This window comes from Numenius arquata, chromosome 8, assembly GCF_964106895.1.
Source record: "Numenius arquata chromosome 8, bNumArq3.hap1.1, whole genome shotgun sequence".
NCBI classification, from domain to species: domain Eukaryota; kingdom Metazoa; phylum Chordata; class Aves; order Charadriiformes; family Scolopacidae; genus Numenius; species Numenius arquata.
In genome coordinates, this window is record NC_133583.1 from 4603158 (window position 1) to 4674140 (window position 70983).

General features: G+C 45.8%; 1 protein-coding gene across 1 annotated transcript; it reads left to right on the forward strand.

Annotated features, from left to right (window-relative positions):
- The first annotated feature begins 3483 nt into the window (after window positions 1-3483).
- On the forward strand, window positions 3484-44891 carry RYBP (RING1 and YY1 binding protein). The gene is made up of 5 exons (XM_074152177.1): window positions 3484-3515; window positions 4500-4625; window positions 39677-39853; window positions 39970-40068; window positions 44639-44891. Exons 1-5 carry the CDS (start codon window positions 3484-3486, stop codon window positions 44889-44891), a joined length of 687 nt encoding a protein of 228 aa, XP_074008278.1.
- Window positions 44892-70983: the final 26092 nt, after the last annotated feature.

Genomic DNA, 70983 nt, shown 5'->3' on the forward strand with positions numbered 1-70983 from the left:
AGCTCAAGTTAATATTTATATTTGGCATTGAACCCTATGTACAAATACTGACTTTGGCTGCGTGCGTAGCATCCCGGTTTAGTTTTAAATCTGTTTATACTGATGGTCCAGGTGCAGGGAATTACCTGCACTCTCAGAACCCCAGATTTCAGAGGTCTCATCGTGCTGAAAAGGCTATTAAGAGGGTGCTCTGAGCATTCCTGGTCTGTTGCTCCATGGAGGGTATGGACCATCGGTTGCTTTTGGAGCTGAAGCAAAGAAGCAGGAGCAGTTGTGGCACTGCTGGGGTGAGGGATGATTCGGGCAAGGGAGATGGGGATGCTGAGCTGGTGCAGATGGATAACTGGGACAACCCCAGTGCCGTGTCTCTGGTCATGCCCTGGAAGCATCTGCGACCAGTGTCCCTTCACAATGTTTTTGTCATTAAAGGTACACGTGGTGGGGGAAAGGGAGAGGTGGAAAGAAGTGGGTTAACAGGATCCTCTTGCAGTCAAGAGTGCTCTCAAGCAAGTAGTTGCACACAGCTGGCACCGCTGAGAAAGCAGCATCTTCTGGAGGCAAGGGTGGGAATTTCTTCAGGTGGATTTACCACCAACTGAACAGCACCATGGGGTCCAAAACATTTAGCTGGAATGAGTTTGGTTTGAAAACAGGTGCCATAGATTCACGTGTGAGTCTAGAAATCTACTCCTTTTGCTTTTTGATTTCAGACTGCTGGCGTTAACGAGAAGAAGTGCTAAATGGCTCGCCTAAGGCTTGCAAGCAGGCAAGAGCCCAAACTCCCTGAAGAATCCCCAAACGCTCAGTGGGGTGCACTGCCCATGCCACCTCGGTGAATTTGGAGGCCGGTGGGATAACTTGCTGCGCTAACACCACAGTGTGAAAGAAATACCCCACCAAAGCAGTTGGAACTCAGTTTGACTGTATTTTTAGCCCTGATTTCTGCCGATGGTGCCTGTCTTGGTGGGTCAGTGCCTGGAAGAGTCAACAGGGAAGCGCTGTCTGCAGGATGCAGCATCCCAAAAGCTCCAGCTGGATCAATGTGTGAGCCCACCAGCAGCCATGGTTCCTCCAGGAACCATCCGTGAAGGCGGAGACACCCAACTGCGGCTTGAAGAGTGTTTAACGCACTGGGAACGATCACCTCCTGGTGCATGTCTGTGACTGAATGAAGTCACACTATTCTCGGGTTGCCAAGCTTTTCACATGTGACTTTGAAAACGTTATTTGCTGAGGAAGGAAGGTTTCCAGGGGAATTGATAAGAAAGGATATAGTAGGTTTTTGGAAAGAAAACAACTTTTGCTATGAAAAGAAAACATCAACCCTGAAACTTTTTTGAGGAGATAAATTGCTTTCTAAAAATGGGCCGTGGCTCCTTGGTGTTTCCACAAGAACTTACTCTGTGCCTGTGGTGGCTGTCGCTCTGTTTAACGTGGCAATGGGAGCTAAGGGAAGCAGCTGTGGCAGAAAACAGGAGTCAGACGGCGCCCACGTCTCTTCCCAAGTCAAAATTTCAGTGCTTTCTGCCTTTCTGTGCTGCTTCCCAGGTTCTCCACTGCCCTTGTCCCAAAACAGTGGTGTTCTTTGTGTCCCCATAAACACCATTGCCATTAAGTTCTGGTAGCAATTGCACACCAGGACTTTGCATGTGCCTACCAGACCCCGTGCGCAGTGCTGAGTTACTGTTCCCACACAGATTCCTGAAGCAAACATTGCTGCTGTAATCTAAAAGAGCAAAAAATGTTGGGAAAACAGCAGATGCAATGGGAAAATGACACTTCCTACATGTGATAATTGCGCAACCTTAACTCTGCCCTTGGAGTATGTCTGCTTCTCGCTGTATTGTTCGGGAACTTGTGTGGCATAGGGAAAAAAAAAAAATCAAGTCATTGGAAGTCTTTGTCTGTACAGATCACAGTTAAAGCGGTTGGCAGACGTGCTGGCAAGGGTTAAATTACCTGCACGGGGCTGGGGGGGGGGACGACTGGGTAGGGTAAATGGATTACATTTAGCTATTAAATACAGAGAGGTGACCATTAGCGTGATTTGACAGTTATGATGGGCATTGGTGGAGGGGAAAAAACCCCTCTGTGGCTTTGGAGTGAGTTTGGATCGCTAAAGCTTTAAAGCGCAAGGACGGGGCTGTGCTGTACCCTGTGGTGGTAGGAGCGTATTCTGCCTTAAACCACCTAGGTTGGTTTGCTCTTTAAGTAGCAATTTTCTTTATTTTTTTTATCTTGTTTTCAGCCATAGGTGGTTAACCTTGTTCAGGCTGCCTTCACCCTGCAGCCCCACTCTCCGGGCACGGCCCCGTGCAGCCACCGGCTGCTGTTTCTGGCCTGGGGATGAAGTTTGCTCATCACTTGGCTTAGTCGCCACCGAGAAATTGGGAAAGTGGGGTGAAAAGATGTCTGCCCTGCAAGGCTTGCGCTGGTGCAGCTGGACCAACTTTTGTCTTTCTTGATCGCTCGTGACCGCTGCCCTTCCCGAGCTGTTCCTTGCCCCGATCTCCTCCCGAGGAACCGGCCCTGCCTGAAGAAGGGCTCAGCAAAGATGGCGAGGGCTTGTCCTCGCCATGTCCCTGCAGGCTCAGCGGGCAGTGGGGGAGCAAGGCCAAGCTTGGGGCTGGACCGCCACTTTTTGGGAAGTGCCACTTTTTGCCACCCCGGGAGTTTTGCAGAACCACAGTTTGTGCTTTTGGGGGAGTTGATAGATCGCTGAGGGATCGATGGGGACACTTCTGGAAGACCACGGCAGCGCTGTCGGGTGCTGTGCGGGCAAGTGGCCTGACCCAAAGAGGGAAGGACATTCATAACGGCAGCAGCAGGCGGGGTGTTCGTGAAGGGGCAGGACCGGGCACGGAGCAGGAGGTCGCTCCCGGCCCTACGGGGTAACTTCCAGCGCGGCGGGGCCCGGCCGCCCTTCCCTCAGGAGCGGGCCCGCGTCCCCCCTCACCGCCCCCGGGCAGGCCGGGGCCGCGCTCTCCCCTCAGGGGCTGCCGCGGGGACGGCGACCAGCCCCTCGGCGGGGGAAGGGACGGGAGAGGAAGGGGCCGCCTGAGAGGAGCCCGCCCTCCCGCCGCGGCGGGGTCCCGGTGTGGGAGGTAGGAAGGGAAGGAGTGATGGAGGCGGCCCGAAGGGGCTCCCGGCCGGGGGCGGAGGTGGGACCCGCCGGGGAGGCGGCGCGGGGGGCGCTCCCCGCTCTCCTCCCCGCCGGGGCTGGCGGCGGGGCCGCCCCCATTGGCCGCGGCGCGGCGGCGAGCTCCGCCCGCCGGAGCGGCACGGCGCGGGGAGGGAGAGGAGGAGGGAGGAGGAGGGAGGGCGCCGGGCTGCGCTGCGCTGCTAGTCTGGAGCGGAGCCTGGCAGCGGCAGGAGCGGCGGCGCGGGGGTGAGGAGCAGCCGGAGCCTGCTGGACGGAGGCAGCCCCGTCCCCCCTCCCCCTCGCCTCTTTCTTTGTGCGCAGGGCAGGGGCGGCCCCGATCCATGGTCATGGGCGACAAGAAGAGCCCGACCAGGTGAGCAGGAGCGGGGGGGGGGGGGGGTATGGAGGGAAGGGGGGGGTGTTGCGCGGGGGCGGGCGGGGAGAGGCACCTAAGATGGAGGGAGCGCGGTGGGGGCCGCCCCTGCCCCGCCGGTCGGCGGCGGGCCCGGCTGGGCGCTGGCGCGGCGGGCGGGAGGGAGGGGATGGCGGTGGTTAGGCCCCTGGCTGGTAGTTGCGTGCGTGTGCTCCGCGGCGGGGGAACGGGGAAGGGGGGGACGGACGGCGGCGGCGAGGGGCTCCTAAGATGGAGGGAGCGGGCGGGGAGGGGGGCGGCGTGCCCGCGCCGCCCCGCCAGGTACGCGGGGGGCCGGGGCTGAAGGGGGGGTGGGGGGGCGCTGCGGGCGGGGAGGGAGGCTCCTAAGATGGAGGGAGCGTGGAAGGGCAGCAGCAGCAGGAGGAGGAGGAGTGCCGGTGTCTCCCTGCCTGCCGCCGGTGCCAGGGCTGGTGTGGTGTGAGGAGCAGCCATGGCGGCTCCGCTCGCTCGCACTCCCGCTCCGCGCACTCGCTGCTCCCAGACAAAGGGAGGTTTAACAAGGTGGTGGAGGAGGAGGGAAGGCGCCTCCCAGCCTTCAAACTCGCCCTCCCGCCGGGGGAGGGGGGCGGCCCCCGCCGCGGTGCCGGGGGAGGCGGCCCGGCCCGGCGGGGCTCGGCCCGGCCCGGCCCGGCGGGGCCCTCCCGCGGCGCGGGGCCGGGGCCGGGGGCGGATGGCGGGGCCGCACCGCACCTCTCCGGGTGCCGGCCCCGGTAGGTGTTTGTGGGCCGTTCCCGGGTGCAGGAGGAAGGGGGGGGGGGGCGGGAAGAGCCGCGGTGAGAGCAGGCGCTGGGTTTCGGGGCTCTGTAACATGGTTTCTCATGTGTGTGTTTTCTTTCTCTCCTCCTCCCGCTGCCTCTCTCCTCCTCCCCAAACACACACATACACACACACAAAACGCTTTCCCTCTCCCTCCCCCTCCTCAAGGCCGAAAAGGCAAGCCAAACCTGCAGCCGACGAAGGCTTTTGGGATTGTAGCGTGTGCACCTTCAGGAACAGCGCCGAAGCCTTCAAATGCAGCATCTGCGATGTCAGGAAAGGCACCTCCACAAGGTACGTCCCCACCTTCCGACACAGCCCTTTGCTCCGTGCTGGGCTGCACCGACTTGTTGATTTTTTTTTTTCCTCCCACTGTTGCCTGGATATCGGCTGGTTGCACCCCTTTCCCCCCCACCATGCAGTCCCTTCTGTCCCCATTCAAAAGCGTGGGGATTTTAAAAATTCTCTTTCAAGCGTTTAATTGGAGCTGGAAGACATGTTCCGTGGATGTGGCAGCAGCCTGAATCTTTTTGTTGTTTTGTGCCTTTTTGTCGCTGATGTGTGGAGGACCTCATGGAGATCCGCAGGCGGCCAGAAACGTTCTGGCTGTAGTTTGGGGCAGGCGGTTGGTTTTCTGTTGTTTGGGTGGAGATTTACCTGTGTTTTCTGCGGGAGTAGAAATGATTGAGGGTTAGGGAGCGAGAAAGGAAACGGCTGAAACTAAAGCTGCCACGAGAACAACAACTCCCTTCCCGAGATGTTGATCTCCTGGTGTCTGTTGTCATCCGAAAGGAATCGGCTTTGTGCTCTGTGCGGGAATGGTGCGGATTGCTGAAAGCTTTAGCTGTCAGGTCTCTTTGATTGCCTCACGCTGAGGGACTGTGGAAGTCTTTATGAGATGGTGAAGCTGATGTACAGTAGTTTGTTTAATCTCAAAAAAAACCACCCCAAAAACTTGCATGCTCCCAGTTAATGGGTTCAGAAAGTTTCTCCTGGAAATATCAGCTGGTGCTAAAATGGGCGTGTGGTGCTCTGCTTTTCCTTTCTTTTTTTTCTGATTTGTTCTACCATGTTGACTTCTGATTTTGGTCATATTGCACCTTCCAAATGTGAGTTCCCGTTGCTCTGCTCTGCCAAGGAAGTAGCCCATAAGATTTCCATTGTGAAAGGCATCATTTTCCTCCTTTGAAGCAGTGTACTGAGGTGCTCTCATCAGCAGGCTGTTTGCATGACTTGGCTGTCTTGACTTGATTGACAAAGGAGGTGAAAGCGTGTTCGGTTGGTTATTGTTCATGCTGTGCTTTAAACAATGCGAAGTGCCTACATTTTTAATGGGGAGCATGCTTTTGGGCCATTGAAACTCTCTGAGTTACAGCAAAATAGTGCTGTAGTATTTCACAGTGTGTTTTATGATGCGCGTCAGTTACAAGTATCCCTGCGCTTTTTACAAAATATATAGAGGTGTTGGACTTAAACCAGTTCTAAATAGCCTAGTTATAGCATTGAGTAAGGTTGAGCTTTTGGGACCGTAGTGTCCCGTGTGCACCTTCAGCTGGTTTTTAACTGGTTTTGTTCAATCTTGTTTTGTCAGCGCTTGATTTCTGTGGTTTTCTGTTTGCCTTGTCTTCCCTGTTGGCTCAGGTGAAACATGTCGATCCTGCAGCTGCTTGGTCTTTAAACTGTGCTACTACAGTGCATGGCCTCACAGTCACCGCGGGTCCCCACAGCCTCACGTCAAGCGTGTTGGTGGGAGGAGAGCCTTAATGAGATGTAGGAGCCCATATGGACTGTGTCTTCTATCAGACTCGATCATTGTCATTTGGCCACTGTGCTGATGTTCATTTAGTGAGCAGCAGCTTTCTCTGGTGTGCCCTGTCTTATTTTAAGGCTAATTTTCAAACTGTTTGTTGAGGTAGTAGGATGTTTTTTCTTTTAAAGGGCCCTCAAGAGGCATAGCGGTTCATGATTTTGGGTGAAGAACTGTAGCCTTACTTGCAGATGTTATCCTCGGGTCTAGAACATTGTACTTCTGTTCAGCTTTTAATGGACCCTTATGAATGGCTTCTAATTTTAATTCATTTAATTCATCAGCTTTCTATTCATTTTTGATGCTTTTAAAATTGCTTTTGTTTGTAGAATTTGAGAAAGTATTTAAAATATTCAATGGACCATCATGTCTTCTTGCATATTTATATCACTTATGAATAAATGTAACCGAAAGCAGGATTGATTGAGCGTTGTGAGTGAGCGTCGTATGTTAAGAAGACCTGGGAGGTCAGAGTTCTTTGTTGTGGTATTGCCTTGAGTGTTACAGTATGTGACGTACGAGTCGATGCCGGGGAAATTCTTCAGAATTTTTCAAATAAATGACTGATGTAAAGATACTCAACGAGTTGCGATTGATAATTTATTACTTGAAATCTAAGGTGTCTGATGAGCTTGACTTTTAAGTTGCAGTTTGACAAGTTGATGACACTTTTCCACATTTAAAAATGCCTTGCTTCATTAAGGCTTACTTCAGTAACACTTATCGGAAATTTATCAAACTCACTTTGTAAAAAAACCCAACAAAGTAGTGAAAGACATCATAGACATGGTGAGGTAGCTGGTTTTCATCAAATTATTGTGTGCAATTACACTATGCGCATTTTTTTTATTAAGATCTGATATGACCTACTCCCCCCCCAATCCACTGTGAAGCCAATTATTTGCTGTAGAATTTACTTTGGCTGATAAATATTCTCTGATTTGAGATCTAGTTAGGATGTTAGCTAGTTCTCGCCGTGTCTATATTTTTTCAGACTCGATATAGTCTGTTGGTATGTGGGAGGGGTGGCTGGCAGCAGTTAGAAGTTTTACTTTCTCAGATCCAACTATCCCCTTTCCCAAGCATCTCATAAAAGGAGCTTCAAACGCAGGGAGGTTTAGAGTTGATGTGCCAAGTCAAAATCACTGTAGATGTTAAACAGTTAAATTGCACCTGAATACTTTTTCAAGGGGCTGTTTATAAATATTTCAGTTCCACTTTTAAATAAAAATGAGGTCAAATCCATCTCAAGAGAATTGGAAGTTGTCGTGCAAAGACTACATTAAACCTGTGGTACTTGAATACTGGATTTGTTACAGTATGTCACTAACTCCCTTTCCTCAACTTTATTCTTGCTGTTTTATGGTTAAACTTTATTACGCTCTATTTAGGCAAGTATGTTGAGTTTTTCTACTGTTTTCCTTCTGTGAGAGTCACAGCAAAGATAAAAGCTGTGTTCAACATAACATGCAGTTGGGCGAGATGATGATTTAAATGGTTGGCTTGGGAGCGAGCAATGGCTGGGGTGTACAATACTTTTTTTCTTTCACAGAGGTTTTTGTATCGGTGTAACAGCGCAGGGAACTGGTGCTGGCCACCACTTCCACTTGTGTCCTGTGGTTCTTCTGATGGTTTGCTCTGATGTAGCCCCACCAGCTCCTGCATACAGGAGAAGGCTTGAATTAAAACTTCTGCTGCAAAGTTTGCTTCACAAACACGTGTTCCCTTCCATTACTTTTTCAAATGCAGAAGGAAGGTTTACTTTGGATTTCCTAGGAATGTGGGGGCAGAACTTGGCCTTGTATTTCCCCTTATGGGGAGCTCTGTGTTCCTGTTTGAGGGTAGACGGTTGTTCCCTGCTTCCATTTGTTTTTCTTAATGGTGTTCTTGCTCCTCTTCCCCTTTGGTTCTCTGATGGTTTCCTTATGTTGCGCTCCTGTACACCTCTTCCAGTAGCTTCATCTCTCCTCCCAGACACAGTTGTGCAAGGTGATGGAGCTTCTCTGATGTTAATTTTTCTCTAGCTTCAGGATAAGTGCTTTCCCTGTCCAAACTTCATAGCCTCTATCATGAATGTGCCTTGATTACAGACAAATGCCCTAAAAAAAAAAGTCAGTGGAAGATGAGAAAGCAACAACTGGATGTCTGACATACCAATTAACAAAACAACGGGACTTTTTAGTACAAAATTAACAAGTTGCAATGTGTATGTCCTCTGCAAGGTGTGCACGTGTTAAGCATTTCTGTTGTGTTTGTGGCTAATACCTGTGTACCCAAGGTGTGTAGTCTGGAGATGGCATCAAGTGGTTTGAAAACTGTGGAGGGCTCGGGGAGCATGTATCAGCCATGTTTCACTCTCCTGCCATTCTTTTGAAGGGTGGTCAAGCTGAAACAATTCACCATAATTTTAAAAAGAATTTTCTTGTGTGTGGAGGAGGTGTCTCAGATACATACTGGCCTTTGTTCCCCGTCAGTTCTGCAGAAAATTCCTTTGTGTGTCGGCAGGATCTAAGCTAGCACTTTGAAGGACTTAAACTACTGTTCATGTCACCATTGAAAAGTATTGTCTTGTTCTGCGTCCAGGCTGGGCTGACCAGAATAGACACCAGATAGTCCTGCTATTCCTGGAATGAGGGATCAGGCTCACGATCCAGATCTCTGTTCAACTAATGTATGCCCTGCTTATTTGCTATCTATTTGCAGGATTGTTCTTCTAAAAATGCTTGCTTTGGTGTGCAGCTATGGTGTAGGTTAGAAGCAAAGTTCACTCTGTTCTTTCAAGTTAAATAGCTTTCACCTGCACTAAGGTGGGTTTTATTTAGCATTGTAGTGGACTTTAAGTGGGTTATTTTCTATAAAAATGGAGTATGCGGCTCGTCTGGAAAAAGCTGTTTTGGAAGGGACATCGGTGCTTTTACTCTGGAATATTTGTTTTACTAATTGGCTCTTTAGATCTATGGTTAAATCATCTCTATTTTTCCCATTGATTGCTGAAGTTAAATGGCAGTTGGATCAGGTGGAGCGAAGCCTGGTCTGTACCAGCCTGGAGTGGTGGCAGTGCTCCCCAGGGCCATCCAGATCCTGGAGACGTGTCCCCTCGGGGTTGACTTTGTTGGTAATGGATTGGGAACAGCATAATTCTGCTGAGGTGTTGGAATGCTCGATTTGCAAAATGTTTGCCCACGTGCAAGGACTTCTTCAGACTTCTGTTGTCTCACACCTTGTTTATCAGCACAGTCTAAAAGTAATTAGCTGTTACTTTTCTGCGTTTGTAGATGAGGAGTATTTTTGGTAGGTCTGGGAGCTGAGGACAGGAGGAGCTTTTTACAAGCAGACAATGCTGATGGTTCACAGCAAGCCCCGAATTCTGGGGCTGAAGTTTGACGATATACTAAGTTTGACTTCATGGCTTGTATTGCTGGATCCCGGGTGCCTCAGCTGCATGGCTCGGGCTATTGATCCGTTATAAACTGACTACTGGTACGGATTCATGCTACGCTTATTTTTTATAACTAGCATAGGGTTAGTCTGTGAGACTTCATCTGAGTAGATGAAGCTGTTCAGCTACAGATCAGCTATTATCTGTCAGTCTGGTGCAAGCATAACGCTGATGTTCTTGCTTTTGAAAGAAATAAGAGTTGTGTCCTGACTTGCTCTTTGCTGGTGTTTGGCTCTGGCATTAATGATCTCATTACCATTACCCCAGGATTTCCCTTGGGTCTCAGCAGCTCTGGAGAACCTTCCTCAGCAGGGAGGATGCTCAGCATTGACGTGCAGCACCTTGGCAATACCCCTTTATGTTATGGCTGTCAAATTTAGGTGCCTGTAGGTGACAAAGGCAGTAGGTTAGTGTAGTGACTGCTTGACCCGCTTTGCTTCCACCACTTGGATAAGATCCTATAATAATAGCTGTACCTGTCATGGTGTTTTTTTATTAGGGGAAAAAAAATCTTTATGTTATTTAACATAATAAAATCTGTGTTACAGTTTTCATGTGGATTACCCCTTTGGGTTAAATGATCATGGATAGTGGGTTTAAAGATCGATCTCTGATTTCTGTTGGAGACTGTATAAAGATCTAATAGATAAACTGTGGCACTGAGCATGTTAATCTATCACTGATAATATGCAGCATGGATATTACTTGTTTTTCCCTTCCTCCATAGACTGCTTTTTTGGGAGATGGGAATCCAATTCCAAGTATGTATGTGTGTGTAGGTGGAGAGGGCACGTAACTTTCTTCTATTGCTGTAAACAGACATTGCGGCCACTGGGATACTGGCCCTGGCTCTCGGCAGGTCCTCATGGGGAACTGGTAGGCAGAGGAATGCTGAGCAACTTTCTCTGCGTGCCTTTCTTAATTGCCCTGATTGTTTCATGTTCCTGTCAGCTGGCTGCGGAGGGGCTGCTACATTTGCACGATTGGCGTGTGTATTTGCACACTGATGTGGCTTCATCTAATAAGCGGAACCTTGTATGAACTGGAAATACAGAAGTGTTTGTGCAGCATTGGCCGGTGCAATAGCTGAAAGGAGGGAGGTGGTGGATGTGAAGCGTGGTTGTCTGCGGCCACCCTCGGCTCCTGTGGGATCTCAGCCGGCTCCTGTGCTGCCTCTTCCTGTTCCCCAGCAGCTCGTAGTGCTGTGGGGCTCTGTTTTGGCTGAGCCCTTAGGTCCCAAAAGCAAGGCATGGGATATCAGACCAATGAGGGATGAGGGTTGGCAGGTAATGTGCTATGGATGTGTTATTTTGGCTGGCCACATCCAGCTTCTGTGCTATAGCCTGGATACCCCCCGCTGTAACTCCAGGCTGATCGTGAGTCCAGTGTTGCTTGTACTCCAGGTGCTGCCAGACCCGCTTTGTGTTAGCAAAGCAAATTAAACAGTTCTGCTGCCAGTAGGCTCACTGTTCCTTGCTGCTGTGCTGCTCCTTTTCTTGCTGCCCTGTCGGGCTTGAACGAGCAGACAGGTCCTTCCATGGTCCATCTGTGAGAAACAGAAGTTCACGGCACTTCTGGGAAGTCCTGCCGGTGTGTGGGAATATGGCAGCAGGGTGAGAGATACGGCTCACTGAGTGCTCCTGCGTTCGGCGAAGGATGTGCTCTGCGTGTCCTTTATTATGTGCATCCCTCCTTGTCTGCGTAATTCTTCTTATGAGGAAACCCACTGACCTATTTTTGCAGGATTTCGGGTGGTTCTTTAGGTTAGTGGGTTTCAGTCTGGCAATGTAGGTCATTCACAAGGTGTGCTGGAGTTTCGTAACGCAGAGCTCTGACCTGAAATAAGATTCATACAAACTCTGTCTGTGGCTGTGTCTTATAGCTGTACTTTACATCTCTCTTTGCACCAGCTACCTCCTTCACAAGGTAGAAGGAGAAATCTGGGTGTTAGCAGAGGGAAGGGGTCTTAAAGGAGGGTTTGTGAGGATTTATTTGGAGTGTGCATGTTTCAGACAGGTTAAGGGCAAATTACCAATATTGCCCCTTCGTGTTTATTAAGGACACGGCAAAAACAGACCTCAAATACGGAGTAACTTGTACGTGCTGCCCTAAGCAGATGTCCAGGATTACACAGAGTGACAGAAATGATGTGGAAATGCCTCCATTACATTTATGTAAGTTCCTTTTACAGCTGACACATGCTAAATACATTGATTGTCTCTTTGTGCAGACAGATTTTCTTTGCATCAACCAGAGCTCTTTTCACACATTTTTGGTGCGTCTGGAGGTACGACCAAATCCTTAACATCGCTCTTCCCGTAAGCCGGCTATTAATTAGGAGCGTGTTCTTTGTAGCGGAGTGCTAATTGGTACATCAACAAATTCACTGCCTGTTAAACATTGGAAAGATTGTAATTCTGACTGGCTTAAATATAAATGAGAGGGAAAAGCATCGCTTTGCCTTGCTGGCCTGGTGGGTTTTGTTTGACTCTTCAGTATCTTCTGAGTCAGGTGAGTCTCAGCTCCTTCCTAGAAAAAGGAAAACCAACTGGCTAAAACTGGGCATTGTTTTCGTAGTATTTTATTATTGAAGTGCTGCCTGTGTTTCTGAAAGTTAAAAGTACGCTTACAGCCGATCTTCTGTTAAGTAACACTGGAAATGCGTGAGAGAAAGAGGTTGTAGGTGTCTAAAGTGTGGATTGTGAAACCAGGAGACCTGATTTTGAACCTTGTGTGGTCTTATTTGAGACACTGGCCTGAGATTGTGGAGTAACCAGCCCCCTCTGCTACAAGGATCAAAATACTAAAAATTTGTAATCATATTCTTTACTGCAGAAGCAGAAGTCTTGCAGTCAAATTGATTTTAACCTTCTGACAGATAAACACTTTGAAACATACATTTTATGGCAATTTGCTGAGAGCTGAAATGTTTCGCATCAAAGCACAGTGTATGCTTTATGTCAGTTGCTATATGGAGGTGCAAACTTCCAGAAACTATATTTACAACTTACATAGGAATGTGTTCAGGAGTTCTAGAAACTTTAGTTTGAGGATCTTATCAGATTGGTTGTCTTTAAATAAAAGTGGAAGCAAAACAAGTCAGTTTTGGATTCTGTTTAGGGGTAAACAAGGAATAAATGTTTAGACGTGTTTTCTCAAGCAGATTGTTCATCAGGATTTGAGTTATGATGGATTGCTTGTAACATGCAGGGGTGCTAAGCGAGGCAAAATAATCTTGCCTGAGCTAAAGCTGCCTTCAGATTTATGTTGCTGAGTAGACAGACTGATTATAATCTGAAATATTTTTCCTGAACTAAATAATTTTTGTGTGGGTGGAACTATTTCTGGGTAATTCATGTGCAACTTAACATGGTTGAATCGGGGAGGTGGATGGAGCATGTAGAAGTATGAGGATTTGGTGCCTTCACTGAAGTTTTAAAGTTGATGGGAACGCTGCCTGATGAGTGTTGAGCGTGGGTTACCCCCTGCACTCTGGGCCACAAAGGTGCAGTATTTTTTAAATTACAAGGGTAGTTCTTAATTGAAAAGGATTACTCCCTTTTACATTTTTTATTATCTAGGTACCAAATAAAGACATGGAAGGCCTTGTATTTTCTTTTACTTCTCTACAGGTGTCAATGGGGATAGTATGATGTTAGTGTGATTTAAGCCTGTGTAAAAGAGGCTGGAATTCACCCTTTAGCAAATCAGCTCGCTAAATATCCTCCAGTTGCCATTTTTTAATCTGTATGATTGTATTCCCTGTCTGTGTTTTAATTTGATCAAGAAACTTCTGTCCGCGGTAGGTGTTTCATTCCTTTGTTTAAAAAAAAAATAAAAATCATCTAGATTACCAGAAGGACATGGATCTTTCTTGTCCTGGTTGGACAAAGCATGCGTGTATGTTGAGGTTGTTGGAAATCTGTGTTTCGGCTGAAACATTTGGCTCTAATTGTATATCTTGGGGCTCTTATTCTGAAAGCGCTTTCACTGTTTTTTTCAGAAGTGGTACTGAGCACTTTCCCTTCCCGAGCTGAGGTTTCAATAAGAGAGGCAATACATTGATGGAGGATGGCCCTGTGATGGAGTCAATCAGCCGATGCAGTCATTTGTCTCCTGGGGATGCAGGGCAAGAGCACATCATTAGCAGCAGAAGGGGAGGCTTGTCTCTGTCATGCTAATTCGGCCGGGGAGCTCTGGTTGGTGCCTGCTTGTTGCTGTTGCTCAGTTATTACAGGTGCCTTATGGAGAAACAAACCCGCTTTCATTTGTTACCTGTAATAGTCAGGGGTGTGGATCAATTTAACAACAATATTTAATAAGCTCTAGGAAATGTTTCCAATTCAGCATAGTATTAGCAATTTGAAAACCTGTGTCTTGTAAAACTGCTTGTCCTAGAAACAGTGAATGATTTTGGAGGAATTACGTGTGTTTTATTTACCTGTAATGACCGGTTTAGTGAGTAGACTCGTGTGTCAAGCATTCATGACAAATCTTGGTCTATCTACAAGAAGAGTTTCCTGGTGGTTCTAAGAACTTCTGCAAGAAGTATCTGGATGAGGTCTCGTGAATCTCTGTTCGGAGGGTCTCTTGAAAAACGAATCAGATTTTCTGGATTCTTGGAATGCAAACCAAGCTGAAGTGCATGTGAACTAATTCCAACTTCCTGAGCAGAGAAAAACCCAGGTGATCCCTAAACATGTAGAGGGAAAACAGAACAGCCTGTTAGTTTTTAAGATTACATTTGACACACAAGTAGCTTGAACTGTATAGATAATCATTTAAAAATAAGAGCAAGGGCAGCAAGAAAACAAATGATGATACAACTGCTGGAACTATGGTGGGGGGTAGACTTTGTACACCTTGATTCACCATCCTTTACAGCGATGTCTGCTCCTAAAGCACCAGGGGAATGGCACGGTTGTGTGCTGTGTGGGTGCTAAAGGCATGGCATTGTGAGAGTTGCACAATTTTACATGTGGGTTAGCAGAGTAAGGAACATGTTTAATCATGGGTGTGGGAATACAGTACTCTGGCAGCAATTAAAAGTCATTAATTAGAACTATTTATTGCCGGATGTGACTCAAGTTAGTTGTAAGTTGCTTAACTGTGGAGGTCAAGAAGATCTAACGCATCTGAGATGCGCATTATTAGTGTCGGTGGGACTGCGGGACTATCCACAGGGACAGTCTGTAATACCACAGCTCAGACTGGAATTTGGAGGTTCATTAAATGACTTATTGACAGTGACAGTTTTGCAGCATCTCTACAAGCTGGGACCATGCGTTCGCATTCAGAAGTTTAGACCTACGAAAGGTTCGTTTAAGACTCCGAGGTTGCTTTGGCTGAGAACGTACAAGTGTGTGCTGGGAATTGATGCTGCTGTGCTGGGAGCCGCTATTACTAAGTCAGCATTCAAAGAAGCGATAGCGAAACTTTATAATAAACAAAAGCTTCCCTGTCTGTATGAAGAGGATGGCATTTTTGCCGATTACAAATTAACTGATTGATAAAAAAAACCAACAACAAACGGGGCAGTAGAACATCGTGCCCGTATGCTGCCTGCCTGCCCTGTAAATGCGTGGGAGATGGCACCTTCATGTTCAGTGTGTGCATTTATGAAGATGTAAAATGTGAGGATGGTTTCACGGCTGGTGCTTGGAAGAGGCTTTACTTCTGCCAACAGCTAGGTGTCTTGAGCAAGTCATGGAAAACCTTCCATAATAAGGTACCTGTTACAGCTCTGTGCCTGTTCTCAGGGCTTTTCCTGATGTGCAGGGAGAGTGAGGGGTAACACTTAGCAGTGCAGTAGTTTGGTTTTCTTTCCATGTCTTTAGTTTTTCCCCTCTTGCCTTTCTTTTTGCTTTTTAAGCCAGACTGACGTTCCCACTGGCACTCTCAATTCAAAGCGATGAAATTTTACAGCTATGTACTACACCTACCTGTTTTTAAAAGCCTGTCACAAGCATGAGTGTTTTGGGTTTCGTTTTTGTTTTTTTTTTTACACTAAAGCATATCGCGTAAGGAACAGGTTTACTTAGTCACGGGTGTTAGGAATATGGGTGCCAAAATTGCTTTAATAGCAGTTGGTGGCTTTATTTCTGAGCATGCTAGCATTTGCAATTCCGTCTTGGTTCGACAGGTAGTTGATGCTTGTGGAGAATGTGACCTTTTGCTCTTTGCATTGATTTTTCTGAATTGTGTCCAGAGGCTGCAGAAGTCAGTGCAGCGCTTTGCTGTCAAGGGCTGGATCAGGGCTCCAAAACTGATGCATCGAGAAGGGAATAAGTTGACATGAAACTTAACATGGTTATCTTTTGTGATCTTGCTTTGTTCCAAGGCTATTTTTTTTTCCAAGGAGATAGTTTTAGTAGATAAAAAAGAATTGAGAAATAAATTGTGTTGTATAAAGCCCTAAATGAGACTCAGGGGAAGAGCTTGGTCTGTGTCTGTAGCGCTGGATTCCTCAGATCGCTCGTTCCTCTCGGTCATCCTGGAGCCTCTGAAGTTTGAACAGGGGCTGAGACTGATAAAACTTTGGATCTGTGGTTATTTTTTTAAAGTAAGTGTCTTAGATTGTGACCAAACATTTTCGTGTTCTTAAGCAGAAAGAAACAAAATACCCAGAAAGTCCAACATACTCAGCAAATTTTGCAGGGCTGTAATTGTCAATGAGTCTCATCTGTCTGAAGTTTAGTCTTTCTACTGCCAACTATACAAAATTCTTGGGTTTGATGTTAGTGTACAAATATGCTGCTACTCATATACCGATGTGCTTGCTTGGATCAAAAAGATGGTATTCCTTCTCCACGGGGTTGTATCCATGCCTTTTCTTACGGAGCCGGCAGATTATTAGTAGGTGAATGGGTCGATTATCAGTGGTTTGCTGCTTTTCCTCCCTGCTCTAGTTCAGCATATTATCATTAGCAGCTTTTAAAGTGAGGTTCCTCCTGGAAGAATTTCTGGCTTGAGGCAGAAAAAGTTTTCTTACCAGTTTTGAACTACTGGGACTATTGTGTTTTTTGAAATCCTATTCATCGCTTCACAAAACTGTTACAAGTACATCTTGAATCATGCATAGCCTGAAGAATATCCTGGGGGTAGGGAGATATAAATAATTGTTTAATTGGGCTGCTCTGCTGTGTAGCTTATATCACATTGAGTATATGGAAAAGACTGATTTTATTTAGTGTTTTGCTGTGATAATTCTCCGAGTCCTAAGCTGAGCATTTATCTTAGTAAAATTTAATGTGGTGTTAAGCAAGACGTGCAAATGTGTTTTGACTTAAGCTTTTAGTTTGTGAATAGAAATGTTGCAAATCTCTCTCACCTTTCAAGTGTTTGGTAATTATGTTAACTGGAGTCTTACAAGGAAGATTCTCACAAGGAAAACAACATCCTATTGGAAGGAAGAAACTTTGATTAACACTTCCACATAGTTAATGACTATTTTAATATTTCATTAGATTTATGAAAAAACATGTCTTCAGTGGTTGTGAGCAGAGATGGCAAAAATCTGAGTAGTATATCAACATTGTTTTAATTAAGAAAACATTGGTATTCTCCTAAAAATTCACTTTTGACATCCAACTCTTAGGCTTAAAGTGAATGTCAAGCTTAGCTTTTTATACTCCAGGAAAATATGCTCTTTTGCTCAAAACACGCAGCAAAAGCAATCCTACGAAACTCAATTAGAATAATAGAGTACAGCCATTGCAAAATATCATTACAATAGTTAAGTAATTATCCCACTGCATGACTTAGCAAGAGGGATAAATAATGCATGTGGAATTGTGTTGGAGCTTGCAAGGAGGATTCATGCTGGTGGAGTGGGTGGGAAGGGCCAGGGAAGAGCATGGCTCCGAGGAGGGGAGGGTCTGTTGGGGCCGGTAGCTGATGATTGAAGCCTTTCAGTGCCTGGGATAATGAAGACACAACAGAGACCCGATTTTCTGTTTTTCCTTTAAATTTAAAGATGGCCTTTGGGAAGAAATCTTCTTTGGCTGCATTAGCACAGCTTGACTCCAGCTGCTTCTTGGAGCCGCCCGGCTGCTCCTGGACGGGCAGATGTTGGGCTTTGGGTTGTAAGCACAGCCAGCCTTTCGGGGGTCACCTCTTGGAGTGGTGGAGCTGGCACCTGGTGGGATCCAGCTGTGCCATTGGAAAGGTGGAAAACCCCCAAAATGGCACCGCATCAGGGTGCCGATTCCAGTGACTCGCTGCCTCCCCTGGCCCGCTGCTTTTAACTTCTCTCCATTTCCTCCACATTCTGTGTTTTATCCCTCTGTAGGTCTGGGCTGCTCCTCGTCTGCTGTTCGTTGGGCTGAGAGCTCCTTAATGCACTATCGCAAGGCTTGGAGTCCAATTGGCAGCATGTCCCAGCCCCTGACCAAGCTCTGGGTCTGGTCAGCAGGAATATTGGCTGGTTTTTTTCAGTGGACGGATGAGGGGTTTGATTTTTCTTCCTTTCGGCTAGAACTGAATACTCCGGATCTGTCAGTTGCTGTCAAGAGGATTGTCCTTTGGATTAGCGAGCTACTGGAAGCAGTCTGAGTTGTTGCAGTTAAAAGCATGCAAACAGCAGTGTAACTAATAGTTACGTAATGTCATCAACAAGCTTAGGAAACTGGAATGTAACTTGGAAAGAAGTACAGCCCCATGCGATCCCTGCATCACCTAAGGACCACCAGGCTTTTAAAGGATGATGCTTTTTTTCCCGGGACTGTTATGCTCAGGGCAGGCTTGTTGATGTTGTGTTGATTCCGTCACAAGACATGTGGAAGCACCTTTCTTGCCCTTCCCCTTCCACACCTTTTTCTCTGATATCTGTAGCGTCAGGACAGGGTCGAACCAAGAACCTATTCACTTTAGGCTTGTTGGAGCTATTCTTTGCTTCTGTGTTTCCAGAAATCTTCAATTGCTGTGCAATTATGGATGCTGCATGAAATACAACTCTACGGCTCATGAGAATAATATGCATTTTTGTTGCATTTCTGAATAGAAATTTCGGGGAAATTATGCACTACCTTTCTATTCCATAGTACTAGTAAAATGTCAGCCCTTTACTACGTGTGCTTCTAGTGAAGCTGAAATGGTTATTGAGATTTCCAAAGTAGTTTCTGTTTTGTGACAAGCTGGAACCTGTCTGGAAAAGCCATGTATTTCAGCAAGGCAGCAGATGGGACTCTGCACCTGAGGCCTCCCATCTCGCAGGTATTGAACTAAGGGGGTGATGCTTTAAGTTGTTTATATTAACTTCTGTGAATATCTTAAGCATGCAGAGATGGTGATCAAAATTCTGAGGTGTTGCTATAGTTCTGAATGAGTTTGATAAAAAGTTAGCGTAATTATTATTCCCTTGGCTTCTGTTGGCTTAAATCCTTATGCTCTATTCCAACATGTAAAAATATTTTTTTTCTATTAGGTGACATGTAGATGTTGCACTTGGGGACGTGGTTTAGTGGTGGACTTGGCAGTGTTAGGTTTATGGTTGGACTCGATGATCTTAAAGGTCTTTTCCAACCTAAATGATTCTATGATTCTATGAAAAAGGGAATTTTGCTGGTACAGAACTTGATATTTCTGTTTCTAAAAAGGTACCTTATCAAACGTATTGGTAGGTGATTAATTGGAAAGTAATCCTCATGTCTAAAAAATGCAGCTTTACATTAAAATGCGATACTATTGCTAAGGAAATGGAAGGCTGCCTGCCCTCCAGTTCTGTATCTACAGTGCTTCCCCAAGTGTCAGTTTGCTCAATATTCACTGCCATTGACCTTGGATAATTAAGAAAAAAGTCTGCTGTTCTGAGGAGATAAATGAGGCTTATGTTTGGAAGGTGGCTGATTAGCTCAGTTGAAAGTGTAATTTTACGGCTGTAGTTTCTGGCAGGATGGATGCTGCCCTTGCAAAACTTAGTGCTCCTCTTCTTTTCTCCCTGGTACCCAATTGAAGTCATTGGTGAAAAGCTCCCAGGACTCCAAGATCTGCAGCTTGCAATGGACCTCTTCAATTTTCACTGAAAATGAGTTTAAACTGGCATGGACTTCTTTTACTTACTGCATCACTTTCTCACTTTCAGTCTATTTCCAGTGCAAATACAAGGCTGCAGTTAGGCACCGGGTAGGGGTCCAAGATTCCCAGCTGGAGCGGGGCTTGGTGCCCACGGACTTCCCTCTCCCGGAAGAGGATCAGTGTCCTTGTTGGCTGTCGAGAGCTGGAGCGTGCTGGGACCACCAGCAATGTGTGCTGGGGGCCAAGTGGAGATCAGAGAAACACCATGGGAGAGGAAAGGCTGAATCATGAAAGCAACAAAAATTGCAAAAAAAGGCAAAACTTTCTCAAGGCTGTGAAAGTTAAAATGTGAAGGTAGGGGACCGGTGGGCACTGGGGTCTGTTTGCCACATCCTCTGCTCTTCTATTTTCCTCTGTCTGCCACTTGGACTTCCTTTTTTACTTCTGTGTTTGCTCTCCATGAGTTATTTGGAGCATTTGTGACTTAAAGTGCATGCTGGTTTACAGTGCGAGGACTGATTGTTTTTTAAATGTGTCCATGATGATCACTTCTGGTATTTTGGTGGGCTTTTTTCTTAGGGTAGGTTTTCCACATGAGATATTCTGCTGCTGTATTTGTGCTGGCAAAGTATTGTGGGGTGAAGAAGGCTATAAAGTTGCGCTTTGGAGGGTTTTTTTGTGTTTGGTTTTTTTTTTTCTGATCTAATAATCTTAGAACTAGAAGCTATCCACCAAAGCACAGCTTTGTAAGTGTAACTGCATCCGTGGTGTTTTGTGGTTGGTTTTGTTTAGCTGGTGTCAAGCTCTTTACCTTCTTTAGAGACAGTACTGTGGTGGTAAATTGTGTATTTTTCCAGGCTGTCCTTTGTTAATACACAGTGGGGCACCGTTCCTGATGGGATCTTTGGGTGCTGATGCGATGTCCATAATTATCAGGAAGATGTGGGATGGCGTGTGGTTTTTACAGACTCTGCTTTTGAAGCCAAATCTGCAGCCTTGAAAATCTTTGGAACTTTGTAATCTTCCCCCCTACAAGGGTATTATTTATTTGGGAAATTGCATAATACTTGTTATGCAAGCAGCTTTTTCAGCCACTGTGTAAAATATATTATAGAAAAAAAGTGTAAATTTTTTTTTTTAACTTTGGGCAGCAAGTGGCACAAAAAAATGCCACAACTGAGATGTTTTAATGAAGGAAGGTTTTAATGAAGGTTGTATTCTGTTTATAACAGAGGTGAGGCAGAACTGAATGCAGTTCCAACAAATGTTCACACCTGTTTCCAGAAAGAAATTCAATTCCCACCGTGCATCCGATTCTGAGAAATGGTGATTGAGTAGACAGACACTGTTGTGGATAAAATCAACATGGGTCTATTAAATCGAAATATATTTTTCCTGGACTATTTCTAGTAAACAACATCTTATGTGAAATCTATCCATACCTTACTTAACGACATCTCATTTAAGGATTTACTGCTCTACACTAAGTTTCTAGGTCCCGTTTCACATGTCTCTGCATGTTCTGAAATAACTCATTTTGTAGACATCTCTCCTTTTTCTCTGCAAGCTGGTGCATGGTCTTGGTTTTGAGTTTTTCTGAGAATCTGGTTTTTAAAAAAGCAGGAGTTGATACAGCAGAGTGTTGCTGGGGTGGCAGGAGGGCACTGGAGCCCTTGTCCCCTTCCAGGCTCAGGCTCCACCTGAGCTGCTTCCCAGTGTTGGGTGCCTTAAAGGTTTTACATTCAGGTTTTAGCCGAGTGCCTTGAATATACCTGTTCAGTTGAGAAAGGGTTGTTTCACGTAGTGTATCTGAGTAGAAGAGTTATTTACTTGAACAAAACCGACTTAAAATGAAGCTGTTAATTGTCCCAGCCGGTGACTTTTTCCTGTGTGTTGCTGCCAACTGAGAGCGCTTTAAACTCTCATCCAAGGTATGAGAAGACCCCTACCTCTTATCTGCACTTCCCTGAGTAAGGAAATCAGTCATTCAGTTATTCTCTATAATTAATGTACTTCAGTGGGTAGGCAGGTGTTAGTTATTCACAGTGTCTTTCACTCTCTCTTGCTTTTCCAGGAGTGTTTGCCGTCGCCTCAGACCTGTGTCATGGGCAGGCTGCTCCTGAGAATTGTGACAAGGAGGGGAAGTCAGATGAGTACCAAAGTCAGTCCAGCTGATGTAAAAATATCTTATCCAGGTTGAAAGAATTTGAGAAACGCTCTGACTGCAATAATGTATGAAGTATTTTAGAATAACTTGTCCAGTTTTGTGTGGTTGCCCTGAAAGCGGGCTTCCAAGTCTGAGGGTCAGTTTTCTTAACTACATGGGGTTGGTGTAGACAAAGCTTGTATCTTCCTGTAGAAATTGTTGAACTTAAGCTGCAGACCATCACGACCCTACTGCTGCTTTCTGTAAAATGCAGTTACAGGCATTGCAGCATCCAAAAGGTTTACTCATCACTGAGCACTTGTAACCCAGGCAAGTTACCCAGTTGTGTGCCTGCGGAGGGTGTGTGCATATAGAATTAAAATAGTTTAACTGCACAGAGAACTTTGCTGGTCTGTAAAATTCTGGAAAAAAAAAAACCAACCCAACCCTTAGGCTCTGTGTCAGGTGAGTGATTTTTCTCATGTGAATGGATCAGAGGGAAATAAGTGACCTGAAGTTCTTGCTGATATAAAAAAAGAAATATAAAAGAGGATTTAGTTGCTGAAAGCTGTCTTATAAAAGCGGTGGACGAGTGTGCCTGTGAAGCTGCTGTGGTGGTTTTATTTGTTTTTGAAGCAGTGAAGAAATAACTCGTGAAAGGCCTGGGTCCTGGTTTTGCAGTGGGCACTGTGCGTGGGCATGCTTTGTCTGCTGCTCATTAACAGGCCGGCTTCATTAGACTTGATGATTCAAGGTTCTTTTCATAAGCTTATTATCAGGTGTTCTATGTCACTACATGTCAGTCATTGAGACAATGTCTGTTTAAATTCTCTTCTGAGAAACACCTTCTCTTGGTGACTTCTTTTATCAAATAATGGGAGTGAGTCTGTTTTGGTGAAACTTTATTTTAGCTGTTACTGTGAAGACCTGTGCTCAAGAGGAGCGGGGGACTGTTGGTGAGTGCAGTGATGGAAGAGCACTGTTCAGGTTGAAGGTGTACCCGCACAGTGAGTGCGCACGTGGCCACAGAACAATTCCTGATGATGCTGAAAACGGAGCAGCGCAGGATCTGTATGTCCTCCTGCTGGTGTCATTCCCATCTCAGTCCACTACCATCAAGTCCTCGCTGCTCGTTTTGCCCCATGTGACAATTACTCCTTTGTTTTGCTGCATAAAACACAACCGTGAGTGTGGACTACAGCCTGCGGAGAGCGTCGGGTGTTGCTCAGCCAGCCACTGTGGTCGCTGTGGGGCTTTGAAGCCCTCTCCTGGTGTCAGATGTGTTAGATCCCAGCACTGTTACTGTTAGCCACATTACAGTAGCATGGTGTTTTATATACATTGCAATCACCCTCCTTTTTTTGCTGGCTTAGGTGTACCTGAGGTTAGGAGAACTGGATTTACACCTGAATGGGGGCGCCCTGTTCCCAAAGGAAATAGAGCAAAACTTGTGCTCTGTCAAAACGCTGACTTTCTGTGGAAATCCCTGTAGGAGAGCTCTACCATTGGTGTCAAAATGAGCATACTTCTTTGCAAAGGATGTTTGGCGTCCAGGTTTCTGCTACAAATGTGTGTTTGAAAGGTTCATGTTGTTACTCTTCCTTCAGCCCTGACTGATGAGTCAGTCCTTTGCCCGCGTAAGGCAAAAGCTGTTCACTTGAAGTTGGTGGAATTGTTGTCACTGTGGTTAAACTTCAATGTGGGATGGATCGTCTGAAACACTACTGAAGTGCGTTGGTCCATAAGCAGAGAATCAGACACTTCTCAAGCATTTGGTGATACAGCATCTCTGGGAAATGTCTGCAGCCCCCAGGGAAGGAGCAGAGACTTCTCTTCCAACTCGTGCTGGTGGATTTTTAACAGTTGTGTAAGTAGCACGTAAGCTACATCGAGCTTAGGCTGTCTAGCATGTTGGCTTTTTCCTCTTCACCTTCACTACCTTCTTTCAGCTTAATACGACCCTTGGGGGGAAAAAAAATGGATTTTTATTTTTTTTCAACCAAGCTCTGAAGTGATTTGCTGTTCCTTTAGAAAAGACTTGAAGCTTCTTCTAAGTTCCGAAGATCGTAGCTACCTGTGTTTCAGAGCGCAGCGTGGAGTGGCTGTCGGGGGCGAGGACTGCTTGTTGCTTTTGGATGAAGCCACTTGCCCTGCACTGCCCTGGCTGCCACCGGCAGAGGAAAGAAGCTGAATAAACAGGGAAACTGTGAAATAAACAGAAACAAAACCAAACCTAGCCCCTGCCTCGGGGCGTGGGCTTGGGTCTGTGGAGCAGCTGTTTCAAAATCAGACTTTCTTTTGTTAAAAGGAGACACATAAAAGCTTTTCTGCTTGTGTTTTTGTGCCATAATGATAATTTCCATGCGTTTTCCCGTGTTACTTGATTGATTTCAGTTTCTTCTGAGGAAACATAGTTGAAAAGCGAGCAGTTGTGTTATTGCAGCATTAAGGTGGTTGCTTCAACCTTTCCTGCCTTGCCTACCCCCAAGTTTTCTAGCAGAAGTGACCGTTTTCAGGCAGTGAACTTAAACCTGTTTGTTTTTCTAAGCTGTCACTCAATCTTTAAAGATGTTAAATAGACTTTGGGTGTTCTAGGTCAGGCTGCAAATACTCATGCTGGGGTTTCAGCACTCACGACCTTCCTCATGGCTGTTCACCACGAACATCGGAGCTGCTGCTGGGGTTGGTGGCTGCGGCCAGGGCTGGCGAGGGGGAATCGGTGGGTTTGAAAAACCAGTGGCAGGAGTGGGCAGTGACCTCAGAGACTAGGAAAAGAGATGATGGTGAGCAAATATTTTCTGGGTTTTTTTTTCCTCTGGCTGGTTTGTACGTGTATAATTGCTCATCCAGTTGTGCTACCCCAAAAGCTTTTGCTCTTTTCACTCCCCAGTTGTGGTGCAGAGTGAGGGTACAAGCTCCTTAGGAAGTGGTTGCTCAATTTGGTCCACGCTGTTTTCTGCAATGCGTTTGAGTAAAAACAAGGTTCTGTTTTTAGCTTGCTTTAACTTGGAAATTCTGGTGATAAGCAATTAGCTGCACAAATCCAGGAAGAAATTAAGAGGAGGAAGCAACATAACATAGTACGATCTCACTGAGTCATTTTTTGTAAATCTCCAGAAGCAAGTAATTTCTCTAATCGGGGAGATGTGTATCACCAGCGTGGTGTAGTCCTGGGGCGCAGAAAAACTACATTTATTTTCTTCTGCTGTAGTCATCCTCAAGCAAGCAAGTTGCTGTTTGTCAGAGTTCCTGTAGGTAAATGGAAATCAACCTAACCAAGGGGTGTCTTGGTAAATACACCCGAGACTGAGGTTCCTGGATATTGGGGTGCTGAGAGCTGGATGATACGCTTGAATAAGAACCAAATCCAGCACAGTTGGACTGCTTAATAGTGCTTTTCAAGACTTTTCCTTCAGTTGTTACTGTGTTTGCTATTATAAAATAATTAGTATGTGTTTATTAGCAGAAAAATAGGTTTCTAATATATTGTCTAAAAAATCCCTGTATTTAGTTATACAGTTGGTAATCTTTATCTTTCTCTGCTCAGATAATTCACAAAAAATCTGTAATCTGATATAAAGTAGGAAATCTTGGTGTGTATGGAGAGCGTGTGGTGTCTGAGGAGGCTGTAGAGGATGTGCCGTGTGCTGTGCTGGAGCTCTCTGTTGTATTTTGTTGTACAGAGGAAGTGAAACTTCGGCTGTATTTTGCATATTCTTTTCTTCCATTTCCAAGTAAGATCTCCGCCAGCTTCTGTATTTCATTCATCTACAAACCCGTTTCACTTTCACTACACTTTTTAGTTAGGCATGATGTTAAATTTGCATTTATTTGATATTTACACGTTGTGTGGTATTTCCTTTTGTATACTCACGCTGTAAGAATTTACAGCAGGATGTACAGGGCTGATGTATTTCCTCACACTACAAACTACCTCAGTATATCTTTTATACAGAAAAATGCCCAAGCCTCATTTCTTTCTGCCCTCACTAAATGCTGGACGTAGATACGGTTTAACAGCAACCTTTTAAACTGGTGAGTGGCAACTGACTGGGTCACAGCTCGTTTTTGAGCCTGTATCTGTGAATTTTCACTGTCGTTATTTTGGTAACAGAAGGTGGGTTACGTGGGAAAAAATGACGACTCAAATCCAGAATCTTTGGGCGCAGATTTTGAGTCATTGCAAGACAACAATGAAGCGAGGACGGATGTTTTGTACGGGAAAGCCCTGTGTTGGCTCTCCAGCCTTCGGTTAAGGGATCGTGCTGAATGCAGTTGCTCTTACCTCATATATTTGCCTCTTGGAAAGCGAGCGGTGGCAAACACCCAGACACTCACTTCTGTATCTCTTTCTCCACCAGCGCTGGAAAGTGTAGTAGTAGCTGGAAGCTTTGGGAGCTGTCGGCCGTTTCTATGTGGACGCCGTTGGGTCCCGCTCCGTCCTGAGACTCTCCAGATGACACAGTGCATTAGGCTGACAGAGCCACACGTGTTGCGGGCCAGGCAAGCTGCCAAGCGCTCAGCCAGCGGGGAGAAAAAGGCATTAGGAATCCCAATAATCCGCACATCAGTCTCCCCGGGCTCTGCTTGGTCAGTGGAGACCGAGCGAGCGAGCTGTGGAGAGATTGTGGGTATTAAGTGGGATGGGTAATGAAAGGCTGCGCTGGCGCTGATGTGAGACTCTTTAAATGGAAAATGACTTTAAATGATGGTGCCAGGGTGGTTGGTGTGATTTGCAGCTGGCACAGGTTCACAGTGTAACTGGTAGTTTTCAGTGAGACTAACCACTTTTTTAGGATGGAGCACCAGAATTGTTTTGAAATATTAAAAAAAAAAAAACAACCAAAAAAAAAAAAAACCTTTGAACTGGATTTGCTTACTTTCCCTCCTTGGGGCTTGTACCAAAGTGATGGCAATTCAGATTTTGTTTGTGCGTGTGTCTACCTGTATGCACATAGATGCAAGCCTTGTGAGTGTATGCAAAACTGCGAAACGCCAGGATGATAACAGTGGTAGTACAGTCCAGAATACAATAAAGTGAGCATTTTAGTTTGAAGATTACCTTATCTGAGAACTTTCTTTAAAAATGATAGTTTTGTCTGGACAAGCAGTTATTGTTATCTGCAGATCAGAAGTTGGCTTGCAGAGGACTCGGAAATGTTTCTGTTGTTTTCATTAATTATTCCAGGCTTTTTGTTCTGTAGGATAGTGCTCTCTGCTTGTTTTGTTTATAAATGTAGTTGAGTTTCCCTGTCCTACAACATACTAGGCACATGTAGATACCTTGCGCTGGTTCTCCCAAGTAGGGAACCAACAGTTTACTAAGCAGGTTTCTTCTAAGGCTTTCTAGTTAAGGGGAGGAAGAGCTTTGAATTGAGTATTGTAATATTGTTTCCTGGCAAATTTTGAAACCATCTGGGTCAGTTCCTCACGCCCAGGAGTAATAATTCTGAAAGCAAAAGTTTCTGTGCTCTTGGGCTGCCTTGTTCCCACGGTGCTGGAGCAGCAGCTACTGATGGCAGCCCAGCGCCTGACTTCTCCTTCGGCTTCCCCGAGCAGCAGTGCCCACCCATACAGGATTGTTGTGTGTTGTGCCACCTGGACACCCCGAAATGTCACTTGTAAGTCTGTGTTCAGTTATCAGATTGTGTTCAGAGGACACAATGGAGGGAAAAAAGCTCTTCTGAGCACATGGAGGCCTTTTGAAATTGTATGCCTGCCTGCCTCATCATTCTTCAGAGCGTCTTGTATTTCTTCTTGTGCTTAGAAAAGCAAACTGATTTATTGCACAGTAAGTTTTCTTCTTAAACCGTTGTCAGTGACTGTTTCACCACAGATAGTGCTGGGACAGAGAAGCTGTGGCTGCCCCGTCCCTGGAGGTGTTCAAGACCAGGCTGGATGGGGCTTTTAGCAACCTGGTCTAGTGGGAGGTGTCCCTGCCCAGGGCAGGGGGGTGGAACTCGATGATCTTTAAGGTCCCTTCCGACTCTAACCATTCTATGATTGTATGAAGGAGTAGGTTGGGTACCACTTGTGGGTACCAGTGCCCCGTGCTGCTGCTGTGTTGGCTTCCTGGGCAACAGCACAGCAGCATCCTGATGTGTCTCTCAAATGGCAGAGCTGGAGCTTTGTCAGCAAAGCTACATTCCTGGTTGTTCAAGGACTCTTGAAAAGTTGCTTTCATATGAAAGGAAATCCTAGCATTGATGTTTCCTTTAATAAAAAGGAGATTTAGCTTGCTGGAAAAACTCAGTTTCTCTCATTTAGGTAAAACCTGCAGTGCCTGATGTAGCTGAATTAAAATTACTGCCTTGCTCAATTGGCTCCTTTTTTCTTTTTTTTTTTTTTTTTTTTTTTATGGCATCCCTAGAGATTTAGGGCCTATTGAGACCATTCAGCAGCTGTTGTAGAAATGGTAGTTTCTCATTTTGCTTCTATGTGAACTTAGCCTGGCTGGTAAATGATAGAGAAGTCTTTTTTGCTAAGTGCACAGTGTTCCAGTGTCACCAAGCAAGTGAAATTTTACTCTGATAAAGGGGCACATCCCTCCAAAAGAGTTACTCAGTTGAAATTTCGTAGTTGTTTTTAAACAAAGCTGTCCTGCCTCCCTATCCGTGGGTTAGGTCTTGGGGTTATCTGCATTTCTCAGAGAGTAAGTGTTATGCAAATTTAAGCATTATGCTTAAGTGGCTGAAAATGTTTATGTAGTTCATAGGCTGTTTCAGTCGTGTCTGTACCAATCTTAGGACAGTATTTGACAGGGTGACAGCGATTTGAGGGAAAAATTAAAAAAAAAAAAAATTCTTGATTTCTTTGCATCAGACCAGACTTTAAAACTTGGACTCATAAGTTTTAAAATTCCAGTCTCCGAGTTTCTATAAATCCACCTTGTTTCAAAGGTGATTTACCTTTCAATTGCTAATAAAAGCTATGGATGTTGGAAATGTGTTGTCGAAACACAAATTCGGGATGGCTGACATCGCTGTGCAGCTTCAAAACCTGAAAATCTCATTCAACTCTGGCTGTACAACAGGTGGTGTTTTAGACCCATTATTTAAATGTTGATTTTTTGCAGATAGATTAGACCATAAAAATTTCTCTTTAAAAAAAAAAAAAAAAAAATAATTGTCAGGCCTCTTCAGGAATGGTGGTATGTATGTGAGGCTACATTATTAGCTGTTGTATGTCAATACGTACTGAAATTTGGAGATGCTGGAGCGTGTTAAAAGAGAGAATGCTCTTAACTCACCTTCCTGTAAGAGGAAACTACAGGTTTTTCCTTATGCTTAACCAATAGCACACTTTTAGAGAAAGGTGCTTTTGGAAATGTACTTTACTTTTTAGATCTAGTACAAACTTTTGGGGAGGGGTTCAACTTCAGAATTTAACTGATGTCTCTTTTTCAGTAGGGAGCTCATTTTCTCAGCATCTCTCCTTTTTCTTGCTCGTTTCCCAAGTTTGGTGTCTCTCCTGCTGTGATGTTGAAGCGTGAAACCTGAGTATCCCAAAACCTGAAGGCAGAAGCTCCTGGATGGGACATGTCAGGCTGGATTAAAGGGTGGTGTATATGTGACAATTTCCGTTACTACCTGAGATTTCAGTGTCTGAAATGGAAATATATATATTTTAGCAGCGGTAGAAAAGCACTTTTATAACAACAAGTCTGGTATTCCTAGTTTTTAGCTTTAGTTAGATTTGCTAAAACTATTCTTTTCCTCAGATTTTAATTATTTTAATTTATAATAACAACAACCATGAACTTTGGGGAAATCTCCATATTAAATTTTCATCAGACTCATACCCTCGTGCTGCACCTTGTTACTCAACAGGAGGTTTCAAGGATTATACATAGCTTAATACACAGTCAAATAGGAAGAAGTATTTAAGTAATTGGTTTTGTTGTAAATCTGAGTATTTTATTATATACATCTTGGTTGCTGCCAGCTTTATGAACTGTTTTCAAATTTTTTGCTAGTGAGAGCAGCTTGTTTTTGACAAGCAAGTAACACGGCTTTAGTTTTATCATCATTCTGGTGGTAGTAGGCAAGTAAATTTTGTGCTGAGATCAGTGAATTTTCCATAACAATTTTGTAAGTCCTTGTAAATCATGGAACATCTAGTATTTTGCAGTAAGGTGTGTCTCCGTAGATGAAAACACCAGAACTAGCTGCATGACAAATTTTACTGTTTCGGTGTAGAACCTGCCGAAGGACCGATTTGAATCTTCAGTGATGGATTAACCTGAAGCTCCGAGTGGATCAGCGAATGAGTCAATATCGCGATGAGGGCAGTTGTAGTAAGTTTCTAGAAATGAAGCTTGTGCAGCACTTAAAAGATATGACTAAAATTATTGATGGCCAAAGAAATTGGCATACCTAAGAAAAATGATTTTGTAATCTCAAGGCTATCTTTTCAAGTTCAGGCTTGGTGTGATCTTTACGTTTACGGCTGCATTTCATTTCCTAAACACTTGGTTGTGGATTTTCTGTATATTAGCACAATTTTTCTACTGCTGTAGAACTTCTTCCCTGCAAATGCAATAGAGGAATAGGAGGGAATGCTTTTTTTCCCCGAATGCTTAGCTGTGGACCTAACTCCTACTGGTAGTAAGCAAAAGCTTAGGCGGAAAGCAAGAAGGGGAGTTGTAAAATTGTCCTTGTTCAACTGGAATTTAGGGTGATGTTGCAACTGGGAATTGATGATATTTTAATCTATTACATATTGCAATTTTTTTTTTAAGAGGAAAGATGTATTGTGCTCTTTTTTCATAATTTCTGATTTTTTTTTAATGGGCCATTAAAAAATCTTAGTAGAAAATTATTTTTTATGTAAAATAGTGGAGCAAGTAAGCATCTGAAAAACTGTAGTTCCGGCTTTGTACGTTTGTCTTAGATCTTATATATCGTCACAGATCAGAAGTAGCTTTATAATATTTGTAAGCATAATGAAGTTGTTTGGTGGGGAAGAAGAACTGTCCAAATAAGCACAAGACCAAATATGCTTAAAATGTGGTAAATTTGGTGTTTTGCCGATTCTTTACTAATTTTACATTTATTTACAAGTGTGTTGAACTCCTTGTTTAAGGAAACGTGCTTTATTTTGTAACAAAAGATGAAAAAAGTAATAGACTTTTTCCCATTCTGGTCCTTAAAGGATATTCCTATTGGAAGTAATTCCAGCAGATGAGTGCAGGTGCGCCTTAAGCGGTGTACACACACTCTTCAGAGCTGCCTTGCTATTGTATATAAATAAATATATATATATATATATATGCTCCACAAGTGCCCATGGCCAAGGAGCCATGCGTGGGAGCTGCAGCCTCCACCTGTAGCTCCAGGGATGGAGCCAGGAGCAGTCGCCGGCGTCGGAGCAGGTCTGTGCCAGGGGTTGGGACTAGGCAGAGAAGGCAACTGCAGGGTGAGCATCTGCTGGAGAGCCTCGGGGCTTTTGCTGGCGCTCGTTAGTCGCTGCAGATGAGATATGAAATTATCTCCTGTTGCAGCTCAGATGGGTGCTACAGACGAGGGGATGGGCGAGGTTGCCAGCGCCTCCTGGGCTTACAGGCAGGCTCTTACTCTAAAAGCAGAAACAGAGCAGTAATTCTTCCAAATCTTCAGCATGACTTTTGTTTTTTCTCCTGCAGACATAGTAACTTAAATTTTACACTATTAGCGGTTAAGTAAACCTCAGGCTCTCTTCCAATAACTGATACTCAGCACTGGTATTCACCATCACCACTATTTCCCTCCATGCTCTGGTGTTGAAGAAGCCTGAAGAACAACTTGTGTTTAACTCTTCCTTTTGCCGTCTTGTGATTTCAAATTAAAGAGCTGCAAAAGGGGAGGGTTGTTGGTCTTGAGAAGTGCTGTTGCACAGGAGACCTTGTACGGATGGTTCTTCGTTCTCCAGTGTACAGGAGCTTTTGTTTGCTACTGTCTTAAACTACTTGGTATCATGAACCCTCCACAGAGCCGTATCAGAATAAACCTGTAGTCCAAAACGTGCACAACACAATGTTAGACATCATGCCACGTCCCCAGTGGTGTTCAAGGCCGTGTTGGACGGGACTTTTAGCAACCTGGCCTAGTGGGAGGTGTTCCTGCCCAGGGCAGGGGGGTTGGAACTTGATGATCTTTAAGGTCCCTTCCGACTCTAACCATTCTATGATTCTATGATCTTTTTTCTGAATTATTTTTATAAATGTGTGTAGTAGAGAAGCACAGACCGAGGGCAATAAGGTAAGTGGAGCCTGTGAGACTGGGTGGAGAAGACTCAGGTTTATGATCAATCTCTGGCTCAGTACTTTTTAACCGGAAAGCCCAGCCTGTGATTTGTCATTTTCCCTTTGGGGCCAGGAAAGGGCTTTTGTGCAAGTTCTGTATACTTGCAAAAATGCAAACACTGGTGCTTCTCCACTGAAACTTTTCCAACAAATTCCCAAATCGCCCCATTCTCTGGCTTAGGGCTCTTTTCTTGCAGGAAGCCCACCAGGTCCTAACTCTGGCTGTGCGAGGAGCACCATATAAGATGGTTTTTATTTAATTTGGTATGAGATTAATGGTCGCGATTTGTTGTCACGTTTGGATTTGTGGTAGTGCCTATTGTGACCAGTTACAAGAAATGTTATTTGCCGTTTTCAGTTCTGTACTCTACTAAAATGGGTGTTTTGAGAACTTATGTCAGTACTCGCAGCTTGGGCACGGCAAAATTCTGGTCAAATTGCTTCTAAAAGCATCTTGCAGCCCTGACTGTAGACTGTTTTGTAATGGGATTATATGAAATAATGTATATTAAAAAAGAACTGTAAAAGTATTGAAAAAGCTATTACACTATGCTATTGAGCAGTCATACTGAAATAGTTTCATAGATCAGTTCTGGAACTCGCTTAGTACTGGATTTGCGATTGTTAGGATGTTTTCACTAAAAAAATCAGAAATGTGGGCTGCAGAATCCGTGCAGTGGCAACTCTTGGAATAAAAGTCTTTGATTTATATGCTTTAATTTGTAGATACGCCCAAATAATTAAAAATTGGAATGCTAAGGCTCCTGTAACAAGTAAGAATTGAGTATTGTTTTTACAGGTATCATTCAGAGGCTCAGCTCCCCTGTGGTAGCACAGAGGCTGTGACCAGTAACGCCTGTCCTGTTGTGTGAAGGGGAGATGGCACCTTGCATTTCTTTTAGAAACTTTCCCATTCTGAATTCGATTAAAAAAAAAACCAAACAAGGAAAAGGGGGGAAAAGTTGAAGAAAGGCAGGTTTTGCCTCTAAAAGGCAGGGGAGCTGGTAAAGACCACTAAACCTTTGAGACCACTAAACATTAAGAACTTTGAATGATTTTGAAATTTTTAAAGTTTAAAAATGTAACTACTGTAGGGGGTGTTCAAACTGTGAGAAATGACCTGAAGTCTGAAAAACTTCTAGTCAACAAACAAAGTTTTAAATACTTTTCTTCTGAAATCTGAACAGCTCAAGGTTTGTTGCTCTGGCCAGGAGCAGTTATCATAAAGCTGAGGCTCCTTTATCTCTGCGTTGCCTGTTCTCGGCTCTTCTGAGGAGGTGGGAGACAGCAGCCTTGGATGGTCGTTGAACAGTTTGTTGGAGGTTTTCTGGAGGTGGCCCTACACTTTTAAATGTACTTAGTTTATTGGTTTTTTTGTTTGTGTAAAGCTGTTGTTTTCTTTCATGTTTTTTTCCCAGATGTTCAGACCTAACACAGCCTTTCAGACACGTTGCTGTGTCCTTCTGCGTAAGGTTTGAGCAAAATCTGTTCTGTTCTTCAGCTGAAAGATAACCCAGCCTTGCTGGCACTGCTGTGAAAAAACAACACCTGCAGCCCAGAAGTGGATGTTCCCTAGATTAACTTCTTTGTTTTTCAACATCTTTCTTCTAAATAAAAACACAGCATTAGCACATCGGTGTTTAAAGGAAAACTCTGCTCTTTCAACAAATACTGCTCAATCTATTTCTTGCCGTTTATCCTTCTAAGTTGTCTTCTGAGGTTTTTATTGTTGCCTTGTGTTTTTGTATTACACGAAGAACTTCTCAGATAAACGTGTACAGCTTCCATACTACTTTGCAGATGGACACCTTGACCATTTATCCTCTTTCTTGTTGCTAAAACCGTGTGGTCATCGTAAATGAGCTGGGAAATACGCATGCAAGAATGAGTGTTTGCACCATCATGTTTATGGCTTAATTTCTCCAAAGCTTTGATTTTTCTGGATGTCAAACTCTTTTAAGGTGATGTTAACTTTTATTTTTAAGTGTTTGTGGGTTAGTTTCTAACCTTGCTTTACAGAATTGCTCAGGAGTACACTTATCGTACTACTCCTCTGGCACTGTTTTATAAACACGCATGTAAATACTTTTAGGCTTGTTTTTCTTTGAGCAAAGATATATTCACGTGTGACTGGGATTATTAAAATAATCATGTACTTCACACTGCACAGCGTATGAAACACATTTTCTCAAAGAAATGGCGAGCGGTGCAGAGGTCTGTCGGTATCGCCTCTTGCATCAAAGCCAGAACAGCATGAAATTATCCAAATCCTTGGTACTTCACGTTACATGAGGCTTTTGACTCTGAAATCCCACTTGATGCCACTTTCATTCTTCTGATAACATAGTTGTAGGAAAGTAAGAGCAATTGTAATTAGATCCACATTTCTGGGGATTGCCGGAGTCCCTCAAGGTCTCTGTGTGTTGCCGTGGGTATAAAGCCTCTGCTCCGCTGTGTCTGCGGGAGGCGGGTGGCTCGCCTTTTCTCAAGGCAGCGGGGCCAAAGAAATCCCAAACAGACACAGAAATTAGGGTCACGCGAAAAATATGGTGAAACTTATCCTCCTATATCCCTGTTGAGATCTGGGTCCGAGTAAGTACCGTGTGTTGGATGTGCGGTGTGATTTGTGCTGCTCTACTCCTAAGCCCGGCGCAGGGGTTAGGAGCGGAGCAGTGGGATTCCTGGGCATCAGTGCTCTGGATTTGGTCCTGAGACAGGCTTTAAAGGGAAGCTTTGAGATACAGAAGAAAATGCAGGTGGTGAAGCACTGCGGGGTACTTGCCAGAACCTTTAAAGTACAGATTTTTTCTGTTTTCAAGAGCACAGTAACATAAGCAGTGAGCCCTTCATGAAAGGTCTTGCTTTTATTCCACTTCCCATGAGCCAAACATCCCGGTGTCACTTAATGTGACAATCTTGGGGTGTAGTATTTGGAGTCATAAGGTTTCTGTGCATGTCTGCTATTAAATGACACACAAATGCTCCCTTTTACAATAGTTGATAGTAAAGGCTTGGTGGTAAACACTGGGAATACATAAAAAAGCTGAAATTTATTTGTCTATCTGTATGTCCTTGCTGCAAAGATGATGAACTGTGGTGCAAATATCTGCTCCTGTGATTCAAACTACTGTTTGTCTAACATGAAACAATTTATTTGACCCATCATAGCTTTGAAAGCACAGTTTAATTTAGTTTAATTGCTCTAATTTTTAGACGGAGAAGACAATCCTTTTTATGTTGAAAAAAGAAAAAGGATAATGTTTGGGTATTTTGTAACGCAAATGTTGGATCTTGATGGTTGAGTCTTTACCCAGGCTGTCACTTAAATTGGGGGAAAATTGGGACACAGGTTGGGGAGAATCAAGCAGTGTCCCTTGTAGCAGACATTGGGTGCCACTGGTGTCAGAGGGGACCCAGCACGGACCGGGGAACAGAGATTAAAAACAGGCATCTTCTTCCTCTCGTTGGGAAGAGCTGGTGGCCTGTGAGAAGCAGCAGCACCGCGGCTCAGCATGTGATGTCTCTGCTTAGTATTACACTTGGTTCCGGAATTCCTAAGTATTGCATTGCTTTAAATAATTTTTTTTGGAAGTTGGGACTTGTTAACTCTGGTTTGTCTGTAAAGTTGATACTTTAAACCTTGCAGTAAATGACAATATAGTTGTTCCTTGAGTGCAAGTGCTGGTTAGAAAGCTTGGGAGAAGCTTGATTTTTGTCACTTAGATGTATTCTTTGTAGGAATGGTTTAATGTTACAGAAAGTAAGCTGATGAGCGGTTTTGGGGGTAAAAAATGATTAATGCTTGTGTCTGTGTCTGTTTATTCTTACGAAAAATTCAGAAGTGCTTTCAGCTTTCTGTTCAGGTTACTCTGTTCAAGTGATAGTTTAATACAATAGTGGTGTATTTGGGTTGAAGCATTCTGATTGGAGACTGGAAAAAAAAAAATCATTAAAAAAAAAAAAAGGCCAGCTGGGATAAAATTAGGGGCAAGGGAGTCTTAGACACATCGTAGTGTTCAAAAACAGAAAAAGAATAAAAGGGATCTTACTGTTGTAATGACTCTGAATTCTGGAGTAGAAGCCAGAGCACGTAAAATCGTTGTAGCCCAAGTGGGAATAAGGCTTCTTTATTTCCACTGATTATTTTTTTTTTCTTCCTTGTTCAAATTCTGAAAGGGAAGATGACTAATACCCACTGCAAAATACGATTGAATTTACTTTTTTCCTTATTTCTAGAAGGCAGTGCAAGCTTACCTGCTGCCACAGCTGGAGAAGAACTCTCAGCACTCATGTGGAGGGAGGCTGCTTTGACAAACGTGACGGGGATATGGCATGTGTGGCTGGGGTGGCAGGAGCAGTGTCCGGGGCGGGATGGTCTGTGCAAGGGGTGCTGGACTAGAGCAGTGGCAGCCCTTGAAGTGTGTTTTTTAGTAGGCGGGGAAACTTGGAGCAAGTTTTGGATATTGCAGCTGCTTTACTCGATTGTGGTTACTATGGTTATAGTTTGCTGTGGTTAAAAATGCGCTGCTCTACTTGCTTTGCTTGGCTTCTCTGTAAAGGGCTTGTAACCAGTGTATCCTGGCTGTAGTGACAGTGTGGGCAGTATTTGAAGGATTTTATTACTCCTATTATTATTATTAATTTTAATATGCCAGTTGCTTGACTTACCTGTTTTTTAACCTTCTTAAGCTTGCTGCTATTGTGAGTGAAACAGCCAAATTAGGAATTGGAAAGCTATTGGGTTATTTGCACTAGTTAAAATAAATATGTTTTAGTAGTACAGCAGATCTTGAAACGTGCTCGGTGTTGGCCAAAGTCTCGGCAGCTTTCCGCTCCCTTCCTTGGTGTGGCAGAAGAACCCCCACCAGCCGGTCCCTGCCTGTGCCCTGCTGCCTGCTCTCTTCGCTTTCAGTTTGGGGTTTGCCCTCACCAGCGAGCCTTCGTGGCCGGTCAGAAGGAATATGCTAATATGCATTTTGGAGAAGCTGTGCTGGTTATGTCAGTGCCTGGCCAAAAAATCATAAAACTTAATAAATATAGCGTGCTGTCACAGGCACAGATAAGGAGCAGGAGAGCACAGAGCGAAGTGTCTCCCCAGGAGTACTTTAAGGCTGGTCTTTTTTGGATTCCAGCCTTCCCTAGGGAAATGTGGCTTATTTGTGTGTTGGTTTTTTTTTTTTAATTTTATTTTAGTTGAAGTTTCCATTTTAAAATTTGTGTCTTCATTCAAGCAGTGCAGCACTCCTGCAACAGGAACGGCAGCTCGATAGCTGTGGAGGTTGGACATAAGGCTCAGAAATAACATCGCCAGCAGACGCAGCAGTCGTGCACAGTAGAAAAACCGTGAAGGTGCTCTCGGATTCTTGAATTGGGATTTCCCATGAATGGCTGGGGTTTCTGACTTAGCTGGTTGTGTAAACAGCAAATAACTGTAAGTCTGGGCAGAAGTGGCAGCTTCAAGCAGTGAGGTTAATCATGTATAATCCTGTAGGGAGATGGTATCTGCCCTCTCTTTGAAGATTTGATGACACTTTATCTCTTTTCTTTTTTCCCTTTTTTTTTTTTTCTTTTTTTTGAGTAGGCGGTTAGCAGGTTGCTTGACACAAGCTAACGTTGTCAGCTTTTAGTGTGGTTGCATCAATCTGAAAAATCTTTTCTGTGTAACCAGAACACTTTTTCTTCCGTGTTTTTGACACAGACAGAAATTGCTGTATATGGGATTTTAAATGCGAGGGTGCTAAATCCCCTCACTGTTCTGTGGAACAGGTAACTGCTTGATCTGATCTGCAAAACCTTTCAGTATCGTAGTTGTGATAGCTGAAGATCAGATCATCTTTGTTCACTCAGAAGTGATGCAGATTATGGCATCACATGAGTTACAGTTTCTGTGTTGGGTGAAAAATACAAATGCCAGTAGTGTTGAGATGGGTCAGGGTCCCGATTACAACCTGTTGCATAGACTTCATAATAAGCTGTGGTAGTGAAATGAAATATTTGGGTATATCTGGCTTCAATAAGAGCATCTTGGTACCATTAAGCAGAAAACCAGTGCCAAGAGATACTTAGATACTTGGATTTTCCTCTGACAGGTAGTAGAACTTTTCTGGGTGTTCCATTATCTGTATGTATCATTTCAAACACAGAGGTTACATCTGAGTAATTGAGTGTTTTCATAGAATCATAGAATGGTTAGAGTTGGAAGGGACCTTAAAGATCATCGAGTTCCAACCCCCCTGCCCTGGGCAGGGACACCTCCACTAGAGCAGGTTGCTCAAAGCCCCATCCAGCCTGGCCTTAAATACTTCCAGGGATGGGGCAGCCACAACTTCTCTGGGCAACCTGTATGTATGATTATTTTTTTAAAACACGTGAAACCACTAAGTAGCTTCTTCAGAAAGTCTCTCAAGATGTTTGTAGTAAAATCTGGGTGCGGGTACAGAGCTCTGCAGCAGAAACCCTTGGGTTCCCATGTTCCACTTGTAGACTTAATGATACTTGTGTACTACTTCCATTGACAATCTGTTGTAGTCCAATCTAGGCAGAAAATCTGAATCTGAATATTTATGACCAATATAACGGCTAAAGACAAGCATGAGCAACTGTTGCAATTAGTATTCGGCTCATAATGGAACACTAATGGAGTTGATAACCTGGTTTTCTCTCCCCTCTCCTCCTCCCCCCAAGCTGTGTGGACATGGGGAGCATAGATCTTTCTGGCATGTTGAAGAGGTGGATTCGATCATGAATAGTGAGAGTGTTCAGAGTATAAACTGCTTTTTGATACGGCAGGGCAGGAGGGAGAGGTTTCCAGTTGTTAAGCTGAGAGGAGATGTGAGTTTGGATGAGGAAGGTACAAATTTCCATGAGATTATCTGAGCATCAGTAACCAAGGTATGGGTTACATACGAAGCTTTCTTTTTTTTTTTTTTTTTTTTTTTTTTTTTAATAAATCATAATTTGAAATGGAAGTAGTCTTTGAAAGACAGTTTGCTTGTGTATTTTGTCCGAGCGCCATCGGGGACTGGAGACCATTGTGTGAAGATGGTGTGTCGGAGGCTGGCACAGCCGTTCCCCGGGGAAGCCTCAATACCCACTTGTCTTCTGAGCTCCTGCCAGAGAGCTTCGGTCCCAGCCCTGGGACAAAGTCATCTCAGTTACCTTCTCTTGTTCTTTGTTATTTGTGCGAGGTTTGCTGCTTCAGGGAACCAGAAGCTTGTTTGAAAAATTAAATTGAAAGATACGAAGGAGACCGATGTTTATCAGGAAACTTATTTTTATCACTCTGTTCCTTCTCTTAAAGTGTAGCCGCGGTGAGACTTGGCTGCTTAAAAGCTGCTTTTTCACTATTGTGCCCCCAAAATTGGCTGTGATCTCATGATATGGATGGAAGAAAGGGAGCACTATACTTAAGAATGTTAGATGAGGCTAAAAACTGATGAAACAGCAGTTTGGAGTATTTCTTAAGAATTTTAAAATTTCTATCTTGTTTGGTAGCAGCAGTAGCATTTCACATTAAATAAGGACGTCTATTTGGTTTCTTTATAAATGGAGTATTCTTCCCTGGTTGCTGAAATAAATCTTTATACTGCTTTTGGTAAAGTCATTTTTACTGTGTAAAATTGACTATAGATCTCTCTTTTTTTTATTGTCATTATAGAAAACCTAGGATAAACTCTCAGTTGGTGGCACAACAAGTTGCCCAGCAATATGCAACCCCACCACCTCCTAAGAAGGAGAAGAAGGAGAAAGTGGAAAAACAAGACAAAGAAAAACCTGACAAAGAGAAGGAAATTAGTCCAAGTGTTACAAAGAAGAACACTAACAAGAAGACTAAGTAAGTTTGAAGGATGCGCTATTAAACGTGGAGTGATGTTGGTAGTGCTGTGCATTGACTAATTGTGTGGTTAATCTAAAATTGTACTCTTTCCCTCTTCCCTCCAATTCTTACAGACCAAAGTCAGATATTGTGAAAGACCCTCCCAGCGAAGCAAACAGTATACAGTCTGGGAATACTACAACAAAGACCAGCGACTCAAATCACACTTCAAGGTAACTTTATACTAAAGTTAAGCTCTCGGTCTCTGAGAACTCTGTGTTAAATAGCAGACACTGTTCTTTTGATGGGCAGAGGGTACTCTGTGACCCACGGGGGCTGCCAGCATTAGTGTGGCCGGTTCAGCAGTGGGCAGGAGCCTTCTCTGTGTCCAAGCACTCAAGACACTCTGCTGATGAGGGCAGATTCAGACATTGAAAATATTTGGTCTGTTGTCCATTCATTTTTCACTTCTCTGCTAAAATAATCGTATTGTCAAGTGGGCAGTAATGCTTTTGCCTGTAAAACACAGTGAGGGAAAGACATTAACCAGCAATCGTAGTGGTCTTTATCAAATTCTTATCATCACTCGATAGCAGTAACAAAGGTTACTTTTTTACTTTCTTATCTGTAATTCAGTCACTGTAATTGTCAAGATAATTTTCCAAGTTTACGAGAAGTAAGACTGCGTGAACAGATTTGCTAGAATCTTGCTATCAACAAAAAGCATGAATGGTTGGTTTCATATTTGTCTAAGTTTCAAACAAGTAGCTCTCTATGGACAGAGGTTTATTCCTAGTCTTGCCTGTACTCCACACTGGTTTTCTTTAAGTGGTGTCTTGTGCTTTATTTCTTAAATCAAAATTTCAGCATCAAAGAACAGTTTTTATATTATTGATCTTAGCTACTAGAGGCAGAATTCAACTGGGTGCTTTGCCTATGTGGGCTGTATAGGAATTGCATCTCTTTTTAAAAATGTGCTGTAATATAAATATGTTATAGTGAAGCCAGGTGAACTGGAACAATATTAGTTACCTGCAAACAGTTGTAAAGCACAAGGGTAATACAGTTCACGCTGCTGTTAGCATTGAGGTTGGTAAAACGTGACTCTGCAGAAAACTGTCTTGAAAGTTTTTAAATAATAGCACGAAAATGTTTAATAAGGGTGAATATCCTGTATACAGTAACTCACTTGAATGTAGTGAGATTTGCTGTGCTAAAGACCGAGCTGTTTGCAGGGACTGCTGTTAACTCTTCCTCAGCTCCCAAAGATCAAATTGTCCATTTCTGATTTGATTAGAGGAATATAGCTTTATTGCAATGATTTTTTTTTTTTTTTTTTGTCCTGTTCTTTTAGAAATGGTACTTAATTTTGAGAGTTAGGATGCAGGAGACTTGATGCACTTGACTAATGACATAATATTAAATTGATAGATTACATCAAATAATCGTTTTTACTCTTTGAAGGAGTCACTCTGTCTACTGCAGAGTCTTTTAGTCCATGTTTTGTGGCAAGCTTTTGTCATTCCTAATTAATCCTTAATAATATCAGGTCTAGCTAGTTATTTTTAAGGGATACATCATCTCCTTCAGCTCTTAATCTGTCTTTTTAAGTGTTGTGTTTAGTGGAACTTTTCTTCCAATTCGCTGCACTCAGGAGTGCTGTCAAGAGTCTGTTATAGGCTCTGATTTTTGCAGAGTCACAAGTTATCTGTTCAGGGCTTTTCAGGCCCAGGTTTCTTAACTTTTTTTTGGTAAATTGTCTTTTGAGGATCTCTGGATTTTTAAGAAACCCTGTTTCAACTTCTTGGATACCATGCCTGTTCCTGACCGCGTATCTCAGTTTATTCCATTCCTTGCTGTGGGATTTCAGGTTGATTGTTTTGAAACACGTTTCTTATTTGGCCATAAACATTTATGGCTATAAACATGAAGTATTGGAGTGTTTAATTTTGCAAAATAAGGTGAATGAGCTGATCCCTTTGCTTTCTATAGGGAGCAAAAATTATATGTGTGTGCTGAAGAGATTGTCTGGGGTTTCCATCTGTGCTTAATCAGCTCTTTGCACAGGGGAGACCCCTAAAACCGCCGGCAGAAATGGTTGGGGGGCTCGGTTCTAAAAACTGGCATCGAGAATCAGTGGGACTGTTGAGAAATCCTGCATCTAAGCCCTGCTTCCCCCCAGTCCTTCCATATTACTTTATCAAGGTATTTAAAGATGCACGAGCAGTTTCATTCAGGTGCTTGGTGCGTGGAGTATCTCAAAGGCTGCTGTTAGCAGGAGTTTTTCTGGGCAGAATGCCTTTTTTTCTTTATTTTTTAAAAATTTTTCTTTATTTTTAAAAAATTTTTATTTTAAAATTTTTCTTTCCTTTTTAAAAATTTTTCTTTCCTTTTTAAAAATTTTTCTAATTATGACTACCAGTGCTGGCTTTCGACAAGCAATATCGAGAGTGCATGTTCAACCCTGTAGAAAGGTGGAGGCAGTAAAGTCTGTTCCAGTATCTGGGCCAGCATTTTTTTTTTTTGGTTCTGAGTACAAGAGAAAACAAATGACCTAGGCAAATTACAGGAAAAACTGGGTTTCCTAGAGGAACTCGGGGCTTAGGGAGGAAAATACGTATGCGTACTACGCTTCCGGGAACTCTTGCTGCCGTGTTTGCCGGCGATGCCTTGTGGGCAGCCTTCGTCTGCTGAGACGTTATCTGAAAGCTGACGGAAACCCCAAAACTCGCTGAGCTAGCTGGCCTTTCTTCTTACCCACAAACAAGGTGACATCATTGAATCTGGCCTGTGGTTCCGTGTTGAATTCGCCAGCTCCTGCAAGCGCGTAGGTACAACGTGGGGGTGTGTGTCGGGGCTGCAGGAATTCACTGAGCTCAGCTACGGCTTCCAAAAGGCCAGGCACTAAACGAAGGGGCTCTTTTCAAGTAGGAGGTTTTACTGACGGTTATCCCAGCCCAGCGGTGTTTGAATTGTATTTTCTCTCTATTAGAAATGCTTTTCCTGGGTTACTGGTTAAAAATTGAAACAACCTCCTGGGTTAGATATGAAAAATACTATTTATGGTGCAGTATGTTCATTTTTGGTAAGGAACTTTGCGGAAATAAATTTGTTCTATTTTTGAAGCTGTACATAATACTTTTTTTCTAGTCTGTCAGGTTCTAAAATACCGCTTGGATAACTACTACTTAAGAGCTTTCCCTTTGCTAATTTACCACTGCAAGCCATTGAGCATGCATGGCAAATACAAAGTTGGCTTAATTTCCTTTTTTTTTTTTTTTTTTTTTGTTTTGCCCGGACTAGCCCAGTGTGCCGCAGACGAGGAGGAGGAAAGGCAAATTGGTTTAAAAGCTGGAGCTTGATCCCAAAGTAAACTAAACTTCCCTCCATCCCTTGGAATAAGGCAGTTCTCAGCAAGCTACTTTTCACTGATGTATAAAGACTCTCCTTTTTAATTTTCCTATTGGGAATATTCAGCTGCTTAAGCCTGACCCTTAATTAGGAGCAAAAGCTGTAAATTGCAGCAGTCGGTGCAGCTGACTTGGAATTTGCTGGTAGCTGGAGGAGTGTCCAAGATTTGTTGTATCACAGCTTTGGACCAGCCCCTGAAATGTGCATGAATGTCAGCTTCCTAGAGTCTAGACCCTTATTAGCTACATTACTAATTGAATGATAGCACAGCATGCAAATTACTGAGATAATCCCGAGCTATAAATACCAGTGTGTTCTTTTCTGGTGGTTTTGATTTTTTTTTCCCTTTTTTTTTTTTTTTTCTCTCCCGTTCCCCCAACCAAAAGCACTAGCTGAAAGAAATACCGTCGTACATTCTGGATTTTATTTACAATAGCCTCGGTTCCAGAGGGAACATTTTGAGTGATTTTATACATAGGCTGATCGGGCATCTGATTTGTATAAGCTCAAAGCAGTTGAAAGAGAAGCCAAGTTGTCCCGGTGCCTGTGTTGTTTGCAGCTGCAGAGTTCCAATATGGGAATGAAAGAGCCGTGGTCAAATGCTTTCATGTGGTTTTGTATTGCAGAGTCACAGCCTTGTCTCATAACATCAGGGCACATGATGAGATGGTGAATTTAGATAAGAGAACTCTTTCATCTGCCCCTTGGGGAGGAGATCCTTCACTCTGTCTGGCTCTTGTCCCCTTGGCTCTGCTGTCGTGTCCTCCTTTCTGGCGGAGCTGGATTAGGGATAACTGCAGCAGAGCGCCCTTTGCAGAGCTCTGCAGGACAGGTCTCTCCTCGCAGCCTGGGCTGTCGCGGGGAGCAGAAGGTCGAATCTTCGTCCTCCACCGTGCGGCGCTTACTGCTGCCTGGGCTTTATAGCAGCCTTCCAATACCTAAAGGGCCTACAGGAGAGATGGGGAGAGACTCTTTAACAGGGAGTGGAGCGATAGGATGAGGGGTAATGGTTTTAATCTGAAAGAGGGGAGATTTAGATGAGATCTCAGGAAGAAACTTTTTCCTGTGAGGGTAGTGAGGTGCTGGAACAGGTTGCCCAGAGAAGCTGTGGATGCCCCATCCCTGGAGGTGATCAAGGCCAGGCTGGACAGGGCTTTGAGCAACCTGGTCTGGTGGGAGGTGTCCCTGCCCAGGGCAGGGGGTTTGGAACTGGATGATCTTGAAGATCCCTTCCAACTCAAATCATTCTGTGGGTTCTCCTCCCAGGTATTACCATCTGCACAGGCGAGCGGAGGACAACTCACACCGAGTTTGTTGAATGCTTTTTCTAATAAATTTCTCCTTGCTCGTGTATTTTTATCCTTTTTATAAATGTTTTCTCATTTGTTTTAGACCCAGACTGAAAAATGTGGACAGAAGTACCGCGCAGCAGCTGGCAGTCACAGTGGGAAATGTCACAGTAATTATCACAGACTTTAAGGAAAAGACTCGCTCCTCTTCCACGTCGTCTTCTACAGTCACCTCCAGTGCAGGATCAGAACAACAGAATCAGAGCAGCTCGGGCTCTGAGAGCACAGACAAGGGCTCGTCCCGTTCCTCCACGCCAAAGGGGGACATGTCGGCAGTCAACGACGAATCTTTCTGAAAATTGCACATGGAGTTGTGGAAACTATGAATCAGGGTATGAAATTCAAACACTCCACCTGCCCATGCTGTTCCAATCCTGGAGAGCCTCTTCTGTGCTTGAACACGCTTTTTCTCGGACATCGACCTCTTACTGATGCAACCAGGATAACTTCTGCTTGCCGTGGGCATCTGGCCACCAAGGAATTTCTCACCCTAACGATTACTCTTGACACTTTTATGTATTCCATTGTTTTATATGATTTTCCTAACAATCATTTATAATTGGATGTGCTCCTGAATCTACTTTTTTATAATATCTGCTGTGCACAATTTTCCATGAACATTACAACTTTTTGTTTTGGGGTAGGGAGCGGGTGGGGAGGGAAGGGGGCTTTATTTATTGCATTCACAAACTCCATCCTCTTTCAACATATCCTTTTTAAGTTCAGTTCTTCTTCCAGTTATACTGTGTACTATCAGTTTTGATATAAATTATATATAAATATATATATAAATAAATATATATAAAGGGTTATTTGAAACCAATACATGGAAACGCTGGTGCTTGAAACACTGTGAAGTGATTAAAAAAAAAAATAATAATTGAACAGTTCAAGATCTGGGACAGTCCCCTTCTGTGAAAGTACTGAAACTGAAATGGAACTGGTCTTAGGTGAAAAGTGTTCCTGAAGGTTTGAACCTGGATGGGACCCGTTCTCTCTATTGTTCCTTCCCCGTTTCTTCCCTAAGCAATGGCTAAAAACGTACTGGACACGCAGTTTTGATTTTTATAGCTTGGGATCTGAAATGAGAAGAGATTGCTCCAGGTAGCTTGTGTTTCCATGAGGGTGACTCAGATGGATGGGCAGGTTCCTGCCCGGCTGGAGGGTGAGCGTTCACGACCAGACCGGTATCAGCAATGCCACGGATTCCTGTATTTTGGCAACGTGAGCATCGCTGTGTCATGCGTAGCCAATCCCACAGACGTTTGGTTTTATATTTAATGAATTTTGTCCTCCTGCATGGGTGATCGACATAACTTTAGAACTCGAGCGGTTTGCTTTGGGTTGGAGGGCAGCAGGGAGACGTGGCGGGTTGAGGGAGCAAACTGGTGCTCGTCCCAGCCAGCGGCGTGCGAGTCGCTCGTCCTCAGCCCCCTTCCGCCTGTCCTGACCGTGCTGTTGGGGTGGCTCTTCTCCTCAAAGTCCATCCGTTTTCCGGGAGCAGCATCTCGTCCAGGGGTGACGTTGGGCTTGTCAGCCTTTGGACGCTTCTGGGTCTCCTGCTGTGGGAGCACAAGCAGGGAAAAGCCTTTGTGCTGGCGAGCGAGCGGCACATGTGGCTCGTGTTCGTGACCAGCATCTCCTTCATTCTTGCTCTAAAGCTATTCAGACTGTAATTTCTTTTCCTGGCCTGTTAGTGTTGCTTTACAGTTTACCTTCCGTGCATTATCCTGCTAAAACACTAGGCTGAAGAGGTGAAACAAACTCTTTTTTGAAAAAGAACAAAAACCCCAAACCTCTTTGGCTTTTCATCTTTATTTAGTGGCCCCAGGGTGCTTTGCAGTAATTTCGGGCGCAGAGGCTGTGGCTTCATTTGACATCAAATGCATAACTTTTGGGCGTGACAAAAGAGGGCCACATTTTGACAACTTTGTGCCAGCTTGTTGTATCGTGAATTATTTGCTTAGCAAGAGTAATTTCTCTTTGTGGAGGCAACTTGATTTAAGATTTCTTTTAAAAATCTGTGTGGTTTTGAGTAGCAGACGTAGGTTCCTTTCACACTGGTGACAGAGATGTGTGACTAAGGGGTCTGTTACAAGCCCTGCTCAAAGGTGTGAGCGGCAGTGCCTTTGCAGCAGTGGTTTTATTCCGAATATGTTAACGTGGGCACCCTGACTTAATTCTGCTTATATTCACAGTATAGGCTGTCTTTACCTTTTTAAGCATTTTTAAAGTATTTATTAAAAGAACCAAAGGAAACCAGATGCTTCCTATGAGCATCAAGACAATTTATTATACATAGTTTTAAATACTATGAATTTCTCAATCCACGTTTTAACATTAGTGGGATATTGCAAAGACATTCCTTTTCCAGTTTTTACTATTCCTTTAAGGGTCTCAGGGAGGGTAAACTGGTCAGCCATATTTATTTATTTTACTGAAATGTATTGGAATAATTTTTTAAGAGAGATTTTTTGAAGATGCCCCTGAACTTGTATATTTTGCACTGCTTTATAAATGATCCATTATCGATTAGGCTTGCGTGCATCTCGGCCGGGATCCAGCCAGGAGCGTGAGCGAGCGGCGAGTCCCCCTGCCTTCAAGCGGGGCTAATTCTGGTGCTTCAAGTCAAAAACCGCGCGCTCACCTTCTTTGCTGAATCTGGGAATTTGTGCATTAAAAAAATAAAAAAAAAAAAAAAAAGGAAAAAGCATTGTGTGTACCAGGAAATCGCTTCTTTTTCAAGTGAAAATGGACCTGTAGATCAGTTGAAAAAGCTTTAACGCCGTAACCAGCTACTCATGGCTACTGGTAAAGTCGGTAACATCCGTCTCTTTGGGCGTGCCTCCTCAATAAAGTAGCTTGCTATAAATAACTGGGAAAATTTCTTTGGAACAAGTGACCTGTAATTCTGCATTCAGTAGAAATTGCTAGCGAAGCATCGAGCCTCCCCGGCCTCATCTGTAGCTCTTGCGTTGTGGATTTTGAAGGATTGCGTTTGCTTTTTTACACTTAATTTCTGAAGTTAGCATCCCCGCGGCATGCGTCCGCAGTGTGTGTGTGTGTGGGGGGGGGGAATTCCCTCCCCGCTGTGTCCGTGGGCTGTCGGTGGGGGAGCGCGTTTAAGAGAAAAAACCAACCCAACCAAAACACTAGTGTAGGGGAAGGACCAGATTCGTGGTGTTCAGTGGCACAGAAAGCAGGTAAGTAAAGCACAGTGTTAACGTTTGCAAAGTTTGGACTCTTACACAGACACACACGCAGCTTGCCTGACTCTCGCTCAGTTTGACGTTAGTTCTGCAAAGGAAAAATGACAGCGTTTTTACACCACCAGGCTATTTATTTGAATTGGAACACTTTGCTTGTTTCAAATCGGACAGATCGAAAAATTTGGCAGCAGCTTCCGTGAGTTTATTTCCACTGAGATGTTTTCACCTGCCTTACCAAGATCATTCTCAGTCTACTTTTTTAAGCTCTACCATAAACTTAAATTATTGAAAATTTATTAATTGCTGACTATATAATAACCTTTGCTTGTATGTAACCGAATGGTTTTAAGAGCCAACATTTAGAGTATGACAATGGAGCTGAACAGTTTTTAATGCGCAAGCAGTTCTGTTCTTGTGTATGACTTGTAACCTTAATTTACTGTGTAAAGATGGTTACATTATTTCCTTAGCTTTGTTTGTTGGAGACAAATATAGAATGCTTGTTTAAGTATGTCAAAACATAATCTTATCTTGTGGATTTTTATGTTAATGTATTATACGAGCTATATTTTTCATTTGCCCAGAAAGACGGCTTGTATAACGCTTTTGAAGGTTTTTCCGCTCTGTAAAGTCTTTAGAGCTGACAGTCCTGTTAGGTTTGTTTTAATCTTCATGCTAAAGTGTCAATGGTGGTTTTGTGAACTGGTCAGAAATTCACAGGTCTTAAATGTTTTCGGGAAATTTATATTGGACACTGCTCTTTGTCTAGCAAATAAAAGATGTTAATATATTCCTGTTACTGGCATGTGCACGACTGTTATTAGAAGCCACTTTATCATTTTCCTGCTTTAAATAGAAATGTCTATTTATGAATTCTGCTTGTAGTTTTTTCACAAATAAAATAGTAAAATTTAATTAAATCTGAAAGCTCTCTTTTTTGGGAGATGCCAGTTATCCAGAAGCAGCGGAGAGTCCTGTGGTGGAAGCAGTTCGCTCGGTCCGTGCATCTTGGTCCACGAGCCACCGCTTGAGCACCCACTTCTGCAAACACGGGCTTGGGCACATAGAACGCTTCAGTCGAGCCAGTTAATCCGGTTTGTACCCTGGGACTAAGCACACGGGAAGTTTGTGGTGGATGTGTCTGCAGAATTTGGGTTCTGGTACTTGGAAATAATCCTTTTTCCCCCCCCTTTTTTTTTTGTAGCCGCAGAAGCAGCGAGGCTTAGTGCAGAGGATTTTAGTGAGAGCCCTTGGGAGTTCCTCCGGCTGTCTTGCGCTAACAAACTCCCACGAGTGAAATTAGTAAAATTTAATTGAGAGCCTAATTGTATTTTTGTAGCGTAAAAAAAACACTGGTGTTTTGCAAGCAGTATTTTGGTCCTCTGCCTAGGAAACGAGGTGATGTGACTTACTGTGCTCTTTCTAGTTCGTATTCTTTCCCCCCACCCGAGACGGGTGACATGTGATTTAACTGTTCAAATGCGAAGATGAAATTTGAAAACTAAGCAGTGGGTAAAATGCAAAGGGGAAACCCCCGCCTCGCTCCAGAGCTTTTATCAGGAATACGAGGACAGCTCCTAAACTGAAAGCCGTTTGGATATTTTTGTGTATGCTGGGGGGAAGTGTGTGTTACAACGAGAGGTCGGGTTAAAAAAAACAACGCTCTGCAAACAGACTCTCAAATGCTTTTAGCCTCAGTTGGAAACCGTTCAAAATCCTTTGTGCCAAGAATAAGAAGAAACAGGAAAGGTAGTGGTTGTTCTACAGCCCTGAAAAGCGCTTTCTTGGCTTGCTGGAGGAGTGAGCAGAGAAACAGTCCTTGCCTCGAAGGGTGTACGGTCCCGGTGCTTGATCTGCCGCCAGCCGAAGGTGCTGGGGTGGAAGAGATGGGCTTCATCTTCACCAGCATCCACCTGCTTTATCACCAGGGGAAGGCTTGAAGAGCCAGCAAATGATTTCCATGGCAATGCTGGTGCCCACCCAGCCTGCCCTCTCACCACTTCGCTGGGATTTCGGTTGACTGGGCTCCTGGAAATCCCTTGCCTTGGAGCTGTGGGAGCCAAGAGCCACATTCGGTGCTGGAGCTGTGGAGCCAGCAGAAAGGTGAAGGCTACAGCCAAGGATGCTTCAAGGTTTGTGCTGGACTTTGCTGTTGGGTTGAAAGGTTTGTGTTTGTTGCTTATAGGGGGTACAGAAGGAGCTGATGGGGAGCTCTAGCTCATGGCTCCTTAAGGTTTTGTAAACTTTCTGGGATAAACTCAGTTTTTTTAAGACTTTAAGGTGTTTTGTTTCTCTTCTCCCAAGTAACAGGTGATAGGACAAAAGGGAAACGGACTCAAGTTGCACCAGGGGAGGTTTACATTGGATATTAGGAAAAATTTCTACACTGAAAAGGTTATCAAGAATTGGAATAGGCTTCCCAGGGAAGTGGTGGAATCACCGTCCCTGGAGATACTTAAAAGCCAGGCAGACATGGTGCAGAGGGACGTGGTTTAGTGGTGGCTTCGGCAGCGTTGGGTTGATGGTTCAACTCGATGATCTGAAAAGTCCCTTCCAACCTAGATGATTCTGTGATTCTATGATTCAATTCTAAAAATCAGCACCCGCTCATGTAAGAGAAGAAAAAAGCCTCTGCAAGGCTCACGCCAGCTACTTTGAAAAATTATTTTTATTTAAATCTGAACATTCAGTTTAAAGCCTTTCAGAGGGGGCGCTGGGAGCCCCAGCAGAGCCAGTGTGTGCTGATGACTTGTGGAAACCCAGCAGAAACTGGGAAACCATATCAGAAACTGCTACAACTTGAACATAAGAAGTTTCATCTAAACATGAGAAAGAACAACTTTCCTGTGAGGGTGGCTGAGCACTGGAACAGGCTGCCCAGAGAGGTGGTGGAGTCTCTGTCTCTGGAGACGTTCAAAACCCGCCTGGACACGTTCCTGTGCAACCTGCTCTGGGTGGACCTGTTTTGGCTGAGGTGTTGGACTAGATGATCTCCAGAGGTCCCTTCCAACCGCGTATCATTCTGTGATTCTGTGATTGCCGATTTAGGTAACTCTGCAAAGCAGAAGCTGCGTGGAGACATCAGCAGTAACAGAAATCAGCAATAGCATCAAAAGGCAGTTCCAGAAATTCCTAATCAAAGCGTTTCAAGCCACATCAGCGCAATTATCCCACTTGGGAAACTCCTCTGGCATAGCGTGGAAACTCGTAACGGTGAAAAGCATTCTCCACCTAACTCTGGTCTTCACCTAATATTAATATTGAAGCTAGAAAATAGTGTTTTCCTGCAGCCAGGTCTCGTATTGCAAATCTCAGTCCTTGCCTGAGTCCCCCGTTCCTCCTCAGACGGGGATTGCTCCTCGCAGAGCAGTAAATGATCTGGCAGCCCTAGCTGTGCAGGAAACAGGGAAGGCACAAGCCGGTTGTGCTTTCTAGATGAGGAATCAAGGAATAAATACTTCTTTGTTCTCCTTTATGTCTTCATATGAAAAAAAAAAAAAAAAAGGAAAAAAAAGGGAGAGAAATTGCTCAATTGCTCTCCACCATGACTATTTATTATTTCCAGGATCTCAAAGATTTCACGTCTTTCTAACATTTCTAATTTTTTCCACCTTTTTTTCAGCATTAGGAGTTGTCAAAACTGTTCCAACCTATGGGACAGTCTGTTCCAGCGTGCACATGACCTCTTCTCCAAAACTATTCTCAGGAGGATGCAAAACTGCCCAGTAACTGGTAGGAAGTTCCGGAGTGAGAGAATCCCTGATGCTCTGCCTCCCCTGCTCTGGCAATCCTCCCTTCCTCATCCTCCTGGCAGGTGAGGCAGAGGCGTTCAAAGCCTGTAAAGCCGATAGCGTTCACTTAAATACCGTGAAATTCCCAGTGTAATACGCACTTGATAACAGCACATCAAAAGCTTTTAGGAAGTATTAATTGGCCACAGCTACTAGAGCTGAGTGGAGTTGGAAGGAAGAGATCGGAAGGGTTTAAGCTGCTCTAAATTGGTCTCGAGTGTTGGAAAAAACAAATTGGGGAGCTGAATTTGGGTACGAAATATCTCTGTGAGCAGGGGGAAGCCGGCACACTGCAGAAACAGCACGTGGTGGCGCAGGTAAGAAGAACAGGAATGACTAAAGCTGATTTTTGTTATTCCTCAGGCTGTGCTGTCGGGGCTGTATGATTCACGTTGCCTGGGAGTTTGGTGTGGAGTTGGCAGGAGGAGTTTTCCGTGTTTGTATGCGTATTTTAGAAGGAATTAAAGCTCAGAGTAGCGCAGAGAAGCAAGAGAGCCACTGAGATTTTAGTTCTGCCTTCACCCAGGAATTAATACCTATCTAATACATATAATCTATAATATATAATCTTAAATATATATGTTAGATTTTACATAGGTTGTAGAGATATTCTATGTAACAGGCTAAAAATGTGGTGAAGTTTAAAAGCGTGACTTGTCAAAAGTTGACTCAAATAGGGGTTTACTCTCTTGGTAACTCTCTCGAGGAATCGCCAGCACAAGCCAAGTATAAATAGGGCCAACAGTCCCTCCCACCCCTTTTAGGTGGTTATTGCTCTCTTACCCTGCAAAATTGACTTCAGCAGCAAGTAGGCTGTCTCTCCCTGCTCATGTGCCTTACTGCCCAATGCATTTTATAAAAATAAGATGAGGAAAGGGCGAGAAAAACATAGCTTTCCATTAAACTCATTTCTTCCTGTTCCAAGGAAGACAAAACTATGGAGAGGCAGGAGGAACCTGGCTTGAGGCTGAGGCTCCTCTCTGGGAGGTTCAGTTTATCTGTACATCCAGATTTTTTGCCAAATTTGAAGAGGTGTCCATCAGCCTTGAGCTGCTGGAAGAGGCTTGCGGAGCCAGGATGGAGGATCCGTGCCGTAGCTGGGGGAAACCCAGAGTGTGTGTTTGCCCAGGAGCAAGAGTTTTGCATCTTTCAACGGTTCTCACGCGCGCACGCTCCCATTCTTCATTCCCAGCAAGGAGAATCCTCAGCAAACCTCTCTGCGCAGCCTCTGTGAGAGGTTGAGGCTTTGGCCGAGGGCTAGGGCTGCATCCAGACATTAACAAACCTGATAGCAGAGAGCCCGCAAAAAGCATCCCCGCGAGCCCGGGATTTGTACTTGCTGCCAGGAGACAGAGGGGATGGAAATGTATTTAGCTGCTCCTATTGTTCTCCTTATTCAACCCAAGTTGTGTTGGTGCGAAGCTAAGGAAGGAAAATGTGGTCTGGAGTTGCAGAAACGCTGCCTGGAAAAGGAAATACGGGTGATTCCTGGGGGGTTGGATGGTTGTCGCGGCGCGGGGTGTGATGGCTGTGTGACAGCCTCCGACAGCCACCTAATTGGGAGTCGCTGCAGTACAATGGCACAGGGGAAAATAAGTGACAGGAAACTCCCCTGACTGCAAATCCTGATGACACTGGGAGGGGAAAAATGCCCTGGGGATGCTGGGATTTGGGAATTGCGAGCAGGCTGGTGGCTCTGACTCAGCTGCCTCCAGCTTGCCCGGCTCCCAGGAGGGTCTGCCATTCCCTGGCCCTCTGCAGCACGGGCAGGGCAGGAGAGGAGCCCGAATTCAGCAGCTCCATTGCTCCAGCAATTGTGGAGCAGGACTGGGGACACGGCCTCGCCAGCCACCCCTCGCCAACAGATTTGCCAACCTTTACGCTTTCTTTCTGCATCAGTTTGTTGTACCGAGCAGGACCAGCTACGCTTTTAGGCCCTTCTGGGCCCATCTATCCTCTTGCGAGTCCTATTAGAGATGCCAATTATCATTTTCCTTCTGTGCAAAGTTATAAATCCCACAGATTTATATGCCAAAAGGCTTCATCAATCAAAAGACCGAGTTAAAGGCGATGAGTTAGAACAACTGGGAGGTGACTCCGTGATTCTCCTGCCCGTGGAGCAGTTGAGGGGTGAGCAGGCTGTGATATCCGATGTGTCCCGTGCAAAGCAGGGGGGTCGGGACCGGCTGGGCAGCGTGCCCGGATGGCGATGAGAGCAGTGACGAGCCGATACGCACTCATGTAGAGATGGTGGTTCCCCTGAGCTGGGCATAGTGGGCTCACCATGTTCCACCCATCACCCAGACAGCTGTAACCAGGGCAGAAATGCTTTTTGTCTGAAGAAGGACCGCAGGCGAGTGGTCCCTTTCCATCTCAAACCAATAGACCTGCTGAGGAGAAGGAGCAGGACGTGCAGCCCTTAGACCCCTGGTCTCCTGGCTGGAGAAGCCAGACCACCATCAGCCCTAGTCTTGTGGCGGAGCCTGTAAATGAGTCACTTGAGTTGTTCTCACTGATGAGCTGACTGCTGTATTTTGCACGGGGTTAGGATTTACATCTCCGTGTGAGAAGGGGTTCTGTGCCTTGCTGGGCTGGACAACGGGAGATGTTTTCCCAACAGCAGATTAACAGCTTATTTGTAGTGAATTAATGACTCTTCTGGACCTTAACAGGTTCTCCTGCAAGTTGGGTTTGCCAAAAGGGTGTTGGCATTCCTGCAAGCTGGGATGGTGGAGTGGATCTCAAATATCCCTGGATTTAAGTGAGGTCGGTTGTTTTTTTTTTTCCCCTCACCTTTATCTGGCACTAACAACAATGCTCTTAACATCTGGACTGGGTTAAATGGTGGGGATTTTTTAACTTAACCTCTGCATTTGGATGGTTTCCAAGTCACTGGCAAAGACGGAGGTCATCTGTTCCTGCAGGGACAGAGACTTGGGAGCCTGGAGCTGGTGGCCCCACTGTGAATTAACCCCCCCGTGGTGGAGGGGTGAGCAGGGGAGGCTGTCTCTCTGCTCTGGCCGTCCCTGGGTTGTCACAAGTGTTTGGACCTTGAGATGCTCCTCCTGAGGCTTTTACAAGCTGCGTCTTGTGATTTTTGGCCAGCACCAGTAATGCCACTTGGGAGTCTTAAAACTGTGCTGCCTGGGGAGGAGGGGGAGGCAGAGCTCAGCCTGCCAGCTCTGCGTGCACGTAACTGTGCTATTCAGTGGATTAAAAAAAAATAATAAAATAAACAGTGGTGCTCTTACCTCAGGCTATCCATTAGGAGTGTGATTTAGTGCAGGGAGGGCTATAAAGGCAGTTGATAAATCTTCCGAGCAGCACAAATAAAATCCGTTATAGGGGGAGAAATGGTCCTGGATAATGGGGGGAAGGAGGGAACAGCCCTTGCCCCTTCATCTAATTAGACTGTCCAGGAGAAGTTAATATAAAATAATAGGTCTGGAAAGCCCAAAATCTTCACAACTTTAGGAAGGACTTCATCCCCTTAAATTATGAGGCTAAGACCTCATTCAACAATACTTTGAAGGAGATCAGCTGGCAGTGCTGTTCACGGCGGGAAAGGGCTTGGGCTCCGGCTCCGTGTGATTACGGTACCTTCTGAAGAGCTCGCTCCTATTCCTGTTGAATGCTGCTATTTTTATCCTCCTTAAATTCTAGAGGGTATTTCCAAGTGGGAAGCAAGAGCAGAGAACAGCAGATCTTAACTCTACTCTCCGTGTAACAATTCCTCTAAAAAGGAGGGAAAAATGTTTGAAATATCTATTTTTGCTACCATCAGTGTGGTGGCAAAGCACCTGGAGGTGCCTGCAGCCCCTGGCACCCTGCAGGTGATGGGACACAGGGCGGAATCACTGCTGGCCTTTTCTCCTAAGGGGTTCAGAAGCTCCTGCCTCTCTTCTTGGAGCCACAACTACCCAGGGAGGTCTCTGAGGGGCTGCAGGACGCGGGCGATGCTGGCAGGGAGGACGTGGGGGGGGGTGTCTCTGGTTGATGGGGTGTCCCCAGCCTAGGAGACCCCTCTTGTCTCACCCTTCCTAGGGCCCCGCTCGCCTTTGCCAGTGCTGGGGAGCGCTTTGATCCTTTCCCCATATGGGAGACAGAAGCGCAGAGGGACTTAATTAGGTGCAATTACCTCACCCACCGCAACCAGAGCTGCTGGGGGTAGTTGGCACAAGGTCAAATAGGGACTGGGATCCACGAGTCCCTGTTTCGGTTTGTGAACCTGGCCATGCAGGTTTGGATGCTTTAACAGGGTTTTTATTTTGTGCTTACTCCCTTCTGCAGCCTCAGCTTTTACTTCTGTACGTGGCCAGGTTCTCCGAAGATGCCGAGCGCGGTATTGGCATATACGGCTTAGTCTTGTGCTGGGCAGGAGCATCCTGCTTCACTTGAACACGAAATATAAATCAGAGATCAAGTGAATTATTGTGCCATGCTGCTGCTCGGGCAATAGGGAGTCTTTAAATCAATCAGCCCCCAAATAAATAAATAAACGTGCAGCAGACATGCTGGAGTGCATGTCTGATTCCTATCACAGGCAGTAATTCAAGTCAGATGCTTGCAGTTTCCCTGCTTCCCGGTCTGCGTTACCTGGGCTGCTGAAGTCGCAGGAGACAGAAAGCAAATTTCTTTTTTTTTTTTTTCTCCCCCGAGCTTTCATTATTGTTGCCAAAGAAACCATTTCATTTGGTTGCCACGTGTGCAGCAAATCTGGTTCAATCCATCTGGATGTCGAGGGCTGAAGGAAAAGGGCTTTGGGGAAGGGAATCTGCAGAGTGCAGCCACCTTGGTGCCCGTGATGCTGACTGTGCGGACGGGGCTGGGAGCTGGAGAAAGAAGAGTGGGTGTTGCTCCTTGAAGGGTCCTGGTCAGCTTCAGGTGTTTGACCTGCATGAGCATCCCTGCGGCAGCACGGACAACCACGTGAGCCAAGGCTGAAGGAGCTCCTTATCCTTTGAAGACCCTCCAGACGTCTCCCCGTGGAGCAGCACTGCTGGCTGGAAGAGCCCTCTAGCACTTAAAAGACTTTACTAGTCTTCCTTTCAGCCCATGACGGTGCTTGGGAGAGAAACATTTGAAACACTTGATCTTTCCAGGCTGCCACCTCCCTCCCGCAGGCACTGGGCTCTGGAGTGCGTCTCCCAGGAGTCTGTATCTGCTGGGCATCGTCCTGCTCCCTCCTGGGGACAGCCCAGGGCAGGGAGGGGATCAGAAGCTCTGGGTCACTGTCCCAGCTGCTGCCCAGACCTGGGGATGGTTCCAACACCGGCAATAAATTTTGGGCAGCCGAGCCTGGGCTGAAGGTTAGCTGAAAGTCACAGAGGGGACCAGGGTGACACGAGCTGTGCTAGCTAAGGAGAGCAGTGGCCGTGTGGCTGGCTGTGCCGCCCCGGGAGGGTGACACTGGGGGTTTGGTCCTTTTTCCAGGGCAGCTTCAATCAGTCGCACCAGTCCCTAAGGCTGGAGGTGCACGGCATATTTGGATTTCACTAGCACTTTTCTTGCAGCTGCGATGCTCTGCCCCTGTGCATGTCCATGGGTGCTGGTGCTTTATAAAGGTAAATAAGCCCTGATGCTGATCCAAGACTGCTGGCATGGTGGGACTTTCCTTTGCACTCCTTCATCTGTCCTGAACAGACCTGGTGGCATCATTCCAAGGTGATATTATTTCATTGAGTCAGGTCCTCCTCTTCCTTGAGTTACTCCAGGAGCGTGTTGAGACTGAACCTTGCACCGGTGAAGCTGGTGTCTTCCCCGCATCTTGCAATAGAAGATAAAACAATTACAACACTGGGGATTCAGCCTGGGTTTCCAAAGCTTTAGCCCTGGGGGAGAACTGAACTAATGCACCAGTAAGGTTTTTTTTCTAAAACTCCACAACAGATCCCGAAATAATAAAGACCGATCAGTTAAACGTACTTGGTACATAAGCCTGTGTCCTTCTGAGTTAACACAATCTATAGAAGAAGCAGGGATGCTGATAGACATAGTCATGCTGTATATACACGTTGTTTACCCAGCCAGACTGTGGCAGGTCCATCTCTCAGGCCTGCACACCGTTTTGGCGTGTTCCTCCTCCAGCAGTGCATCCCAGCCCTGGATGGCGGCGTAAATCCTTCTTTGCAAATCATTGACCCAATAGGTCATAAAAGTTCCTTTATGGTCTGTCAAGACAAGCTAGGTTCTTTACGTGCACCCTAAGTCAGCACAGTAAAACTTTTATGGTGTTTTTAATAACAAGAGCTACTGCACATGAACAGCAACTAATTTTTAAAGCCTTGGTATTTCAGCCGAGATGGGTTTTTTTCCCCGCCCTATGTTGGAAAAACACTTAGGTCAGTGCTTTCAGAAGCAATACCTGGAGCTAACCCCTTTACCCTGTGGTGGTCTAACTTCTGCAAATACTGAGCATCCCCTGAAAGGAACTTCTGAAAACCAGACTACTTTTCTGGCAGCATCCGTGCAAACAGAGAAGTTGAACTTCAGGTTCATATTTTTAAAATATTTGGACCTTAAGCTGTGCTGCGACATCATGGCTTTAAGAAAATTAAGTTCTTGTTCAGTTGCAAAATTGTCTTAAGACAATTAAATAATGCATATTTATTTAGTAAAACAAGTGGCTTAATGTGATGTAAAAAGCCTTCCCCAAGGCTGCCTGGGTGCTTTCCCAGGCCAGTGCTGGGGTGCAGGAGTACATCACCTCTGGTTTGCACTGGGCAGAGGGCTCTCTGCGCCTCCACTCATTTGTGCCAACTTATTAAGATGCTGTAACTTATTCTGGGGTCTAAACCTCCAATTTAACACCCCCAGATCATCCTCTCTGAACCTGCAGGGACCCCGTTGCAGGTCTGGAGCCTTCAGCCCTGGGTTGTACCTTCTGGCTGTGTTTTGAGTGTTGAGCCGAAGTAACGTGCCATAAAACCACTCTTCCAGAGCTTTCTGGCTCCACTTTCCCAGCCCTGCCTTGAGCTGCCAAGAGGAAAAGGGGAATAACGAGGAGTTGAAAGCAATATGGCAAGGTCTGAGTTAGCCTCCAAGGAAACTGCCTCCTCTGCCGATCCCCACGGCCCTGTCTAACCCCCTGGTGTCACCAGCAAACCCAGCCGGTTACGTGGGGCATCCTTCTGACACCCCAGGTTTGGCTCCAGCCCTGTACCAAGAAGCAAGGAGACAAAAAGAGCTTCCCCCCCCCCCCCCCGCCCCCGAGTGCCCTCGGTAAGCAATGCATCCCAAATCCCGGCTGCTGCCACACACAAGGGTTTAATGTGGTGACATCCAAAGGGATTGGGATGAGAGTGGGATGTGCCAGCATCCACCTCTGCCTGACCCCAGGCAGCTGCGGGCCAGCCGTTGCCAAACGGGGCTAATTTTTCCTGGGAAATGTGCTGCTTTACCACTTCCTTCAGCCGTGGTGTGTGTGGGTCCAGTCTGGATACAGCCCAGGGGATTTGCTGACCTGGACAAGAAAATTGGGGTTTGTTGTTGGTTTGTTTTGGTTTTGTGTTTGTTTTTTGTTTTGTTTTTTCACCTAGGAAAATGACATTATTCTCTGAGCTCTGCCAGGTCTGAGCTGGCCTGGCTTTGCATCTGACCTTGGCAGTCCTCAGACAAGGCATGATGGATGCTGTCCCCGTGCCCTTTAATTACCTGGCAGGAATGACTGTGCCTTAAATTCATACCGCAGCGGCCAGGGGTTGTTCCTTTCCTCACCTCCAATGGAGCTTCAGCCATTCCATTGCTTCTCTTTACTCACATGCACCCAGTTGGAGTCTTTGCCCATTTGGACTGAGGCTTGCTTGGAGCTGTGTTGCCCCGTGGCCCCGGTCCAGGACTCCACACGTGTCCCCTGATCCCAGCCAGCGGCAGGGACGTGGGGTCCGTGGTTCTGTGCAAGCCTGGGTCCCTGCTCGCTGGAGCTTTCAGCCGGCAGAGCTATTCGTGCATGAAGAGCAGATCAGCTTTAGGCTGATAGGGGTGTGAATTGATCCTGGGACAGTCAGGACCAATTTTCCAGCCCTGACAGCATCAGGGAGCAGAAAGCGAGAGGGGCCCTGCAGTTCGGGTTTGATTTAGAGCAAACTTACCACATTTTCACCAATAATCTGGTTTGGGTTTGTTTTTGTTTTTTTTTTTTGTTTGTTTGTTTTTTTTTTTAAATGTATAAATAATTGTCTTTTTGAGAAACATGCAGGAGGGAAACCCTTCCTCTCCAGGGCCTGTCGCCGGACAAAGGACGTGGCACAGCTGTGGGACAGTGGGTGCTACATCACAGCCAAACCCAGGACCTGGGGCTGTGGGATGGAGAGGATGCTCCTGATCCCAGCTATGGGGGGGACACGCTGCTGCGCTCTTGGCTGGGTACAGTGGGGCGGTGGTTGGAGGGCTGGAGCCGGTGGAGCCACGTCTAATTTTGCGCAGGATTTGGCCTTTTCCCCCCGCGGCAGGAACGGCGCTGATGCTGGAGCGGCGGCGCAGCGAAGGCTGCGAATGCTCAGGGGAGCTGCAGGGAGGAACTGTTGCTGTCGATCTGTTAATTAAGATTAATGTGCTAGCTGATAAGGATGACTCTGCGCCAATTGCTATTATAAGCCAGGATCCTGCAAGGCAGCGAGCGGCACATTCCTGCTTCCTCAGCAGTTGGAAGCCTCCCTCGTTCAGCCCGAGGTCTGGAGCAAGAAGCGAGGCGCTGCGCAGCTCCCCCGAAGGCTGGAGCACCGCGTGGGCTCGGCTTGCTCGCTGGTGGGATGCTTGAGAGCTTGCTCTTACACTATCTTGGCAAAGGAACGCATTTTAGCTGCTCAGATGGTGCTAAGGCAGCGCTTTGCATCCTCTCCCAGGCGTCGGTGTCAAAATTCCTCCACCCAGAAAGTGCACGAAACGAGATACGTTGTTTAAAAATATAATGTGTTTAAAAATATATGTGTTTATATTTCCCTGCCCTCTCAGCTGGGGAAGCTGGATGTGCCCTGTACAGTGAGACGTGATGAATTAGAGGTTTGTTTGCCTTTGCCCCAGCCATCGGTGCGTGGTTTCAGAGCTGAGGCTGCTCGATGCAGTGCCACGGCCACCGCTGGCCACTCGCCTGCCCCAGCCCAGGAGGAACCTGTTGAACCAGCATCTCCATAGTCCCCGGGGAGACTGAAAGCCCCAGCGCTGCCACTGAAACCAGGAGCACAGCTTGCATGCCTGCAGGTAGGCACGCGCTCGAGGCTTCGGTGCATCACAGCTTGCCAAGGAGTTCATTTTTATGTCCTTTAGCCACTTCTCTGCCTTAATAGTCTCCTTACTTCTGCTTGGTTTCAGTGTCTGGTATTTAATTCTGTGGATTTAAATTCTGTGTAGTCGCCTGACCTAAAGCAAGTGTGTTTGTCAAAGCCACAATGTTCACTTTTTCGGATAGTCTCATTTTATTAGCAAAAGGTAGAATTCAAAGGAGTGCTCCCCAAATCCCAGCTGGAATCCTCCCGGTTTGGTCCCCTCCTGCCTTCTCTCCTTCCAGCCCTGACCGCTCCTGCAGCTGCTTTAATTTCACTGCTGTTCTCCGCAAAGGCCTCTGGCACCAGCCCTAATGAGTAAGTGCTAATTAACCTGTAGCATCTCCCAGTGCCTGCTGGCAGTGTGGGGGACAGGGACAGTGGCCGTGCTGCCACGCTGCTGCGAGAGGCAGCACTGGTGCAGCCAGGGGAGCATGACCGGCCGTGTGGGAAAAGGCATCTCAGGTCACGGGCAGTATCTGCTGTTGGGCAGAACAAAGATTTTGTTCAAATAACACTGCCTTGGGGGGAGGAAAAGCCCTTGTCCCCGCCAGAAAAGCAATTCACCTTACAAAGGTGGAGGTTCATTTTTTAATTTATTCTTTTTTAACTTAGTGGGGTCTGATTTTGGAGCCTCTGTTGTCCCATAATTTGTTTCTCCTTGTCGGGGCCGCTCAATGCCAGCATCCCCACCCCACCCCGCTCCCGAGCTCCATCAGTTCCAAAGTTGAGCTGAAGTCCTCTTGACCCCAGAGACTGGACTCATACTTGGCACAAACACGCCCAAGTCACATATGCCGAATTAGATAACCTTATCCGCCGCATCCTGCACAGATCAGTAACTCACTGTGACTGTCAGCTTCTTTCAGCCAGACGTAATTGCCTAGCAACGTTGCGCCGTCTCTTTGGATGCAGCCTAATTCGGTTTCTGGTCATCCAGAACAAAACCTCATGTAGGCATCTGGCAAACAGAGCGCCGGACAGGCCGTGGTGGACTGCTGGAGCAGCAGGCACAATGATTATTTCAGCAAAATCCATGCTCGTGGCAGATTTTGAGGTCTTGATGATGAGCCTGAGTATCAAATTCAGGTGAGTGGGGTCTGCAGCATCCTGTCTGCCAGCCCTCCCGAGCGCTGGGTACCGCCTGCCCGGGCTGCAGCTGAGCGGCCAAAGGAATAACCTGGGGTGTAGGTGAGGGCTCCTGGCTTCCTGCATCCCATTTGAGACTCAAAAATGATGGATTCACAGTCCTGAGGGTGTGCAGACCTTGATTGCAACCCATAGCATGTGTACAGCTGGTCCCTCTTCTGCTCCTCTTGCTTTCACCCTTGTTTTCTGGTAGAAGGAATGTGAAGATGGTTGTGATGGCAGCAACAGGAAAAGAGAGGAGGAGCAAGGAAGAGAGTGACATTTCTCTAGCCCAAGGGAGCAAAATTTCCAGCTCAAAAATTTGGCAGTTTTTCACTGCCAGTAGACTCTTTTGTAATTGCAACAAGTGAAAGGATTTCAGCCAGATCTGCTCTTATGTCTATAGGTGAGTAACAGAGATGCCCAATAACATGCTTGGCATTGGGAATTGATTCAGTGGAAAGTTTGAGTACTGCTGTCTTTTAGTGCAAAGCTTTAACTCGGCAGGATAGGTTACGAAATCTTAATCCTGGCTTTTGCTAACTGGTGAGCATTTTGGCTTTGGGATCTGAATACTGGTCTTCACCTGTGCTTCCCGTGCAAAATCTATACAGAAACAGCAGTAAGTCTTTTGGAAATAAATTAAATGCTGGTGCTCATTTAGAAAGGATTTGTAGGAGGTGACGTGCAGCCTCAAGCTGGCAACGCAGGGGTGGAAAACGAAGCTTAAGGCACAGATGCGTGCAGGACTCAGGGCCATAGTTTGCTGTAGTGCCACTGCCATACCCTGCGTGGCAGCTCCTGTGGCTGGAGGGTGGCTCCGGTGCCCGCATCCCGCAGCAGCTGTGGGAAACCAGCTGCCTCATCCTGCAGGTTGTTGTGTCTCTTTTAACGATGCTCAGCATCACCCAGGTCCCCAGAGATCAGCTGGAGTTAAGTGTGTTCAGTGCCTTCAAGTGCTCAGAGTAGGGCTGTTAAAATTTAAATATAAGCAATTTCCATGTGGATGCGTGAGAGCCCTTTACCGCTGCCATTTAGCTCGCTGACTCCCACCAGGGATGGCTCGTGCCACAGACTTGGCTCCCGATACTGAAATCTGCCCAGTCCAAGTCCCAGGCTTGGAGCCAGCCCTCCCACCCAGCACCAGCTGCAGATCTGAATTTAAATCCAGACCCAGACCCACAGTTTCAGGGTGCAGTGACTTGAGGGGTTTCCTTTGGGCTCATCCCAAACTGAAACCTTCAACAAAAATTTCTCTGGAGGTCTGGAGATCTTTGTGCCATCCCTTTTGTCCCAGCTCTCCCGACCCCTCTGGGTCCCATCCTGCATATGTGGAAACCTCTGACACTGGCTCATTCTCCAGAGCTCTACAAGGAAGGGCTTTTCTCCCACGGGAGCAGGGATGGGCCAGATCCTCACCCCGCAAAGTGCTGGGCACCGGGGCAGTTTGTTCTCTTGGCACATGGGCTTTACCCTGCCCTGGCTGCTCACAGAGGCTTTCAGAGAACAACGGGCTGGTTTCAGATCTTGCCATTACAACCTCGCATTCAAGAATTACTACTACTATTATTTCCAAGGAAACAGGGACTCATGCTTGTATCTTTTATGTGATTTCTCACATCCGGAGGTTTTCACGTGACTTTGCTGCCTATTTTTAGCTCCTCAAACATCTCTGCCAGGATGAAAGCTTTGAAGAAATCCCACCCTCGAAAAGGATGAAACGGGCATTTGCTTTAATGGTAAATTTGTGACTGCGACCCGTGGATCCCTAGGTTTCCGCAGCCTGGGGAAAGCAAGCACAAGCCCAAGGCTGCAGTTAACCGTTTCCTTGTTTGCTGTCACACCCGCCTCCTTCAAACAGCAAAGACTTGTTGTAAAACAGAACTGTTTCTAGAACCAGATCCACCTACAAGTCATTTAAAAGCCTCCTACCTCAATTTTGCAGGTAAAATGTTAGTCTAGCAGGAATTGAGAGGAGGGTTTTTCCCCTCCATCTGCTCCTTGGCTGGTTTGTGGGAGGGAAAAAGCCTCCCCGGTTGTTTTCCCTTGGGGTGCAATGGGTGGGGATGGGACCCGTCCTGCCCTCGAGGGCTCGGGGTGGCCATGGGCACTGGCTTGGTCCTGCCCTGCCTGGTCTGTGCTGGCACATGGGATGCTACACGTGGCATCTCTGCTGGAAATCTCACAGAAAGTGGGCTCAGCCTGGTTCTCCAACCCACCTCACCATGGGCTCCTGCCAAAACGGAGGTGGTTCTCCCTGATGCTGCCAAGCCGAGCCCATGGCCACTGGTGAGACCGCTCGACATGGCAAGGCATCCAACTGCCACCATTCCAAACCTTCTGCACCAAACACTGTGCATTGAAAGTTTAACCCTTACAAGATTTCCAAAAACCCTACAGGCAACGCCTTCGCCATATGCACAACTCCATGCCGTGGAGCGGGTAGGATGCACCCCCTTTCTGCTGGGCAGGGAGGCAGGGGTGAGGGGTGGGGAAGGGCAGCAGGTTGCCCTCTCTTTGCCTTCACTCGTGTCCTCTGTGTTTTGCTTTTAGGGTGAACTACAACGGCCGTGAGATGGGACTGACCCAAACTGCTTAGCGATGCTGGAATAAACTGGACTTGCAGGGTTTGTGTGGCTCCAGTTGTGAATTGTTAGAGGAAACTGCTGCTGGGGGTGGGGGGGGAATGGCTGGGCTCAGAGAGGCTCAGGTGCCTTCTGGCAATTCTCTTGTAGCAAGTGATTTAAATAAGTAGCAAATCGGTGGTGGTGCTGACAGAGCTTGCTCCTAATCCAGGCTCCTTCCCACCTCGGTGTCCGAGGATTCAGGGGTGCACGCTTGCGGAGCGAGCATCCTCCCCTCTGCCAGCCGTGCTGCCAAGGGCATGGCTGAGCCAAAACTGCCGGGAGGGAAAGGCCATGGAGGAGGAAAACAGCTTTTACTCGTTAACAGCTAACAGAGAGCATGAGTGTGTCATGCCCGTGTGCCTGTCACTGTCCTTCTGTAAAGGCAATGGGCTGTCTACCAGAAAACTAAATTCTCCCCGAATTAATAATGGGGCGGTGGTGTCCTCCTTGAAAGTGGTACCCAGTCTGGGGCTCAATAAAGACCATCCTCTTCTTGTATAAGCATGGAAATCGAGGCAGAGAGATAAAACAGTATTTGTACTTCAGGAATTTTGCTATACAGCTCAGACGAAGTTTGTCTGAATGGCTCTTTTTACCTACCTCCTTCCAATATTCTTGGGCATTACCATAGTGAGGGGAAGTAGGTAAGGAGCACACAGAAGAGCGTCGAGGTCTCCAGGGAAGAGACCCAGCAGCATGTTTTGCTGCAGTCCTGCTGCCGTGGCGGAGGGGAAAGCCAAGCCGGAGCTCTCCTGTTTGTTCCTCTCTCTGTAGAGCACATCCTTCCGAGTGGAAATTCATTCCTTCCTCAGCATCTGTATCTGAAAAAACAGCCATAAATAATGCATAGTTGTATCTAGCTATTAGAGACAGAGGAAAAATTGTTCACATTTTCACAAACTTTCATTTCCATTTTTGTCCAAATTTCAGCTTTGTTAACAGTTGCTGACCTGCCTTATCAATTATAGCTATTTCTAGTGCAGGCATTTCAGTAATTGGCATCAAAATGTCAGGACAGCTTAGTTGGAGCTTTCTGGGTACAGAAGCGATGCCTCTCCCCGATTCCAAGCTGCAGTAATTAGCGATCAGCCTCGTCCCACCCTCACAGCCACAGTTGCAAAACCCCGTGGGTACCATGTTGGAAGCAGGTGATGGGCGAAGCCCCAGCTCCCGTGCTCCTTCCCGGGAGATGATGGGCCACTGAACAGCAACCAAACCCTCCCCATTAACCCAGAGCTACACACAGCTGGTGCACCCCCCCGACAAGCCCCACACTGAGGATGGCAAATTTATCCTGGATGAATCAGGGCTAAATTTTTTCTCCTTCCCCAAGCTCACCTTGCCATGGCTTTCCTCTGGCTCTGCTCACTCATTTTCTGCCCCTGGCTTTACGGTCGGAGCTGTGGGGCAGTCCAAGGTGTCAGGGTAATGATAGGAGCCCATTCCCGGTGACGGAGAGGGGCTAAACATTATGAGAGGCTGGGCTTACTGGGCTGCAGGAGAGATGAGCTGAGAGCTGGAATAAGCTGCTGCTGGACGAGCAATTGGGGCCGCTCCAGCAGCGGGAGGTGAAGAATTTATAGGTCCTCTTGGTATTTGGTTTTCTTTTAAACACCAGTCTCCAGGGCAAAGGCTCTTTTGTCAGGCAGCTCTGCAGAAAGCACTAAAATCTGTGGCAGAGCAAGGTTTAGACCTGCCTGTCTTCAGCATCTCATTAACAGGGCTGCAATTAAGGGCTGACATTACACGTGGTCTGGGCAGGTCTCTGCCGAGCATTGCCTCTGTTGAATTGCCTTTCTGTTCAGGTAGTCAGGATGAGGAGAGACCTCTGTCTTCATCTTGGAGGTTCCTGTGGCACCCACTGCTCCGTGTCACTGGTCTAGGGCCCGTCCCTCGCGGGGAAGGGGCAGCTCTAAGCACTGCTGGGCGCTGCAGGTGGATTTACCTTTCTGTACTAAAGCTACAGAGCTGTGGAGACCCCGTGGCCCCATGTCACACGTTCCCCCATGAAAGGTACAGAGCGAATTGAGACGTGACAGCCTGCGAAAGCAAACTGCTCCTCGGCACCCACTGGAGAAAGCGAAGCTGATTAACAGGAACAGGTTGCCCAGGGAAGTTGTGGATGTCCCGTCTCTGGAAGTGTTTAAGGCCAGGCTGGATGGGGCTTTGAGCAACCTGCTCTAGTGGAGGTGTCCCTGCCCATGGCCAGGGGGGTTGGAACTCGATGGTCTTTAAGGTCCCTTCCAACTCTGACCATTCTATGATTCTATGAACAGATGCAAAACCTGTCACTTTGAGACGCTTCTGGAGGAGCATTTTGAGTCAGCAAAGGTTCATCCCAGCCATGGCTTCGCTGGGATGGGTGGTCCCATGTGCAGGGAGGGAATCTGGGCAAATGCCTGACAAAGCCCTGGACTTTTTGGTGGCTGGGTACTGGGGAGGCATGGGATGGCTGGTTCCTGGGAGAAGTTTCTGTTGGGCACTGAAGAGCCTCATGGGCACCGGCTGCCGTGGGCAGATAATTTAGGACAACCATCAGGGAAAGGTGAGTGGGTGACGGGAGAGCAATCCTGAATGCCAAGAGAAATGGAGAACTCTTTGTGTCTCAGGTAAATTAAAAATGAACAAGAAGAAATGCTTGGCTGAGCTGGATGAAGTGTGTACCCACTAAGCGGGCTGCACAGAGCAAGCTTCTCCCTTCAGGAGCATAAAAGCATAAAAAAATGAAACCAGTGAAAAGCTCCCAACGTTTTGAAATGAGGTAAGGTTTTAATTCTTCAAAAAGGCATACGATCCACAGGGAATTGTGCAGAGGAGCCCTGTGCCGCTGCCCTTTCCCACCAGGCACCAGCCAGCGAGCACAGCAGCTACCCTGTGCGTGCCGGTGCCGTGCCAGCAGCGTGCTGCCAGGGTGACATCCCGAAGATAAATGAGTCCTATTATTGCCTTCATTCTCGGCAGTCCCCTGAGGCTCGTGCGCAGCTCCTGCAGCCCTGGCAGCGCAGTGGCCGAGGCGCCCAGGGCTTCTCGCAGCGCTCCTGCCTGGCTCTGCTGCTTCATGCGGGTGGTGCTCGCAAGGGCTCTTAACCTAATCTCGTTCTTAAAATCTGTACCAGTGCTTTGGGAGAGTGCAGAGACTACTGCATGGAGTCCTTACCGAGGGCAAGCCTGATGCCATCATCTCCTGAGTTGGGAGACAGCATCTTCTGTGGCTGTTTTGTGTGGTACCTCCTTTGCTGGTTGTGCAGTGGATGGGTTAATTCAGCCTCTACTTAAGTTTTACAGCGGGGAGAGCAGAGATAGGTAGCAAAATGCCACGCCATGCTGCAACGCTGTGTACTGTGGCCATGAGAAACATCCCTCATGCTCTGTGTTAATCTTTCCCCCTGTTATATGCCTCCACCCCCCCCACCTCATCTTTCCTTTTGCAGGGGAGGGGAGAGCTGTGCCCCAGAGCAATCTTTCTCACCCACTGGAATAAGAGAGTGGTCAAACTGGCTCCTGGCACTGTGCTCTCTGCCAAGGGGTGGGCGAACAGAAAATCTGCTGTGCCCTGGCTCTTCTCAGGCCAGCCCACGGGAGCGCTGCCTGCTGCCTGCCGGTCTGTGCTGGGGGCGAGGGTCGGGCTCCCGGCTGCACCCTCCCCTTCTCTATACTGTCCGACACTGCCTGCTGTGTTTTCCTCTCTGCTGGCCACCAAAAGACAGGTCACTGAACGCGAAATCCTGTGCACAGCCGCCTGACTGCCTCATGTGCAAGAAACAGTGAAAGGCATGGCAGAGTTTGGGCTTGTTACCCTCAGCAGGGGTGGAAAACTGCTTTGGGCTTAAATCATCCCTACGATTATCAGGTTTCATAAATATCTAGTTATGCTTACAATTAATGTGAATTAATTTGTGCAGGACAAATCCCTTAGGAAGGCAGGTGCTGCCTTGGCTTCCTAGAAATTGAGATGCCTTTTACACAAGCATGGGTGCAGAAATCCTGACTTTCAGACCCCTCCCCAGCCCCAAGAGACCTCATGACAGGCTTGTACACCTTCCTGCTATTTAGTTTAAGCTGATGGGAGTGTATAGGTGTGCTGGGGTTGGTCTCTCTGCCAGACAACACTGTCCCCGAGCTGCCACTCATGCGTGGCTGTGATGCCAACCCCTGCCAGTCCCAGTGGGCAGCAAAGGCTGCTCCCACAGGAGCCCTGGGGTGGCAGAAGCAGCCCAGGCTCAGAGCCATCACCCGATTCAGCCACCAGCCGGGGGGCACGGAGCTCCGCTCCCCACCCTTGGGGCCAGCCCCACATCTGGGGGATGCTGAGAGCTCAGAGACCTATCGAGGGACCCGAGCCATTTAATTCTATAACTCACAAGCTCTGAATAGCTGCTTGAGACACCCTTGACCTGCTGCTGCAGAACAGATCAAAGCAAATCTCTTTGTAGTGATAAGCTTTATCTGATTCAAAGGGGAAGCATCCAATGAAGTGCTTGTTTTGAAAACATTATTTTACGTTGTGCCCTATTAAATTGTTGACATGTTGCCCTCTGGCTATTTGGCATTAGTTATACTCAAACACTATCTACAGCCTTAATCTAATTTCGCCTTTCCTCATCTTTATTCCTTGATCTTCATATTACACTGTTTAGAAAATCTGTTCAAGGCCAAAATTGTTTCAAGACGGAGTTTGATAAGCTGGTGGAGGGGACCACAGAGCCGTGTAGGAATAGTGTCTTGGGTCCCAAGTGCTGGAATTCAGAGTGGTGTGGAGGGATCTGGTTTATCTAAACTTTGTTCCTTCCCTCCGTGGATTCCTCTTGCCGTGAGCTGTTCTAGAAGGGCTTTGGGGGTTTTACTGTTGATGGATACTTGACTTTTGGGGTTGGTTTTCTTGCCGTCTCTTTGAGGAGTTGCAGGGGGGGTGCAGTGAGGGTGGGCGCTTGGCTGCCAGGTCACAAAGCCCTGTGGGTGCAGCAGGACAAGCAGGGACAGCCCTGTCCCCATCTCGAGTCAGCCTGGGTGGCATTGTTCCATGAACGGTTGATTTGTTTGCGCTTCTCCATAGCTTGTGCTACAGTCCTTCTTGCTGGATCACCTCCACGTTTCAACAACTCTATTTGTGCTTGAAGGCTTTGGGGTGTTGGTGATGCTCTTCACCCCTCCTGAGCCTTCCCAGTATCAAAACCCAATATTTTGCTGGGCTGCTTCTGGAGGAACTATTTCTTCAGCAGGGACTGGACCCCAATTGTTATCTTGTTTGGTGTAAATCCATTAAACTATCAGCAGGGAGAAAGGTTTTGGTGCCTTCCAGCCACCAAACCACCAGTCTGGAGGGAGGGTCTTTTGCTACCAGCCCTCCAAGCTGCTCCATGCCTTGGAGGGTTTATGTTGCGTATTGAGTCCTATTTATTCTGTGCTCCTTTGTGATAAGGGAGAGGATCTGGTGGGGAACTCAGGAAGCACAAGGTTTGCTGTGCTGGGAGCGTGCTCCTGCAGGATGCCCTTGCTCTTCGTTTGCGTCAGAACAGTGTCTAGATTGGAACCAGGTGAAAAAATGTGCTTACAAAGCTCCCAGTGAAAAAAAAAAGGTTTGATTTAAAAAGTGTTTCATTTTGAAAAGGGGAAGAAATCCTAAACAATCAGCCTTGTTAAAATTTTCCATCACTATCTTTTTTTAATGCAGTATCAATTTTTTCCTGTACTTACCAAAGCCCCGGTTTTCAGCAGCAAAACGTGGCTCCTGGGAACCAGTTTTCATTAGGAGAGCACGAAAAGCTCCACAGAAGTGGACCAGAAGTTTACAAAATGGAAACAAGACTTTTCATGACATCTTTTTCCAAGTTTGTAGTCCTTTCTGGCGGGGTTATAGCAGATCCCCTTTGTGCTGGTCCCTGCATGAGCAGAACGTGCAGCAACCAAGTTGTCATCCCCAAAGAGCAGCAACCGGTAGCGTCTGCACATGGACTTTTCCAAGTGACAACCTGCCGGCCCCGTCAGTCCCTTTGAGAGCTTTAGACAAGGATCCTAGCAATTTTCTGAAGAGTGAAACATATATTTATACTTCCTGTTCCTAGTAAACTGTCACATGAATAAAAAAATAATAGCCCCTGACAAGATAAGAAGACTCAAGTTTTTGAGAAATCTTTTGGTGATATGACGAGCTGAATGAAACCCCAACAAACTGGGCTGGTTTAGCACCAGCTCATCTCTTTCTGACGTGCAAGCAAATGAAAATATGGATAGAATTAAAATGATTTGCAAAGCGAGCCTTATGCTACAGAGGCTATTTTACTTGATTTTTATAATGAACTTTAGTATACATACTATTGCACCAGGAATCCAAATAAATGTTCATGGTTTATCTCTTTTCTGCCCCCATTACATT

Coding starts and splice junctions, on each gene's coding strand:
- RYBP (XM_074152177.1), top strand. CDS start 3,484: ATGGTCATGGGCGACAAGAAGAGCCCGACCAG. Junction 39,854..39,969: donor AACACTAACAAGAAGACTAA/GTAAGTTTGAAG, acceptor CAATTCTTACAG/ACCAAAGTCAGATATTGTGA. Junction 40,069..44,638: donor GACTCAAATCACACTTCAAG/GTAACTTTATAC, acceptor CATTTGTTTTAG/ACCCAGACTGAAAAATGTGG.